The 72,089-nt window shown below is 44.3% G+C and overlaps 1 protein-coding gene and 1 pseudogene across 1 annotated transcript; one reads left to right on the top strand and one right to left on the bottom strand.

Moving 5' to 3' along the window:
• Nucleotides 1-5,655: 5,655 nt before the first annotated feature.
• Nucleotides 5,656-6,096, bottom strand: LOC117038166 (prefoldin subunit 4-like; annotated as a pseudogene).
• A 45,276-nt stretch (nt 6,097-51,372) lies between these two features.
• Nucleotides 51,373-65,691, top strand: LOC117038164 (zinc finger protein 77-like). The gene is made up of 4 exons (XM_033134860.1): nt 51,373-51,499; nt 60,844-60,970; nt 62,014-62,191; nt 62,602-65,691. Exons 1-4 carry the CDS (start codon nt 51,497-51,499, stop codon nt 64,064-64,066), a joined length of 1,773 nt encoding a protein of 590 aa, XP_032990751.1. The 5' UTR covers nt 51,373-51,496; the 3' UTR covers nt 64,067-65,691.
• Nucleotides 65,692-72,089: the final 6,398 nt, after the last annotated feature.

The raw sequence follows: 72,089 nt of genomic DNA, 5'->3' as shown, positions 1-72,089 counted from the left end.
TCTCCACGTCCCGCCTCCCGATTGCCCTTTCCTGCCTCTGCTCTGCCCCCTGCGCTCCAACTTTCCTCAGCCCTTTTCGCTACCCTTACTTAGGTGAGTCCTCCCTCTTTCACCTCCGACTCAGTCAGATTTGCTGCCCGATCCAAGACCTAGCGCTGGGCCTGACCGTGTCCTGGGACCAGGCGCCTGGGTCAGCCATGGGCAGGGACGCCTGGCCCGGTCTGCACCCTTCCCCTGCGGGACCTGAGGAAACCGACAGCGGGACGCCTGCCATTTTCCCTTGTCCTCCGGGTGATGAAGAGGGTCTAGACTTGACCTTTCCCCCCCCATCCTTTACCTTAGGCTTCTCTGCTGTCTCCCCTCCCCTGGACACGAGAACTGGGATGGCCATTTTTTTAAATTAACGCCTCTTGCATTTAGCTGACTAATCCCTCTCTAATCCGAGCTCTGAACTCCTCCCAGGATGAGAGGCCCCCTTTTCCTTGAGGGTTTGTTTGGGAGCATAACCCACCCCTTTGCTTCCAACTAACTCCCTTACAACGGAGGCTCCAAAACCTCTCTTCCACCCTGGTATCTCCCCTCCATCCTATATCCTCCTGACCTCCGACCCCTCTGGTTACTCCCACTCGTAAGCTCCCTGATCACCTTGTTGCTCCTCTTACTTTCTGGCTCCTTCTTGCTCCGTCTGCTTATTCACTTTATCTCGCCACGCTCTTACAAGAGCACCATGACAGCCCCCTCACCCAAAACTCGAATTGGGGACCCTGATTTCACTGATATGTGGTATATAAAACGATAACAACAAAAGAATAAGACAAACAAATGAATAAACAAAATCTCATAGGCAATAGGTTACCAGAGGGTAAAGGGGGAGAGGGGTGAGAGATGAGGGTAAAAGGGGTCCAATATATGGTGATGGAAGGAGAACTACTCTGGGTGGTGAGCACACAATGTGAGATATAGATGACATATTACAGAATTGTACACCTGAAGTCTATGTAACTTTACTAACAATTGTCACCCCAATAAACTTAAAAAAAGAGAAATACTTTTATTGTCACTTCTTTTTAATAGATGAGGAACTGAGAGTTAGAAAATTTAAGAGATTTCTGTTTTGAAGTCATTTTCAGTGTATACTGACTGTCGGGTTAATACAGTCCGTAGGTCCATTCTAACTATTGCATCCATGTGTCGTAAATGAATGGCCTTCAAAGTCCAGCAGGGACCCTCCGTCCTCATACAAGGTTGGTGAGCAATTCATTTTCTGCTGGGAAGAAAATGACTATTTTCACAGTGCATGACTATTATGAAAACTTAACAAATTTCCATAAAGTTCATGGAATGTCACCTCACACAGAAGGAGGACCCCAACAAGAGAATGCCATTTATCATTAATTCCATCTCCTTGCTTATTGTCACCATTTTCTTCTGGGCTCACCTTTAAGTTCAATACGACAAATTGGCATTTCCCTAGCCCTGAGGGTACGCTGTAACATTCTGTGCTTGTGGAGAAAAAAATTGGGGCCTCAGTGTGGGCCTTTTCAGTTGAGCTCTTTGGGCTGTGGTAGTTTCTAAAGCGTGAAGTGTGGGGCAGCAATGTTTCCCTTTGGATTTTAAAGAACAGTAGTGGGGACCTCTACCCTTTGCAAGTGCTTTTAAAGGACTGAAGAGAAGCTGACCAGGACCCTAAAATTCCAGGCAATAAATTCACGGGGCAGGTAGGAATAAGGGTAAAGAGCAGAAGAGGGGCTACCCCATGAAGTATTGGAATAACCAGCTAATGGCTCTGCTTGAAGAGCTGCCAGTGGTGAACCTAACACTGCTCAGGACTGTTGCATAGACAGAGATGTAGGAAATGATGATCTAAAGTAGGAGAAGAGACAATGTCAGGAGGAGGAGATGAACTGAGGAGGAGGACCATTCTGGGGGAAAATCCCACGGCACCAGTCGTCCACTCGGATGACCTGATGCCTCCGTTGGAACGCCCTCTCCACTCCACTCCCCACTTGGCCTCACTAACCCCCCTCCGTCCTGCCTTCTCTCTGTAACACAAGCAAACCGATGCACATTATTCTTTGTGCGCAGGGCTCCCCATTCTTGTTCCTCAAAATACAACAGGTCAAACGTTGTTAACAAGGAGGTATTTATGGACTCTCGCTCCCCACAACCTGCCAAAGGGAATCATATTTGGCCAACTTGATATCTCCTTTTCCCCCAGCTCTGCTAAAGAAGAAGGGTTTCCTTGCTGGGAAGAAGACTTAGGTGAACATAATGCATTGAGAGAGATGGGAAAAGGGAGGAGGGAAAAAGAAAAATCGTGCAAACTCAGAATAGACTTTTTGTCTGATGGATTAAGGAAAGTATGGTCTGAGTAAGGTGAGGAGTGAGGAAGAGGAGGAAAAAGAATGTTAGTAGGTATTGCTGTTGACTTTATATTTAGATTCTTTTCAATGGTCTTTAAGGGAATCCAATGGTCTTTAAGGGAATCCAATGGTCTTTAAGGAATCCAAATTGGGTGTTAAAGTAAGCTTGAATTTGTACAGAGATATGGTCTGTCAGATACATAGGATTACAGTAATATTTCTCTCATTGTCAAATGATGTGTTCGTCTGTGATTGTCTCATTTATTAATGTGTCTGTATCCTCTGTAGGTGGTAATGAAGGAAGGAAAGGGTCTATTTAACAACAATCAAGCCCAAGGCCTTAGCATAGTGCCTGACACACAGGAAGTCCTCGGTTAAGAATACCTTGAAGAAACAAATGGGTTAGTTTTAGCTGCACTTCATTCTCTGCTTCCTAGATCAGAGCAATTAATATATCCAACCAGAAAGTTATGTTTGCCTCCTGACAGCTTCTGATCCAGAGAAATGGGACACTCCCTGGAACAGTGAAGTCATCTAACACAAGTCTAAATGCTTGACATTAGATGTGCAAATGTGTCCTAACGTCCTAGAGGTCACAATATGTCCCTCTCACTGACACACCCCACGGCCCTGCATGAGTGCTCATCCCAGGGCTCGCAATACTTTCAGCAACTAAAAGGTTGATCCTGGTGGTTTTTAGCCAGAGAGCATTTTAAAAGTCATTAAATAACTTCTTTTAATGACAAAAGTTTTAAATATGTTAGAATAAAATAATTTATGGGAAAGAAAACTCCCCAAACTTGTAAGCAAGCACCTGATAGTACTGATTAAGGATGTATAAGAGTATTGACTCAGAGTTCTCTGAATTTGAAAAATTGCAAGGCTGACTGACAGCCCTTACTGTGACACCCAAAGCAGAAGCAGCAGAAGAAATAATCCATGATGTAGACTTCATCAAATAGAAAAACTTTTGTACATCTGAGGACTCTGTGAGGATAGTGAAAGACACCCCTCAGAATGGGAGAACATATTTGTCGTATGTGATAAGGTTAATTGTCCAGAATACAGAAAGAGCACTTCCATGTCAATAGCAGACATGCAGAGAACTCAGGTCAAAAATGGGAAAGGATCAGAATAGACAGGATAGAGGTTGTAGAGAAACTGCAACCCTCATACACCTTTCATTGGTACATAAATAACACGCCGTAGCTGTGGGGAAGAGCTCGGTGGTTCCTCACAGAGTTACCCATGGGGTCCCCGACAGCCCAGCTACTCCACTCCTAGCTACGCTGAAATAGCTACACTCAATATGTGCACAGGAATGTTCATTGTAGCAATATTACAAATATCCCACAAATGACACGTCTACAATGTCCACCCATGGCCGAATGGATAAACCAAGTGTACCATATACACAGGATGGGATATCCCTGAGTCATATAAAGGAAGGAAGCACTGACACGTACTGCAACATGAAAGAGCCTTGAAATAAGCTGAGTGAAAGCAACCAGACACAGAAGGCCACATAGTGTATGATTCTAATTATATGAAATATTCAGAATAGACAAATCCATGGCGACAGAAAGTATCTCAGTGCTGGCCTGGAGGTAGGAGTATGTTATACTGACCTGTAAATGTGTAAAACTGGAAATATTGTAAGGGTGAAATTCAGTAAATCAGTTTGACTCCCCATATAGCTTGTTAAATAGCCACTTATAAGTAGACTTAGTTTGTTTGCAGTTAGATCCACCCTGACAGTCATCTGTTTTCTCTTTCTCCCCTCACTGATTAATTTAAGAACTCTGTTTTGTTCCCTTTCTCAAGGCTACCCACACCTCGTTAAGTAACAGAATTCTAACCTGAAAAGAGCAGTTTCTTAATCCTCAGGAATCCAATTTAAAACGCCCTTGAAGTTTTTACTGGGGACACCAAAAAGCCCCAGGCTGTGATGGTCAAGGCTGAGTCTGGAGTCAGGGGATAACATTGTCTTCAAACAGACCAGAACCCAGGAAGCGACATCCGCCTTCGGACCTGCCTGACTGACTCCCCCTTTCCTACATAAGAGAGAGCTAACCTGAAGTGAGGTGCAGCCATCCCTATCAGACTCTGCACCGGCGTCTCCCTTCCCCAACCGCTGGTGTTTCTCTCCTTACTACCCAAGGCAGCCGTCATCTTTAGACACTGCCATGGGCATTCAGTCTGCCCAACCTTTAATAAAACCTTTTCTGCTCTCCCACCTTGTAGAGTCTTGTGTGAATGCTTTCACTTTCTGTGAGCGACCAGGAGTTAGTTCCACGCCAGGACATTTTGGTGCCCAATCCCGGGAGTTCGACTCTGCCTCCTTCTCACTCCCTCAGGAGCTCCTGGAGTTCGAGTCTGTTTCCTCCTCTCTGATAGTTCACCTCTGCCTTCTCTCCTCAGGAGCCTCTCCCAGAAGGGTATTAAACCCTCCCACTCCTCTCCCGCCCTGTCGCCTTTACTTTTGCTTTTCATGAGGCGCCTCCAGAGTCTGGCCGGGGCTTCAGCTGCTAAGTGCATATGCCTGGGGACGTCTGTGGGGCGCTGGGAATACCACGGCCTGGGTCCACGACCCCTGACCTTAGCAGTGCTGGGGACACTCCCACAGCTAACGGTCAGTCTCATTCTCTCTCTGAGATACGCCGTAATGAGTGCACTAATTCTGTAACTCCGGCGATAGAGACCCCTCAAAAAGTGGTTGAAACTTGGGGGATGCCCCTCGATTTCCTGGCCCAGCACTCACAGACCACGACCCCGGCAACCATAGGACGTGGCCCCTCTCGTCTGCGAGCTGGGAACTTGTCTCTGCCGTCAGAGCCTCTCTTAGGCTAATCACCAGCACCTGTTCTGGGCTTGAACACCGTCTGTGCTTCGTGGCAATCTGGGGTTTCTCTGAGGCTAACCTGGGCCTCTGTGGTACCATGCTGGACAGAGACCGGGTTTTGACCGGCAGCTCCTCATTTCAGGAGGATTTGGTTCTGTGAGTACTGTGGTTTATTTGTGACTTATTTGTATTGTTTTATTTGCCTCTACTCTGTCTTTCCCCTTTTTCTTTCCCTTTTCCGTTTGTGTTTTAGACACCAAACTGATGGGGAGCTCTGTATCCGTACCTTCTGGGAGCCCTGTCTGTCCTACATTAGCCAACTGGTGAATTATCAGCCAGCGATGTTTTATTATAACTCCGCTTGGCCCATATACGTTCTAAATTCTAAGGAATGGTAGCCTCTCAAAGGCTTTTTAAATTATACTATTTTTTTAAAACAATATTCAAGTTTATTAAACAAATTTTAAAAAGTATTATAAAATGTTTAACTTTCGTCAGCTTCAAGGTTTATGTTGCTCCCAAATTTTGCATATAATTGAACTTTCAAATCTGCTAACACCCGCTGAATTGATTCCACTCTGGATTCTAAGGCGTCAATTTCTTCTTGCAAATTTTTTCTTTGCTTCTTCTAACATGTCTTGTGTTTCCTCCTGAGAATGGCTAATGAAAACATCACCGATTTGGTAAGGTATCATTACGCAGTCGTCATCTGCAAGCATGATGTCTTCACAAGCATCTTCTAAATTCTGGAGTTGTTTCTTTTTTTACATCTATTTCCTCCTTCAGCTCTGTTATTCTACTTGTATTCCGTGCAAATTTGTTCATCTTTTGTTGATCTTCGAAAGTAACGTGGACATCTTCCGCAGCCGCCTTCTTCATGGTGGCCGCCATCTTGGGACTGGACTACCGCGCGACAAATTATACTATTTTTGAAGTTAAAATTATGTTGTACACCAAGTCTATATTTAAAAACTTGGCAAAACTAAGTCTTGAAAGGCTTTTCTAACTCTCAGTAACCTTTAAGATCTTGCAGATAGCCTGAATTATAAGCAAAGTTACTGCCGGCTTTGGCTGCAGCCTGAGGCTGAGATAACTGAGGAGAAAAAAAAGAAAGAAAGAAAAACAGAGGCACTTATATTAATAAAAGCCAAGCCAGCTGATTCTCAAGCCAAATCCCACCCTCACCCTTTGTTAAACCTCTTTAAGATTGTAAGGACAATTATAAGATCTTAGGTCCTCTTTACAACTGTTAGCAGTTCTGTTCATATATATAATCTCTGATATCTGTGCTTGTCTCTGTTTTATACGGGGTGTTTTTGCCTCTGGATGGTATTATGTGATACAGATGCTTAGACGTGGTTTCTAAAAATCAGTTAGTAACTTAAGATTTTAGTTTTACTAAGTTGTGTTAAATGATAAATATTATTAACTATCTAGGTATTGCAAAACAATAAAAGACTGAAATATTTATTAGATACTGAGTTCATCTATTTTTGGTTTCTTGTCACAGGAAAACTAAAAGATAGATTAAGATCTGTTAATAAATATATCTTATATTTTATTACAAAAGCCTATGCTTTTACATGGATGGACCTAGAGAACATTATGTTAAGTGAAATAAGTCAGACAGAGAAAGACAAATACCATATGATGTCACTTATGTGTGGAATCTAAAGAAAAGAGTAAGTGAATGAACTAAGCAGAAACAGTTTCGGAGACATAGAGGAAAAACTGAGGGTTGCTAGATGGGGGCGGGTAGGGTAAGGGGGGAAGATGAGGGGATTAGAAAGCAGTCAGTAACCACAAGATGGCCACGGGGTTACGAAAGTTAATTAATGTACTCAATAATGTTGTAAAGATTTTGTAGGGTATCCGATGGACACTTGTCTCATCAGGGAGACCACCTCAGGGAAGATGTAGATGCCTGATCACTGCACTGTACACCTGAAGCTGAAGCTGAACAATAAGGAATGTCAGCTACAAGTTTATATATATATATATATATATATATATAAAAACACACACGAGAAGCGGAGTACAGCATTAGGAATAGAGACAGTGGAAATGTAATGGCTGTGTGCGATGTCAGCGGGGTAGTGGGGGGGGGGAGGAGAGTTGACAAAGTGTGAGGGATCTAAATGATAAACATCTAAATATTACTTTGTTTTGTGCACCTGAAACTAATAAAAAAAATTAAATAAAAAGGAAGAAGTCTTAGTGTCCAAGTAAAACTTGCACCTGGCGAAAAAAAAAAAAAAAGGATCAGCTTTCCTATGTCACCATGGGGAATATTCCTAGAAATGCTCGAGTATTAAAAATATAATTTGACTCTTTTGACAAGAGTCAAAATGTGGAAGGAACCCAAATGTCGAACGGATAATCAAAAAGTGGTATATAGCTCTACAATAGAATATTATTCAGTGTTAAAAAGGCAGGGAATTCTGACACTGGCTATAACATGGATGAACCTTGAAGACTTCATGCTAAGTGAAATAAGCCAGTCACAAAAGGACATACTGTGTGATCCCGTTCATGACGTACGCGGAGTAATCAAAGTCACAGAGACAGAAAGTAGGATGGTTGTTACCCTCGCCTAGAAGAAAACGGGGAACGAGGAGTTATTGTTTAATGCGGACAGAGTTTCAGTTTTGCAAGGTACTCAGGAAATGGATGGTGTAATGGTTGCCCGATGATGTGAATGTACTTAATGCTACTAAACTGTACACTGAAAAATGATTTATCAAAAATATGGTGATGGAAGGAAAAACAACACCTATGCTTTTGAATGTTACAAAATATGTTCCTGGATTTGCCAATGAAAATGCCAATAGCTTACTTTTAGTTGTCAGTAAAAACTAAGGCTGTGAAGGTTATAGATTCTAATTAATATATACAAATAAGGTGTGTTTTGAAGAAAGGCATAAGGTACGGAAATGCATTTTTGAAGGAACTGAAAAAAAGTAGTTTGTCCTAAAGATGGTTATTTCTGAACGAGTGAGAAGACACACACTAAGAGGGACTGGGAAAGTTGTAGAAGGATTTGAAGGAAAATCTTGAAGGAATTTTATGTATGGTTAAGCGGAATGGAATTAATTAAGTATAAATATCAAAAGTAAGCTGGTGCAAAATAAGAGATAAGTTTTCTCTCTCTGCTAAATAAGATAAAATTTGTTAGACTATTGGTCTGCTATTGATATTATGAAAAATTTCGCTACCTGAAAAGCAAAGATTATATGTGTCATCAAAATAATTTCTTTTTTTAATCGTCTTAATTAGCTTTTTGGTTGCTCAAAAACTAAATCTAAGAACTAAGTTTGGCTAAAAGTTAAATCAGCATATATTTTAGGACTACTAGAGTTCACGTGCCCTCCTCTGCCTCAGAATACAGGCCAACGAAAGGAAGCTTAGCCTGATGTTTTCCCTAACCTGCCAGCACCTTATAATGGTTCTGGCCCACTACTGCGTCCCTGATAAAGAGGCTCAGATCCTAGGGAGGTCAGGGGATTTGTTTAAATGTCTTTAACAACTAAGACAGGAAAACAAAGAAAGGAAGGAAGAGAGGCCAAACACCGGCCAGACTTTTGATCCCAGTTATAGAGAACCCAGGGCTGAAGCTACCTCAGGGCACCCCAGAAACCCCAGAAGAGCAAACACGAGACAAAGGAGGCTGCTTTGCATGTGGAGGCTGCTTTGCTCAGGCCACTGGAGTAAGGAGTGTCCTGGTCCTCCAGGGTACTGTGCCCCTTGTGCAAACTAAAGGGCATAGAGATTGTCCCCTGTTCTTAAGGGAGCAGGGACTAACTCCCTCCCCATAAATGACTGTGATCACTGATGGGCCTGAAGTTCCCAGTGTCTCCCAAGCTTTCTCACCACAGGGGTGGAACTGTTGATGACTCTTGTGGGTGACTCTTGATGTGGCAGGTAAGCCTTTAGTTTCCTGATTATTATAGAAGCCATTTATTCTTTCTTGACTACTCACTCTGGACTTATTTATTTCCTCTAAAACCTACTGGGTTGTAAAGGTAAAAAAAAAAAAAGCCTCAGATTTGGGCTCTTTTTCTCAGCCTCTCCTTACCATTGGTCTATACCTTAGAGAAAATATAAAATGAATAAATCAGATTTAAAAAGGACTCTGAAAAAGTTTTATCAGGAGACCTCTAACTGCTGCTCATTGCTTTGCATTCTGACCTCAATTCCGTTTTTTCTTATGTTATTAACTTGGGAGAGGTTCAGTAGGCACTTAGGAAATATTGGGGACTGGTAGCTCCCCCAGGCCAGCCCCTGTATACGTTGTAGCCCTGGAAAACTAGGGGACCAAGTACTATTAGAAGCCTGGGGGGCGGGGTCTTTAACAGGCCAGTAAGCTCCTACATGGAAGGGACGCTCTGTAGTTCTTCTGAGCATCCTAAGTGCTGTGAGGCTTCAGGGTCAGTCATTGGGTCCCCTTCCCTCGAATCAAACCTGTTACATTTAAGTCTCCACAGGACTCCTCCAGAAGGAAGAGTGTCTCCCCTGTTCCTATGAGCCCAATGAAGACCTCAAGCTCTTCTTCAAACAGACAAACACGTCAATCTCCCGAGGTTAGGTAAGTACTGATAAGTGGTGGAGCGGCTCATTATCGCCTTTCTGCTTAGCCTTATTTTCAGTCCAGCTTTCCTCTCTACGCATGCCCGACCTGAGATCCCCATTAAACACATCACCATGACTTTTAGTCCCTTTGGCTCTCTTCTTGGCCCAGACTCCCCCAGGGAGAGCAGGAAAGTAACTTTGTTGTCAATTTTCTGACACTGCTCATCTTTGGCCCCTGTCTTTTAGTCTCATTGTCAGGTTTGTGTCATCTGGGTCACAGCAGTTTTCATGTACAGATTGTCATCTGCCAAGGTTCCAACTCACTCTTCCTGAGGATAACAAGCTGTGCCAGCAGCTACTTGAGAAAGCAGCCTGGGTTCTTTTCTCTTGAAGTTCCTCCATAGCCCTGTTCCCGCTATAACCAAATAGCAAAGAACTCTGCTGCCCACGGGCACGGACTATGCCCACTCTCAGCAGGCAGTAGGAAGAGTGGTCGTCACCCATATCAGTGCCCCCAAACCGGTGATTAAACCTCATATCCTACTTTGACATTATAGAAATAAATGAACATCTGACGGGGCGAATGTAAGGGTGAAACTCAGTAAATCAATAACACAGAGTTAGCTAGTTCGCAGTTCGACTCACTGAGTAGCTTGTTATCTAGCCACCTATAATCAGATTTAGTTTGTTTACAGTTATATCAACCCTGATATGGTTCAAATGTCCTTAATGTTCATAGTTTTACATGTAAAGCTCAGCGGATTTTGTACCTTCACAATCTGAATGTACAATCTGAATAAGGAAATACAGCCTTTTAATTTCAAGTCATCTCTTTTCTCTTTGTTTCTCCCCTCACTGATTAACTTCAGAACTCTGTTTTGTTCCCTTTCTCAAGGCTACCCGTACCTCGTTAATTAACAGAATCCTAACCTGGGAAAGAGCAATTTCTTAATCCTCAGGCACCCAGACACCAGAATCCACTTTTACCACTCCCTTGCAGTTGTTACTGGTGACTCATAAAAGGCCCAGGCCACAGTGGCCCAGTCAGAGTTGGGAGATAACATTATCTTCAAACAGACCAGACCCCAGGAAGTGACATCAGTCCTCAGACCTGCCTCACAGACTCCCCCTTTCCTATATAAGAAAAAGCTAACCTGAGGTGCAGCCGTCTCTATCAGACCCTGCATCTGACGACTCCCTTCCCCCTCCCACCAGTGTTTCTCTCCTTATTACCTGTGGCAGCCGTCATCTTTAGACACTGCCTTGGGTATTCTCTCTGCCCAAACTTTTTGTTTTTTAATTGGAGAATATTAGGGAACAGTGTGTTTTCCCTGGACCCATCATGTGGGGACAGAGTCCCAGAGAGCAGTTTCCAGGCTCTCGGCCTCACGTGGAAAGGTGCTGGCTCGGGTAGTAGATGGCCGTCGGCTGTGGCTAGTTGTCTGTCAGCTGTAACCAGTTAGCCAATTAGCCACTGCTGTAACTGCCGCGGCTGCGTTGGTTGGTCAGTCGGTTGGGTGGCAGGCAGAGAAGCGGACAGCAGGTTGCAGGTCGTGTGGATCCAGCCTCCAGTGAGACTATAGTGGTGTGACTCCCCTACCTATGGCTCCGTGGGTGTTCCTTTTTGGCCTCACCATATCCTGCGTTCTTATGTGGGGAGCGGGACCACAGACCACGCAGACCGCCTCGCATGACAAATGGCGCAGCGAGCAGGGTCTCCCGCACGACACATCAGCTCCAAGTCAAGTCGTTGTTTTCAAATAGTTGTGGAGGGTGCAGCTCAGTTCCAGGTTAAGTCGTTGTTTTCAACGGGTGCAGCTCACTGGCCCATGTGGGAATTGAACTGGTGACCTTGGTGTTATGAGCACTGCGCTCTAACCACTGAGCCGACTGGCCGCCCCTCTCCCCAACCTTTAATGAAAGCTTTTCTTGCTCTCAGATATGGCTCAAATATCCTAATGTTCACAGTTTGACATGTAATACTCAGTGGTTTTTGTACACTCACAATTTGAATGTGCAATCTGAATAAGGAAATACAGGCTTTTATATTTCAAAATTCTCTGGGGACTGAATGAAATGTGACTTGACACATTTCCTTGCAGCAAAATGCACCCCTGAGAATTCTAGCATCTCACACCTGTGGCTGTGCTGAGAGGAGTTCTGCGCAGGCTGGGGTGAGGGGTCTCTGTCGCCAGAGGCTCATGGGGATGTCCAAGAGAAGAGACATCCTAGAGCAGTAGTTATGTACAAGGTAGAATTCAAGATTGAGAGACTCAGGAAAGTGAAAGTGATTTACTGAAAATGAAAGTACACAGGTAAGAGGAAAGTGTGGGAGAACTCAGAGAATGAGTTGCTCTGAAAAACTCATAATCAGAGGTATTTATCTTTCCCAGGGCAGGAATTGGTGACCTAATGACATGGTTGATTCTTCTCCTCTCATGGGCGGGACCGTCTGCTGTCTACTTATCCGTCCTTATTTGATTCGTGTGGAACCTTCATAGCATCAGATGCATGATGGGAGTCATAGTGAGTGCAATGCAAATGATATTATAATGACATTATAATTTGCTACGTTCAGTCCCCGGTCATATGGATCAGCATAGGTGGAAGAAACTGGTTCTTGTTTTTCTCCAGCTGCAGGTGCTGGATACATTCACTTTGTTACAGGTGTAAGCAGTGAAGAACCTCATGTGTACCCTGGAGAGGGTTGTCAATTTCCTAGACTACGTGTCCTGCCTCATAAATCCCCCCTGAGAGATTTCGACCCCATAATGATGGGTCATTGAAGAGCTGGAGGTCAGACTTCTGTAGCTGCTTCAGGCTGAGATGGGGCATCAGCCCTACTAGCCTGGAACCAAACATCTCTCTCTACCTGCCTGTCTAAGGGGTCCAGACCTCCCTCCAGTGTGGTTTCTGTTGAGGGCACCGGCTGAAATCCTTGGAGGTCCATCATCGTTATGTAGAACTGCTATAACCTGGAGGACACAAATTTGACAAGGAGGTGAAAAAGACATGATCTGAATGATAGTGGAAGTAGTTTAAAGGTCAAGGGTCCTAGCAGGGCCAGAAACCAGGCTATAGAAGGCAAAACACTTTTACAGCCTGCCAAATGGAGTCAGCTGTTGGGTTTCCCTTTGCAAAATCATGAAGTCATTCAGCTTGATCATATATCTTTTTAACATATTCTTTGTTTCCTCCACATCCTTCTAAATACGTTTGCATTCTCAGTTCAGTCCAGACCTTCAGATTCCTGTCACTGGCCTCAGCTGAAATCCATCCCATTATCTCTTTAACCTTTCAGTCTATTGGTCACACTTGTGGCTTCAATAAGATTCCCACACGGCACTCGCTCTTAAAACCAGCTCTTATGTAGCTACTTCCTGTCCCTCTTTAATGTCCTTCCCTACTCACCTTAATCAGCCTCCTTATGAATTTTGTTGTCACCCAGATGAAATGGGACTTTAGGGAAACTGATCAGGCTGGGAAGTCTGTGGGAGGAGCTGAGGTCATGGAAGTTCATGAGCCCCTTAGTCAAACTCTATGGTCCTAACTTCCTTTCCATAAAACTCTGTGGTCCTAACTTCCTGTCTCCCCCTCTTTATAAATCCTCCATGTTAGCACACAAGCAGTATGTGCACGTGGCTTTCTGGGTCAGCATGTGCAGGTGCTGCATTGTAGCCCTTTTTCCTTTTCTCGAATAAAACCTTTTTGGTGATGGGCTACCTAGTTGATATTGTTCCATTAACATTTTGGGGCTTGTCCAGGATCCAGAGAAGAACAAACCCCAAGGGTTTCAGAGCAGGTGAGCAACCAGCTGCTGGCACCTCACATAGAGCCATTTTGGCTCACTGCTTGCTCTCTGACTTGGAAGCCTCGGGTGAGTTTTCTCCTGGGTTCAAGATAACATTTTTTGTGTTTGAAGCCCTCCTGGCTTTATTCTGGAATTGTTTAGAGATGTGTGTGTGTGTGTGTGTGTGTGTGTGTGTGTGTGTGTGTGTACTGTGTTAAAAGTTTTGCTTGTTTGTTTACCTGTTGTCTGTGAGTACTCAATTTGGCCTATCAGCCTGATTTCTTTGGAAAGAGGTTGTCCTTTGAGACAAAACTGGCCTTCACCTAAAGATCTCTTTGGGTCAGATTATTTCTACTGAAATTAGACAGTTTGGCCCAGTGTTAGACTGTGCCATCTCATGAGAGGAGTGCCATCCAGCTCAGCTTATACCTGGACTCTCCAAGGATCAGTTTTATTCCTAGAACTGGCTTTTAGCCTTTGGCCTGGTCCTCTGTGATCAGACCGTTCTAGAAGGAGGCTGGCTGGCATCTGACCTGCAGATTGCTCGAGCTGTAAGTTGTTTGGGACCAAGTACAAAAATTTTTAAAAAGGGATCTCAGCTATCTAAGCTTTCTAAGATCGTCCCTCCTTCATCAGGGAAGCTGGCCGAGTACATAATTAAAAGCCACGGGGAATTCTCATGCACATATTTAACTGAATGGACACATCTGACTAAGAGCAATTTAAACCATTAGTGGCACTGTTGGGAAATTTTGAGATCCCCAGACTTAATTTTTTTAAAACCAATTTGGACGATAAACGATAATAGCACTAGAATTGATGAAGCTGGGTGGAATGCCTATTTTGAATGGCATATTGAAGCTTCCAAATGAGACCATGAACCTGAAATTGCGTCTTTGTGACAAAAAAGTCTGAAAGTTAACAATGGCTGCTACAAATTCAAAAAGAGAAAATGGCATCTGAAGCCTCATGCTCTCCCTCTGCAGCTCTGCCTTGCCTTTCCCCAACTACTCCACTATCTCATGCTACAGCCTTGGGACAACCCCATTCTATGGATACTTGGTCTCAAACTTCTTCCCCAGCTCCTTTGTCTCCATCTCCACCTCTGATGCCATCTTGCTTTCCCCTGCCGCCTCCCTTGCCTTCAGCTGCAACCCCAGTGGCACTTCGCCTTGAATCCTCTCCTGCCTTTTCTTCCTCTGATAGGTCAGCTGTTTCTTCCTCTGATAGGTCAGCTGATAAAGCAGCACGCATGGTCAGGCAAATTAAGATAGTTTATTAAGAGAAAGTCTATCGGGCTGAGCAAAGACGGCCATGGCCCACGCTGCATCTAAAGAGAATACAGCCCTGAGGATGAGGGTGAAGAGGGTTATATAGGAGCAGTGCTGACAGGTAGCATTGTTTGAACAGAAAATGCTGACTGCCTGTAAGCCAGTACCTGTTTTGTGGCGTTTTCTGTTATTGCAAGTTTGGCTCCGTCTGCAGGTGCAGGCCAACAGCCATTTTGTTGTTTTCTTGCAGACATGGCTCTGTCTGTAAGTCAAGGTCTCTGAGACTTGACATTCAGAGACCTAACACTCTGAACTCATTGGTACTTTTTCATTTAGGATTAAACCCTCTGGGGATCCTAACAGCCCCCAAGTCTCCTACATCCGCTGGACTAAAGCTGAGTTACCAGCCATTGTATAGGAATTCCCTAAAGTAAATGAGGACCCTGATCAGTTTGCTGAGGAATTCGATATTACTATTCAGGAATTTGATATTACTATATCAGCCTGGGTTTTCTGATTTGTATCAGCTAATCAATATGTTAGTTGGAGAAGGCCAGGCTCGACACTTGATTAGAACTGCCGGGTGGGAATATCCTGAAAGAAATTAGGAAAAGCAAACTTCCAATTATTGGGAAGAAGATAGGGAACCTACTTGAAAACTACATCAAACAATTCCTAAGGTTTCCCAATGCCTGTTGTTTGGAGCAAAATTCAGACTCGCTCATGAAAGTCTGACAAATCTGTGCATGACTATTATAATAGACGTCAGGTCCTTGCTAAGGAAAATTCTGGTCTTCCTTCAGATGTTGACTCCACATGGGTAACATTTAATTCTTTGTTTGTCAATGGACTAAATAAAAACCTTTCCTTTCTATAATAGTTAAGAGAACCAGGATGGAATGGGAGATGACAGCCACCCTAGATTTTGGTGACTTTGGCAAACCAGCTTGCCCATATGCTAGATGAGTCACCTAAATGTAACGTTGCCAAGATTTCAAATTTTCAACCTTTGCAAATGAGAGACCCTATGCAAAACTCGAAATTTTTGCTACTACCACAAGGAGCCAGGACACTGGAGAAGGGATTGCCATAAGTTTAAGCACTTCAGATGCTCTCTGCCTTCTAACCAGCCTTTCCCAGGTCCTGCTAATCCCCAGTGATGGCGTTCCAGGGGACTGGAGAGGCTTTTTCCAGTCCTTTCTCTTCTCAGCTTGGAGAAACTTCTTTTCAAATTGGTAAGGAAACTGTTTCTAGTCTTATTGACACCCATGGTACACTCTCAGTGCTCAACCCCACTATTTAAAACAGCCCCTGACTCGAAGTAATAATACGTTTCAAATAGTGGGGATTTCAAATAAACCTCAACAGGTTAACACATTGGAACCTACTCGCTTCTTTTGTTTTGGACCTTTAAAAGATACACATTTTCTCCGTAGTTCTGCTCCTACCCATTTCTTAGGCTTGGACTTCTTAGAGAAGGATCATGCTGGAATATCCTTTTCTTGAAAAAAAGAAGTAATGTTAGAATTTGATGGTAACTGTCAGAATGACCATTTAGGTGAATTACATGGCTTTTCAGCATATTTTATTTGTGCTGTTTTTGAATGGACAGTAGCTAAATCTGAAAGCACTGGTCAATTGTCCCTGTTGGACTAACTGCCATCTACTTTATGGGCAAAATCTTCAACTGATATTGGCAGAATCAACAGTGCACCTACTATTAAGATTCAAACTGATCCTTCAAAACCTCTGGCCAGAATTAATCAATATTCTATAAGTAAACAGGCCTTTCAAGGTATAAAGCCCATAAAAGAAGATGACATACTCAGGGTCTTATTATCCCTTGCACTACTCCTTGTAACACTCCCATTCTACCTGTGAGGGACCTCTGAGCAATAAACCACTTTATTATCCCTTGATACCCTGTTGTTTCTGACTCTCATATGCTGCTAGCAGCCATTCCAACTGGAAGTAAATTCTTTGCAGTAATTGATTTAATGCAGTGCATTCTTTAGCATCCCAGTTGAGAAAGCTAGCCAATATCTTTTTTATTCACTTGGGAAGGAAAGTAATTTACCCGCACTGTAATGCCTCAGCGTTTCACTGACTGCCATTCTTAAGATTCTGAAGACTGTTTTAGATGACATACATAGTTTTCCCTAAATGTTCCATGTTATTGCAATATGTGGATGATTTACTTCTTTGCTCTTCTTCTCAGGTTTCCTCACAGGAAGATAGCATCCATCTGTTGGAACTTTTGGCCTTAAAGGGACATAAAGCCTCTAAAGAAAAATTACAATTTGTCCAAACTCAGTTTCAGTATTTGGAACTTCTGATATAGGAACAAGGTCTACACCTGGATCCAGACAGGCTTCATGGTGTCCTAAGTTTCCCAAGGCCCAAAACTAAGTGCCAATTGCAAGGTCTTCTTGGGCTAGTCGGCTATTGCCAGAATTGGATTGCATATTTCTCTTGTGTCAAAACCTCTGTGTGTCCTACTAAAAAATGTCAATCCTGACCCAATTTCATGGGAAGGACAGGATGACATACCTTTTAAACTCTTAAAAGAGAGGTTAATAAACCCACCTTCTCTTGGAACTATCATATTCTTAACTATCAGATTCTCTTTTTCTTTTTTGTCCATGAAATGGAAGGAAATGCCCTTGGGGTGCTCACTCAGAAACATGGTGATCAGTATAGACTCCCAAGATACCATAATCAACAACTGGACCCTGTGGCTCTGGGATACCCCTCTCCCCTGCCTCAGAGCTTTTGTTGCTACTGCCCTCCTGGTTAAGGCCACAGAGAAGATTGTTGTGGGATCCGCTCTGACCATCTTTGTGCCTCATGCAGTAGAAGCTCTCCTGAATTCTCATCACACCCAGTATCTTTCAGTCGCCTAACTTCCTATGAAATCCATCTGTTAACCACTTCCCATATAACCCTTTCATGTTGTAATAATCTTTTTTTCCCTTTGTTTTTAATCAAAGTTTATTGGGGTGACAATTGTTAGTAAAGTTACATAGATTTCAGGTGTACAATTCTGTATTACATCATCTATAAATCACATTGTGTGTTCTTCACCACCCAGAGTCAGTTCTCCTTCCATCACCATATATTTGATCCCCTTTACCCTCATCTACCACTGCCCTCCCCCCTTACCACCTGGTAACCACTAAACTATTGTCTGTGTCTATGAGTTTTTGTTTCTCATTTGTCTTGTTCTTTTGTTGTTTTTGGTTTATATGCCACATATCAGTGAAATCATATGGTTCTCTGATTTTTCTGTGTGACTTATTTCGCTTAGCATTATATTCTCAAGATCCATCCATGTTGTCACAAATGGTCCTATTTCATCTTTTCTGACCGCCAAATAGTATTCCATTGTGTATATATACCACAACTTCTTTATCCACTCATCTATCGAAGGACATTTTGGCTGTTTCCATGTGTTGGCCACCGTAAATAAAGCTGCAATGAACATTGGAGCACATATGTCTTTATGGATAAATGTTTTCAGATTTTTTTTTGTAGATACCCAGGAGAGGGATTGCTGGGTCATACGGTAATTCTATTTTTAATTTTTTGAGGAACCTCCACACTGCTTTCCATAATGGCTGCACCAGTCTGCATTCCCACCAACAGTGTATGAGAGTTCCTTTTTCTCCACAGCCTCTCCAACACTTGTTACTATTTGTCTTGTTGATGATAGCCATTCTGACTGGGGTGAGGTGATATCTCATTGTGGTTTTTATTTGCATTTCTCTGATGATTAGTGATGGTGAGCATTTTTTCATGTCTATTTGCCTCTTTGGAGAAATGTCTCTTCAGGTCCTCTGCCCATTTTTCAATTGGGTTGTTTGTTTTTTTGTTGTTGAGTTGCACGAGTTCCTTGTATATTTTGGATATTAGCCCCTTATCGGAGGCACTGTTTGTAAAAATCTTTTCCCATTCAGTTGGTTGCCTCTTTATTTTGTCGATGGTTTCTTTTGCTGTGCAGAAGCTTTTAAGTTTGATATAGTCCCATTCATTTATTTTAGCTTTTACTTCCCTTGCCTTTGGAGTCAAATTCATAAAATGCTCTTTGAACCCAAGGTCCATAAGTTTAGTACCTATGTTTCCTTCTATGCAGTTTATTGTTTCAGGTCTTATGCTTAAGTCTTTGATCCATTTTTAATTAATTTTGGTACATGGTGACAGGTAGCAGTCCAGTTTCATTCTTTTGCACGTGGCTTTCCAATTCTCCCAGCACCATCTATTGAAGAGGCTGTCTTTTCTCCATTGTATGTTTTTTGCTTCTTTGTCAAAAATTATCTGTACATATTTATGTGGTTTTATTTCTGAGTTCTCAATTCTATTCCATTGGTCTACATGTTTGTTTTTCTGCCAATACCATTCTGTTTTGATTATTGTTGCCCTGTAGTACAAGCTAGTCAGGGAGTGTGATACCTCCAGCATTGTTCTTTTTTCTTAAGATTACTTTGGCTATTCGGGGTCTTTTGTGGTTCCAAACAAATCTGTTGATTTTTTGTTCTATTTCTTTAAAACATGCCATTGGGATTTTGATGGGGATTGCATTAAATCTGTATATTGCTTTGGGTAATATGGCCATTTTAACTATGTTGATTCTTCCAATCCATGAGCACGGAATGTTTTTCCATTTCTTAGTGTCTTCTTCAGTTTGTTTTAAAAATGTCTTGTAGTTTTCAGCATATAAGTCTTTCAAATACTTGGTTAAGTTTATTCCTAGGTATTTTATTCTTTTTGCTGCAATTGCAAAAGGAATTGTGGTTTGTTTTTTTAAATTTCTTTTTCTGAGATTTCATTGTTAGTATATGGGAATGCAATGGACTTCTGTACGTTGATTTTGTAGCCGGCCACATTACTGTATTCGTTGATTGTTTCTAATAGCTTTTTGATGAAGTCTTTAGAGTTTTCTATGTACAGCATCTTGTCATCTGCAAAGAGTGACAATTTAACTTCTTCATTCCCAATTTGGATGTCTTTTATTTCTTTTTCTTGCCTGATTGCTCTGGCGAGGACTTCCAAAACTATGTTGAAAAGCAGAGGTGATAGGGGACAACCCTGTCATGTTCCTGAGTGTAGAGTAAAGGGCTTCAGTTTTTCACTGTTAATTATGAGATTAGCTGAGTGTTTGTCATCTAGGGCCTTTATTATGTTAAGGTATTTTCCTTCTATACCTATTTTATTAAGTGTTTTAATCATAAATGGATGTTGTATCTTGTCAAATGCTTTTTCTGCATCAATTGATATAATCATATGATTTTTGTCCTTTATTTTGTTTATGTGATGTATCACATTGATGGATTTGCATATGTTGAACCATGCTTGTGCCCCTGGGATGAACCCCACTTGGTCGTGATGAATAATCTTTTTAATGCATTGTTGCATTCGATTTGCTAGAATTTTGTTTAGGATTTTTGCATCTGTATTCATCAGAGATATTGGTCTGCAGTTCTCTTTTTTTGTGTTGTCCTTGACAGGTTTTGGTATCAGGGTAATGATGGCCTCATAAAATGAGTTAGGGAGTACTGTCTCTTCTTCAATTTTTTGGAAGAGTTTGAGCAGGATTGGTATTAGATCCTCTTTGAAGGTTTGGTAGAATTCACTAGTGAAGCCATCTGGTCCCAGACTTTTGCTTTTGGGAAGGTTTTGGATGACTGATTCAATTTCATTACTGGTGATCAGTCTGTTTAGATTTTCCAGTTCTTCATGGTTCAGCCTAGGAAGGCTATATGTTTCTAAGAACTTGTCCATTTCTTCTAGGTTATTGAATTTGGTGGCATATAGTCCTTCATAGTATTCTTGGATGATCCTTTGTATTTCTGTGGCATCCGTGATAACTTCCCCCTTTTCATTTCTGATTTTGTTTATTAGTGTCTTCTCTCTTTTTATCTTAGTGAGCCTGGCCAAGGGTTTGTCAATTTTGTTAATCTTTTCAAAGAACCAGCTCTTTGTCACATAAATTTTTTTCTCTTGTCTTTTTGTTCTCTATTTCATTTAGTTCTGTTCTGATTTTTATTATTTCCTTTCTTCTGCTGACCTTGGGTTTCATTTGTTCCTCTTTTTCTAGTTGTTTAAGGTGTAACGTGAGGTTATTTATTTGAGATTTTTCTTGTTTCTTGAGATAGGCCTGTAATGATATAAATTTCCCTCTTAAAACTGCTTTTGCTGCATCCCCAAAATTTTGGTAGGATGTATTTTCATTGTCATTTGTTTCTATGTATCTTTTGATTTCTCCTCTAATTTCTTCTTTGACCCTGTCGTTCTTTAAAAGTATGTTGTTTAATCTCCATATATTTGTGTTTTTTCCTGCTTTCTTTTTGCAGTTGATATCCAATTTCAAAGCCATGTGATCAGAGAATATGCTTGGTATGATTTCAATCTTCTTAAATTTGCTGAGGTTAGTTTTATGTCCCAATATAAGGTCTATCCTTGAGAATGTTCCATGTACACTAGAAAAAAATGTATAGTCTGCTGTTTTAGGATGAAGTGCTTTATAAATGTCAATTATATCCATTTCATCAATTGTGTCATTTAGGGCTGCTATTTTGTTATTTATTTTCTGTTTGGATGATCTATCCATAGTTGTCAATGATGTATTTAAGTCCCATAGTATAATTATGTTTTGGTCAATTTCTCCCTTTAGTTCTGTTAGTAGTTGCTTGGTATATTTTGGTGCTCCCTGATTGGGGGCATAAATATTAATGACTATTATGTCTTCTTGTTGTATAGTCCCCTTTACCATTATGAAATGTCCATCTTTGTCACTTGTTATCTTTTTCACCCTGAAGTCTGTTTCATCTGATATCAGTATGGCTACAGCTGATTTTGTCTGGATACCACTTGCTTGGAGTGTCAATTTCCATCCTTTCACTTTGAGTCTATGTTTGTCCTTGTAGCTGAGATGTGTCTCTTGGACACAGCATATGATTCGGTTTAGTTTTTTGATCCAATCTGTACTCTGTGCCTTTTTATTGGTGAGTTCAGTCCATTTACATTTAGGGTGATTATTGATATGTGAGGATTTCCTATCATTCTATCTTTAGTTTTCTGGTAAGATTGTGTCTCCATGGTTTCTTTGCCTTTTTGTTGTTGTCTGTTACTTCTGTGTGGTGGTATTCTATGATGTATCCCTCTGTTTCTTCTTTTATCACAGTATATATTTCAGTTCTGGATTTTTTTTGAGTGGTTACCATTAAGTTTATGTAAAAGAAAGTTTGATATTTAGAGTATTCCATTTTCTTCAGCACGTTTACTTTCTCCATTCCCATATTCCGGTTCAGGCCTTTACTCTCCCCCTTTTTATGTTTTGGGTGCCACAAATTGTCCCGATTGATGGTGGTCGAATAGCCTCCTTTACTATTTTTTGTAGTGCAGGTCGTGTATTAGAAAATTCCCTCCACTTCCGTATGTCTGGAAAGGTCTTTATTCCTCCTTCATATCTAAAGGATATCTTTGCTGGATATATTATTCTTGGCTCATAATTTCTCTCTCTCAATAGTTTGAATATTTGGTTCTACTCCCTCCTGGCTTGTAGAGTTTCTGCTGAAAAAACTGATGATAATCTATTGGGCTTTCCTTTGTAGCTTACCGTTTTCTTTTCCCTGGTTGCCTTGAGGAGTCTTTCTTTGTCATTGATTTTAGACAGCTTCAATACAATGTGCCTTGGAGAAGGCCTGTTGGGATTGAGGTAATTAGGTGTTCTATTTGCTTCTTGGATTCAAGGATCCAGTTCTTTCCATAAGTTTGGGAGGTTCTCATCGGTGATTTGTTTGAATATACTCTCTGTTCCCTTCTCTCCTTCTTCCCCTTCTGGTATGCCCATTATTCTTATATTTCTCTTTCTGATGGAGTCAGAAAGTCCTTGTAGAGTTCTTTCATTTCTTTTAAGTCTCAAGTCTCTTTCTTCTTCCATCTGTGTCATTTCCAGGTTTCTATCTTTGATGTCATTGATTCTTTCCTCCATCTGGTCAACTCTACTACCTAAGCTGGCTATTTCATTCTTCATTTCTTCTATTGAGTTCTTAATCTCCAGATATTCTATTTGGTTCTTTTTTAAAATATCAATCTCTTTTGTAAAATGTTCATGTTGTTCTTTGATTGTGTTTCTAAGTTCATTAAACTGCCTTTCTGTGTTTTCTTGCATCTTGTTGAGTTTTTTAAGAACTGCAATCTTGAATTCTCTGTCATTTAAGTCACATATTTCCATATCTTTAAATTCCTTTTCTGGAGATTTTTCACTTTTTTTCTGAGCTGTCTTGTTGCCTTGGTTATTCATGGCAATTACTGATGTATTATTTCTCTTCCTAGACATCTACAGGAGTGGCTTCTGCAACAGGTTGATAGGAAGAGGTCTTTCTTTTGTTTTCCAATCGGTAGAATGTTTTATTTTCTCTCCAACTGCAGCCTTTTTTTCTCTCTCACACAGTAGTACTATGTTTTCTCTGCACTATTCCAGCTTCTCACACAATGGGGGGATTCCCTGGGAGATGGGCTTCTCCTCTGTTAAACAGTTTGCCTGGGTCACAGGGCGCAATCTCCGTGTGGGTATGCGGAGAGCTTTTGAAGTTCCAAGGCTCTTCCTGCACCAGATTCAGAGCCCGTGTGTTTCAGCAGTTCTGTTTACTCCTGCAGGGATCTACCCAGATAGGTGGGGACAAGGGCAGGATGAATTGTGAGAGGTGGCCCAGAGCAATGGCGGCGACCACACCACAGCCACTCCTGCTTCCACAGCTCCCTCTGCCAGAACTAGTTGGGCTGTGAATTTCTGTCTGCGGACCACAGTTCTCAGAACAGCAAATATTCTGTCTTTTGATCTGACACCACTACTGTTCCGCTTTTAGCACTGGGCAGATGGGAGCGGGGCGAGCTCTGGGAGGGTAAGGAGGGTGCAGCTAGTCTCAGTGCCTAAGGCTTCCGTTCTCTGTGGCAGTGAGGGCTTAAACCACCGTTTTCAGCCTTCTTCCCTCAGTCTTTGCTCCAAGGTCTCTGCTGTGAGCGTTGGGTTCAGCCGTGTTATATGCTGTCCCCTCAGTCCTGTGGGCCATAAGCAGAGCCCTAGCTGTCTGAGTTCTTCCCTCTCCCACAGCTGCGGTAGTTCCAGGATGCAGCGAGCTCAGAGCACTGAGTTAGGTCTGCGTCCTGCCCCTGCGCGGCTGCATCTCCGCACTTCTCCCTTCCCCCCCCCCCACGATTCACCCACCTTTAGGTGAATTCAGTAGTGAGCCTCTTCGTCTTGCCTGTCTGCTGTGCAGGGAGTCCTTTTGTGGGGTTATAGTTGTTCGATTTGTTGTAAATTCCAGGGGAGATTTCCAGAGGCTCACCTCACGCCACCATTTTGATGACTATACTCTATTTTTTCTTTATTCCCTGAATAAATTCTTTTGGTGATGTACTACCTGGTGGATATTATTTATCAAGTCAATATTTGGAATGAAAATATGTTGAAAAAAGGACAGACATTGTCCAAGTCTTCATGGATGCTACCTAGTGTCAAATGGCTTTTCCATGAAAACTGTGTTTGATATATTAATCTGACTATTTATTCCTATTGATCAAAAGTCTGGGGCTCCCTGATTTTATGTGTGAACATTGTCTCCAGTGTCACTTTCGGGCTGTGAGAGCAACTTTATGGTTTTCACCCCTGAGAAGCTTACGGTTGGATACTACACATTTGACAAGGTGATCTTGCTGCAATTACACCCACATTTACCCATGGTCACTGGCCTTGAAGCCCAAGTGTCAGCCCCTCTCATAGAAGGTTTGGCCCTCCATCCTCCCTCATGATGACCTTTCCTCCAGGAGCAGGTCAGCCCCGCACACACTGTCCTGTTACCCAATGGCAGCTGGGGCTGTGAGGCCTCTGCTCCTGCAAACAGCAGGCGAGCCCCCACCTTTGGGAGCATAGGTTCTGGGTTGGGGGTGATATATATAGACATTTGCATCAGGAACATGAGTCAGTCTATGATTGAGAGGGTGATGTGTGTCATGTCCCTGGCTTCCCTGTTGGACTTTTCTTCTACCCTCACTCACCTGGGAAGATGTCCTGTATCTCCTCTTGTAAGGGGAGCATGTGGGTAGGAACATTTTTCCTACCCAAAGTTGCTTCCTACTTTGTAGTTTTATAGTATTTATCTGAACATCAGGATTCATTTCTTTGAAGTATTATTTAATAAACAGGCTGCCATTTTAACTCATTTTACCCATTATTGCCAGAGTCTTAAAACACCACGGTCATCAGTTGTTGTTGTTTGTTTCAATCTCTTGTGTGTTCATACTTACAAACTCTTTCCTTTTTTTCTATCAGTATGTAAAAATAAATCCACATATGGTCAACTTGTTTTGTTATCTTTATCCTGCTTTTTCATTTCCAAGAAAATAAATTATGCTACACATTGTTGCAGATTGTTTGACTCAAGTGAGAACCAGGGGAATGTGTCTTTAGAGGAGGAATATTTTGGACAGTGCAATGTCCAGTGAAGAGAAAAGAGTAAGGTGTAGAATAAATGATTCCCTGTCTGTTGTTGGAGAAAACCCCATATTTCATGATATTGGTGATCAGCACGAAACCGCAAAGAGGTGTCCGAGGTGAGTGACACTCCCATGGGGAAAACAGGTTCTCTGCAGTGTTTCCCACTACCTTGAAATTTAAGAAAAAGTATAAACTTAGCTAAACAATTGTGTACTCAGAGCATTTTAACAGGACAAAATTTTCATAATTCCTTTGAAAACTCTGATCATGGGAGCTTGGATGTAAGAAAGACTGAACATTATAGCTCCGTGTGATCCCCTCAGCCAAAGCCTTAAGGTTGTTCCATGTTGTGACAATGCAGATGGTGCAAAAAACACACCCATGCCGTGAAAATGGCAACTACATAGTCCAATCATCATCAGTCAATCATTAACCAACACATCACTTTTAATCTTCATCCCTAACAGTGTGCTTCCCATTTGAACAGGAGTCATTGTATGGACAGTCCCTGGGAAGGTCATGGAGGTGATCGGTGTGGACACAGCCTATACCAGGTCACAGAGCTTCCTGTGCCTGAGCGACATCCGACTGGAGTTCAACCCTCTGACTGTAGTATGTGTGGAAAAGCCTGCACGGATTGTTGTTTCCTGAAGAATCAGCCCAGATCTCCCACTGGACAAACCCTCATGCGTGTGAGCAGTGTGGGCGAGCCTGTAGGTGTGTCTCATGCCTAAGCTCTCATGTGGGAACAGACCTTGTGGGGAAACCCTGCACATGTCAGGATCCTGGGACAGCGCCTAAGAAACATGCGAGGACTCTCAGTAGTAAAAACTCTTGTGAGTGTAAGAAATGTGGAAAAGCTTTCAGTTTTTCTCCCTCTTCTGAGGAATACATCAGGATAAATGTACGGAGTGTGGGAAAACCTGTATTACTCTCTACAGTCTTCGAGTACGTGCAACAAGGCACACTGGGAGAAACACTGTGAATGTAAGGAGTGTGGGAAAGCCTTCAGTCACCAGCAATACCTTCAAATACACTCAAGAACATACTCTGGGGAAAAACCACATCAATGTAAACAATGTGGGAGAGCTTTCAGACGTTTCTACTACCTTCAAAGACACTTGAGCAAACACAGTGGAGAGAAACCCTGTGAATATAAGGAGTGTGGAAAAAGCTTCAGTCACCTAGCTAGCCTTCAATCACATTCAAGAACACACACTGGACCAACCCTATGGATGTAAGGAGTGTGGGGAAGCCTTTGCTATCTTCAGGTACCTGTGTACCTGTGTAAATGTACCCTGGGGAGAGACTCTGTGAGTGTATGGAGTGTGGAAAGGCGTTCAGTGTGCAACCCACCCTTTGAAAACATGTGAGAACACACACCAGGGAGAGAGACCCTTTGAATGTGAGCAGTGTGGGAGAGCTTTCAGGTATTCCATAATTCTGTGAGTATATATGAGGATTCACACAGAAAACTGAATACAAGGCCTGTGGAAGAGCCTCTTCTCCCTTCAACTCTTGTTAGATATGTGAGCAGTCATACAGGAGAAAAACCTTATGACTAGAATCATTTGGGATGACCTTTATGACTTCACTTATTTTTTTCATGGAAAATCAAAACAGACAGAATTCTTCTAATTGTTGTAAACGTAATTTTGCCTTTGTAAGTGCTACATCATCAGTAGGAATCCCACTGTATTTCTATGTTTTGCTGCTGATATGACCTCTTAAGATGCAAATATCCCCCACATCCCCTTTCATCTATACTACATATGTAATTCCATAGTTACATAAAACATCTCTTATTCCAATGCGGTGCCTGTGGACTCGGGATGATAAGTGGTTTTTGATTTTTCTTTTCAATTTCATGTACAACTTGATATAATTTTAGATAAAAGATTGTGATGCTACTTTTTATTATGTTTCTAGGCTGCGCTCATGATATGAGTCCTATATTGTTGAAATGTCTGTTCTGGTTCGCTGATGAAGATACTAGGGTTTTTAAACTTGATTTCTACCCTCCCCTTTAGTCTTTGTCACTGAAAAACGTGTCCCACATTTGTTGCTGGTGCATGCCACTTATGTGTTCTTCGCAGAATTTAATAGTTGTGGAAAGGTTTTAGGGAGGACAGTCTCAGCTGATTGTATTAATATTTGGCCTCTGCCTATTGTTCTTGATCTTGGTTGGGCACTGGACACAATGCATTAAGTTAAAAGAGAGACCTTGTAGCATGAAGATAAGAGCCTGGGTGAGATGGCAAACTAAGTCCTATTGTCTTTCTGTTTGTGGTTCTGAGGTAAAGGTCATGAGAAGCAGCAGATGCATGAGGTTTGGAAGGGAGAAGTGAAGAAGCCATGACTCAGTTCTGTACTGTCAGGAGCCCGAGGTTTCTGGGGACCTGTTGGGCCTGAGTTACGGCACACTCTTCTGACACATGGGTCTCCCTTGTGGCACTCCCTCAATGAAACATGTGGTTAACGTTACTTTCCTGTTAGGTAGCACATTCCACAGAATATTCCAACATCTCCCCCATCATGGACTTTCCTTTGTTGTCAGGTTCACACAGGTTTTTGTATTTTTCTATATCTCTTTGTTGTCCATTAGGTCCCTGTGGCAATAGGCTCTTTTGGCTGATGATTCAAATGTATGATGTCATAGGACAGTACTTTAGTTCACCTAGTCAATGAGGTGTTACAGTTAATGTAATCTTCTGTTTTAATATTCTACGATTTTTTTCTGACAGTCCTGCTGCTTTCAGGTTATAGTGAAGGTGGAACCTCCATTCAATGTCTTGTTCTTTTCCTAGTATTGAACATCAGGTGCTGTGAAAAGTGACCCCTGGTAACTAACTGTGTATTCAACAAGAGTATATTATATATGCATGGGATACTCAGAGGGAGGGGTCCGATACACCAATGTGTCATTCGCTCACCAATTGGGAACTGTGGTTGTTGGACCCAGACTCTCTTGGCAGTCGTCTTGGGTGTTGTTTAGAACATGCAGGAAATGGTGTTACTGAGTTAGTCAAGTCACTTTATTTCAAGGGCTGTCGGCATCCGTGGCAATATGCTGTCCCACCAGGGCACTGGTGGTCACTCTTTTTTTAAAAAAAGATTTTATTGGGGAAGGGGAACAGCACTTTATTGGGGAACAGTGTGTACTTCCAGGACTTTTTTTCCAAGTCAAGTTGTTGTCCTTTCAATCTTAGTTGTGGAGGGTGCCGTTCAGCTTCGAGTTGCTATACTTTCAGTCTTAGTTGTGGAGGGCGCAGCTCAGCTCCAGGTCCAGTTGCCATTGCTAGTTGCAGGGGGCGCAACCCACCATCCCTTGCGGGAGTCGAACCGGCAACCTTGTGGTTGAGAGGACGCGCTCCAACCAACGGAGCCATCTGGGAGCTCAGCAACAGCTCAGCTCAAGGTGCTGTGTTCAATATTAGTTGCAGGGGGTGGAGCCCACCATCCCTTGTGGGACTCGAGGAATTGAACTGGCAACCTTGTGGTTGAGAGCCCACTGGCCCATGTGGGAATCGAACCGGCAGCCTTCGGAGTTGGGAACATGGAGCTCTAACCGCCTGAGCCACCGGGCTGGACTTGTGATCACTCTTTGTATGCACCAAATCTGCTTGTATCTACTGAAGGTTCAGCTTCCAGGGCTTGTTCTCGGGCCAGGGCATCAGCTTACAGATGGCCAGGAGGTGTCAGTGCCTCATGAGCCTGGACATGGAAGAGAGTGAGGACTCCTCAGACATCTGAGGTGAAGTCGTATGTCCCTCACATATCCTGACCCCGCAAGTCACACATGATCATCCATTCCTTGGCTTCCCATTGTCCAAACCAAATGGATTCCTTTAAAGCAGCCCAGTCGTCAGTGCAAAGGATGACCTTCCAGGGCTCTCAAAGGATCACTAGCCAGACAGCTCTGTCTTCTGTCAAATGAATTCTGTGGTTCATGCCTTTGTGAGACTCCACCTGGACGGATGCTGTGGGCACCGCTGGAAGCTGTTCCTGTGTGGGCATACACCAGGTTCCTGTTCCCTGCAGAGCTAGGACCCCTCCTAGGGGTACTGTCTCTGCCACACTGCCTGGCCCATACCTCCTGGAGTCACACACATGGAACCCAAATGGCAGCCCTGCCTGGGAGATGTCCAGAGTTTCAATCAGCTTCCCCAATATTTATCATCTTTCCTCTCAAAGCTGGCTCCCTGCTCTGATCCCCAGTCCCACATGTGCACTTTCTTTGCTGGGTGTCATCACAGACAGAGGCACTGTGCCAGGTGAAGATTAAAAGTCCTCCCAACTCCCAAATCTCAATGCTTGCACCCCTTTCAGGTTTTCAGGGACTGGATAGGCTTGCACCTGATCAAACAGCCTCTAGGGTAGCATGCTTCTCAACTGACCAAGGATTTCCAAACCTCATGGTGGTTCCTGGGCCTTGAATTTTCTCTGGGTTCACAGCTGATCTTGTCCCTCCCAGGTGTTGCAGCAAAGCCTGCAGTTTCCTGAAGCAGAGATGTCTTCATGTGTTAAGATGACATCATCAAGGTAATGGGCCCATTTTACTGATGTGGGCAAGATGAAGACAGGTGTGGGACTAGTATCTGAGGTTCAGTGTGGGGCTGTGCAGGCAGCCTCATAGAAGCACTTGAAAGGGTTATTATTGTCCCAACCAGGAGAATGAAAATTGCTCTCAGTTATCAGAAACGTGTACTTGTCAACATCATCACGAATCTCCTTGAAGGTGAAGCACTTTTGCCAGAAGATCTCTTGTCTAAGCCTCAGAATAAAACAATAACTGTCTGCAAATGACACAGGACTTAAAATGGCCACGGTGAAAGATCTGATGGCAAGGTTTTATAATACAGGTAAAAAAGAAATTTGGTTATTTCTGTAACATGCCCTTTGAAGTTATGAATGATAACATATCACATCGTATCAGAGTTTAGAAATTTCATTCATATACCCTAAAGGGAATTTATTTGAAAGTACTTCCCATGAAATTTAGCATGTATAGAAGATCACATAGTTCTAAAATAAACATAGCTTTTTCACTAGAGAAGACTCAGTCTTCTTAAGTCATCAAAGACCTGACAAAACATAGAATCTCTGTTTTCTAGGCAGATTACATGAAAGGTAAAGAAAGACCTGCATTTACAATGTCCTATAAGAGCAGACCAACAATGTAAGAAAGCTTCGTCCTTTTGTACCAGAGTGGACTGCTTGGCTTCTCTGATTCCACTTGTGCAGCCTGCATTGTTCCTGTGGCCTTCAGGCTACTAGCTCCTGCTGAGTCTGGCATACGGACATGCTGATCGTTACAGGAATCCTGCTTCGGCTTGAAGTTTACCAAAACAGCCGCTTACCAGAAGGTGTGTCTCCTGAGGAGACGTGGGAAATATGTACAAGAATAATGATTGTTTACAAAAGATTTTCAGGAACCTCGTGACCAGACTCACACCAACTGGCACACACATCATCAGATCCCTGCTGGCATCTAGATATCTGCGGGGTGACCCTCCATGTCCCCTTCCCTTGACATGAAAGAAGCCTGAGCTCTGTACTTCGGTAAGGGGGATTCGAGGAGTAGGGCTTCCATCTTTTCGGTTGGCGCCTTCTGGATGAATAAATCTTTCCTTGCTCCAAACTCTGACATTTTTACTTTTGACCTTTCCAAGCATTGGGCAGGATTGTTAACACTGTGTTGTTCTGACTCATCTTATTCTGGGGCTTAGTCAGGGAACGTCTGGGAGAAGTGTCTCCAGAATGTCTTCTCTTCCATTACAGTGACGGGAAAAAGGCAGAAATTTCCACACTTGAGAGTGAGGTGAAGACATGAATTCAAGGGTTCATTAAAATACTACTGACTCCTCCATACAAGGTACAGAGTTTGTGACACCATGTGATCCTGCTCCATATCCTGTTAATACCCTTGAGTCGGATTAATGCAAATTCAATAAACTATGTCATGTCATGTCAAGTGAGATGTGTTCTATTCTGATTACAAACTGATACATGTACAGTAACACCATTACCTATAACAAGTTTACAACTATTATCCTGAAGATAATAGTGAACTGATCATCTGTTTTCTGAAAGAAATGAGCAGTTTGAACTTAATTAGACCATAAAAGTGCCCTAGAATTCCCTCCCCCACTTTATCCTTGAACGCATGTGAAAACGGTGACTCTGTGGGGATCATTCAATCTGGGATGGAGTCACTGTCTCATCTAAACGACCTCTGATGCTTGAAGCTGGTGCATCACATGGGTGGGGACAAGGTTTCCCCAAAGCTGGGCCTGTGGGCGGTGAATGCAGGTGCAGTGGGGTCTTGCTGGGCACCTCCATCTGCAGGTGGCCTCCAGCCCCAAGAGCCACTCAGAAGGAGCTGGCGGTACTGAGAGAAGCCACAGAGCCTGGGAAGGGGGACCAACCGGCATATGGGCTAGGCGGTTTGTCCTGTATGAGGTGTACTGTGGTTGCCTGGGGACTGTTTCTAACCCATTGGTTTGATTTTAGCAGTATCAGGAATGTGGGAAAGCCTTCAGGTATTGGCGGTACTGAGAGAAGCCACAGAGCCTGGGAAGGGGGACCAACCGGCATATGGGCTAGGCGGTTTGTCCTGTATGAGGTGTACTGTGGTTGCCTGGGGACTGTTTCTAACCCATTGGTTTGATTTTAGCAGTATCAGGAATGTGGGAAAGCCTTCAGGTATCGCACAAACCAGCCAGCCCATGTGAGGACGTACACAGGTGTGAAACTGAATATAAGGGCTGTGGGAAGCCTTTGTCACCTCAGAAACTTGGGAAAGTGAGCAAACACACTGGAGAGATACTTTAATGGAAAATTTGTGGGAAGATCTCAGGTATAGCACTTATTTTCTACAAAAAAATTCAAGTGGGAAAGATTTTTTTCAAAAGATACAATTTTCTCTTTGTAAGTGCCTCATCATTAAGAAGGATCTCAGTGTATGAATTTCTAGTCCCTGTTGTCTATATGAATACTTAAGATGATAAATATACTTCATGTCCTTGCTCGTCTTTACCACATAATTTTTGCTACATTGAATTTAAAATAATTATACAAAATTACAAAATTTTATATAGTTTTACATTAGACTTTATAAAAGTACAGTGGTACCTTGGTTTTCAAATGTCTCAATTGACGAACATTTCGGTTTACGAAACACTGTAAATTTTGTGGATTTATGGTATCATTCGATAGTAAAATTCCTGCTAAATTTGCAGTTTTAGGAGTTGATTTTAAAGGTCTGGAATGGATTAATCCATTTTGCATTACTTTCTATGAGGCAACCGTGCCTCAGTTTTCGAAAGTTTCAGAACTCAAACGGTCTTCTGGAACGGATAATGTTCGAAAACCGAGGTACTACTGTATATAGTTAGATGATACTTGTTTCATTTCCATTACAGGGTCTTTTGGATCCTAGGGTTATAGATCCTTTTTCTTTATGTGTGACAATATAAATTTAGATGACATTTTTTTATTCTAAGTTTTCATTACTTTCCTAATATGTGATCATGATATGAGACCTGTGTTGTTGAAATTTCTTTCCTTGTGCACAACTGCAGATACTAGAGTTTTCTAACTCGATTTTTACCCTCCCCTGAAGTCTTCATTATTGAAAGCCTTATGTTTCACATTTGTTTATTTCTAGTGGATGCCACATCTGTGTTCCTCACACAAATTAGTAATTGTGGAAAGATTTTAGACGCTGACGGTCTCATCTGATTATGTTCATATTTTGACATCTGCTCATTGTGCTCGATCCTGGTTTGATATTGGACATGATGCATTGGGTTATGAAGAGAGACCTTGTAGCATGATGATGACCGCTGGTGTCCAGATGGTTCCATGAATTGTGTCGTCAGCCTGGGAGAGGGGGGAACTGTATCCCATCGTCCTTCTGTTTGTGGTTCCGAGGTAAATGTCATGGGAAGAGGAAGATGCATGATGGTCATGAGAAGAGGAAGAAGCCATGACTCGCTTCTGTAGTGTCAGGTGACAGATGCCTGGGGACTCAGTGGGCCTCAGTTACAGCACATCCCTCTCACTCCGGGCTCTGCCCATCTGGAGCAGCACCAAGGAAACACATGTGTGATGGTAGTTCCCTCCTAGGCAGCACATTCCACAGACTGTTCCAGGGCCTCCCCCATCGTGGACCCTCTGGTTTGCAGGTTCACATAGATCTTTGCATTTTCCTGTAGCTGTCTGCTGTCCATCAGGGCACTCTTTGTGGCTGTCACTCTTAGCGATCTTTTCTCATGCTGTAACATGTCCTCATCTTCAACGCTTTTTCTAATACCTGATTTCTGTAGGAGGCATCTTGTTCCTCTATACATCTGTTTCCTGCCTCCACCTGGACACCTCTAATGCTGCAGCCACAAATGCAAGAACCTTACTTCCCTTGTTGCATTGTTGAGAGGCTGCACTGACCCTGCATTTCTTGACTGTGGATACTCCTGTGATTACAAGAAGTACCTGAGTACATTTGGTGATTGAGGAAGTTTCCTCTTACAGCTGACTTCCATCTAAATGATAAACCTAGTGTGTTCAATTCTTACACATTTTTATGCAGTTCCATAGTGTTTAATTGTTTCATTTTTTATATGTAGTTCAAAACCAATGTGCATTATTGTCAAGTATAGTTTTCTGCATTATTTCTTACCAAGCTCTTATTACCTAGGTTTTCAAATTTGTTTTATCCTTAAAAATGTTGTTATATTTCATGAACGTTGAGACAAGTCAAGAGTTAACAGGAGTGGGCTTGTGAGAGACAGGATGGGACAGGCTCAGAGTTAAGAGGAGCGAGCTTGTGGGCTAACCGGAATGAGCTAAACATTAACCGCTTGGCTCTGAATCCCCTGGCAGGCACTGCACCTGCAAACTGACAAGCACCTTACATCCATCATACACAGGAACAGAACAGTTCCCAATCGCAACAGCCACCTCCTGCAAGCTGACATCCATCATAGATGGGAACAGGACAGTTTCCAGGAGAAGACACTTGTAATAGCAGACCCCTGCAAGCTCACAAGCACCCTACATCCTGCTTAGAAACATATAAAACCCCAGCACTCCTTCTCATTGGCACAGCTGTCCCTACTGGGCTCTACCCTGGCAAAACTCCCTTTGCCAGTAACTTGTAAGATCTTCTGCAGCTGTCTCCATCACACTCTGCCCCGGCACCACTCCGTTTGCCAGTTTCTCTCTTACCCCTCTGTCTCGGCAGCTTTTTCTCTCAGACGGCCCTGGCAAAACTTATTCTTCCAGTTCCAAAGAGAACTCTCTCTCCCTTTGACTTTCAATAAATCTTTTCTTATTCTTGTAGAGTCTCATAAATTGATTTACATTGTGCGAACAATCAGAGGTTAATTCTATGCCAAGACAATTAAGTGAAAGGAGATGATAAAATATCTCATTCTAAAGGATTAACTTATTTTTGCAACCTCCAATTTTTCTATGTACGTTCTGGGGTAAGAGTACTAAATACATGTACCTTTTCACATTTTTCATGTTGTGGTTTTTATTCAGCTATCATCCTTTTTGTTTTGTTTTGTTTCATTTCATTTTAAAGTGACTTGTTCACTCCTAACAGTGAAATCTGAAGTATTGCTTTTGTGAGTGTTCTCCAGCCAGAGATCATCAGGGATCATGTCAGTCCTTCTGCCAGACACATAATTTGGATCCAGTTATTATTTCAAGTTTTGTGTCACTGTGCCTGGGACATATCTAACATTTGCAAAATAAAAGCTTTGAGATCTCTATGTCTGTTCGTATGCTTGAGCATGTACATTACAGAGATTGTATTTTTCTACCAATAAATGGTATTGCAAACGTAATTTGTTAAGTCAAAATTAGGTTGTCAATGAGCCCTATTCAATCAGCTTAAAAAACAAACAAGCACTTACATGAATTGAATATAAAAGAAACTAACCCAATACCTTCTAAGTGCATGTGAGCTAGGATTAATCTTTAATAAATAAAAGGTAGCTTAAGGCTGTTGATAAAATTACAACAGGTATGTCTTTAGAATTATCACTGGTGTCAAATGAGGCAAACCTACCACTCTCATTCTACTTGTGTCCGCTACTCTAATAAGCTCATGTTTCCTCTGTTACAAAATTTGTTAATAAGAAAGAAATAACACAAGGTGATGGCCAGTCATGATTAAGTCTCATGAAATCTTCAGGGTGTATTCTAAATATTATTATTAAAAACAAATGGTTTATCCTGGGATAAATGGAATAAGGATTTGTGGGGGGAGTTTTAGCAAATAGTTTCCAAAATTCTTTGGTTACTGGAAACTGAAAGTCCACTGTGTTAAGTTAAATGATTAATATCATCACACTTTAAGTAAGAAGTTAGATTAGAAAAGGAACATGGCTGTTTGCTGCGGTGCTAGCTTCAGGGCTACCCACACAGATGGGAAAGCAGGTGTAGTGCAGGGGATCCTGCCGACTACGCCAAGTGTCACGCGGGGCGGCCTGCGGGGTCTCTGGTCCCGCTCCCCACACAAGAACACAGGATATGGTGAGGCCAAAAAGGAACACCCACGGAGCCATAGGTAGGGAAGTCATACCACTATGGTCTCGCTGGGTTTACACGACGTGCGACCTGCTGTTCGCTTTGCTGCCAACCGACCGACTCTTCTCCACTCTCCTCCTCTCTCCTCCTCTCTCCTCCTCCCTCCTCCGTAGCCACGGCAGTTATACTAGTGGCCAATGGCTCAATGGTTACAGCTGACGGCCATCCAATCACAGTTGATGGCCATCCACTACCCGAGCCAGCACCTTTCCACATGAGGCCGAGAGCCTGGAAACTGCTTTCTGGGGCTCTGTCCCCACACTCCACCCCTACAGGTTCTCGCCTCATAATCTATGCGACAAGCGTCTTCTGCAAGGAGCCCTGTGCCATATTAGCCTATTGACACCTACGGACGAAAAGAAACGGTAGTCTTAGGAACCAATAATGGCAAATCCCTTCCATCTGGGAGGATACACGCCAGCTTTTTGTCCTGGGAAAGGAGGGTTGCTGCCACTGCCACCTTTCCCGGTTTGTGGTACCAAACCTTTATGGCAGTGCTTGGGGTCCCTTGCATAGTTTCAACATGTAACAGAACAGGGGACCCCATAATAGGCCATAGTGAGAGCACATAGTCTCCCCGCAAAATCATCCCGGTATCAGGACCTTTGTATACTACAGTCACTTTTGGTGGCCACTCAGCCACCACCTCTGGCGTCACTTGCAAATCATGAGTCAAACCAGCCCCCCATGGGGCTATCAGGCCCAACCATCGACAGTGGGGGCTTTTGACCTGCCAGGGCCAAGTCCATTGCTGCCGTTCCCCTGCTTTCAAGCCTGTGGGTGCTGACAGCAAAATGTTTCCATTTCTGCCGTAGCCTGGCTTTAACAGAGTCTCACTGGTGGTAACTTGTAATTGAATGGGAGCGGCCGTTCGATGTAGCAGAGCTTCCACTGGTGCGGGCCCTCCCTTCCGTGGTCTCTCATTCAGGACTCTCAGGACATCCCATAGACGCGAGGCCCAGTCACGCATCGTGGGAGGGTGTTTTGACACCCGGAGACCTTGCTTCAAAAGGCCGTTATAGCGTTCAATCATGCCAGCTGCTTGTGGGTTATACGGAGCACGAAACAACCATTGCACGTCCATCCTGGCAGCCCAGCGCTGCACTTCTTGCCCCGTAAAATGGGTACCCCTGTCACTTTCAATGACTTGGGGGCGCCCATAGAGGGCGCACAGCCGTGTAAGAGCGACCACTGTATGCCGCTGATCCGCAGCTGGACACGGCCAAGCAAACATCAATCCCGAAGCAGTGTCCACTGCTGTAAATGCGTATATCGCATTGCGGGCCTTAGGCAGGGGTCCAATGTAATCCACTTGCCAGTGAGTGAGGGGCACCCTCCCTCGCGTAATCTGCTGTGTCTCCCAGGGGAGCCTCCGCCTTTGGGAGCTGTCCTGGGCACAGATGGCACAGTCATAACAGGCATCTGCTATCTCCGGCCATTTCAAAGGCAGACCCTAGCGTCTGCTCACCTGCCACATGGTTCGGCTTCCGGCGTGCTGCAATTTCCTCTGCAGCCAATGGGCCACATCAGTGGCAGGAGCCCGTTCTAACCATCGGACCCGTGCTAGGGCATCTGCTTCATCATTACCTGGGGACACTAAGGGGGAGTGACCTGTGACATGCATTAAGGTCACCTCTTTTCTCTGCCCTAGGTCCCAAAGGTCCTGCCACATGGCTTGACCCCACAGTGGACGGTGTCCTACCAACCAGTTTTGGTGTTTCCACGTGGGGAGCCACAGAGTTAGGCCCCGGAACACCGCCCAGCTGTCAGTACAAATAACTAGGGGCCCGGGCTCGTGGCTGATTACCATCCACACGGCCCGTAGCTCAGCCCACTGGATACTCTGGCCCACCCCAGTATCAAACCAAATGGTGTCTGTTTTGGGCTGCACACCAATAGCCGTCCAAACAGCTGCAGCCCCTCGGCTAGAACCATCAGTAAACCAGGCATCCTCAGGTACTGGGGACTGTCCTTCTTTATAGGGCGAGGGCTCCAAGTCCTCCCCTCTAGGCAGAGCGCTTGGCTCAGCCTGGGCTACAAGCTCCACAGGCCCCAGGACCTGTTGTAGCTCTGTCCTCAAAGGGCTTGAACTAAGGGTGCTACGTTGCTCCAAGTAGGCACCCCACTTGGCGAGGGTGGTGGTCTGTGCCACCCCCGTTTTGGGTCCCTGGGTCCACGTACGGACCCACCCCTGGACAGGATAGGTTGTTCGAACCAACACCCGTGCCGTTCCTGTGATGGCTTCTGTGGCCACTAGGGCTGTGTACACAGCAGCCAGCTGTTTCTCTATTAGAGAGCAGCGGACCTCTGCTCCTTTCCATAATTGGGACCAAAATCCCACTGGCAACCGGAGACGCTCCTGCTGTTGCCAGAGGCCCCATCCGTACCCCTCTTGGGTTACGTGAACATCAAGTTCAAATGGGCGGCCAGGGTCCACTACTTGCAGAGCCTGTGCCTGCTGCACTGCCCGTTTTGTGGCAACGAAGGCTTGCTCTACAGCCTCTGTCCAATCCCATGAGGCTCCCTTTTTTATCATATTGTACAAGGGCCTTGCCATTTGTGCTAAATGGGGTACAAATGCCCGCCAATATCCTAGCAGACCCAAATATGTCTGCAGTTGGGAGACCTTGGTCGGCCGGGGAAAGGCTTGTATCTTATCAATGATTGCCTCAGGTATAACCTTTGTCTTACCCGACCACACAACACCCAAAAACTTGACGGATAAGCCAGGGCCTTGGACTTTTTCCTCATTCACCGCCCAGCCGCGTGACTTCAGGTGGCGGAGAAGAGAGGGAGCTGCTTGCTCTAAATCAGAAAGAGAATCTGATGTTAACAGAATATCATCGACATAATGAAACAAGGCCACAGAGGATGGGCGATCCCACTGTGCCAAATCCTGGGCCACGAGCCCGTGGCAGATAGTGGGGCTGTGCAAGTATCCTTGCGGAAGGACTTGAAAAGTCCACTGCCGCCCATCCCAAGTAAAAGCAAACTGCTCTTGACACTCGGGTGCAATGTCAATGGAGAAAACAGCATTGGCCAAGTCCACTACATAGTGATATGTCCCCAGGCGGACAGTCAGACGATCCATTAAATCATGTATTGAAGGCACTGCAGCGTGCAAGGGTGGTGTCACCTTATTTAACTCCCTATAGTCCACAGTCATTCGCCAGGTCCCATCTGGCTTCTTGACAGGCCATACTGTCAACTGGGGAGTTAAAGGGACTGTGCCTCACAATATGTGCCTTCTCCAGTTCCAATATTGTACGACCAATCTCCTCCTGTCCTCCTGGCAGGTGGTACTGTCACACTGTAACCACGCGCCGGGGCTGTGGCAACACTTGAGGAGGGTGGTGAGCATGCCCGTGTGTCACCGCTTTCACCACCTGGATCCGGAGATGGAACTCTCCTACCGTCGTCTGTAAGCTGAGGCCATGTAGCACGTCCACCCCTAGAATATACTCCGGAACGGGGGAGACATAAACCTTGTAGGTACGAGGGGGAAGCCTTCCTATACCCAGTGGTAAGGAAACAGCTTTCACAGTCACAGTCTTTCCCCCGTAGCCATCAATGCAGATTGCTGGTCCAGGGAACAGTTCTGGGTTCCCATAAACAAGACTGCAGTCTGCACCAGTGTCAACTAGGGCCAAAACCCTCTGCACATTAGAAGGGGACCAATGAATGGAGAGTTCCACGTGGGGCCTCCGGTCCCTGCTCGTCCCCTCTGACCGGGTACCTTGGCCCCACCTCTAATCAAGCTGAAAGGAGTTGTCCTCAAGCGGCTGCATGAAGTCCTGGAGGGACACGGGTCGCGCTTGTCCAGACGTCTCCTTTATGCTTCTCCGGAATTGTTGTTCCGGACGCAACTGTTTCCAAAGTTCCAACAGGAGTGCATTGGGTTTTCCATCTATTTTCTCCCGATCGACCCCTGCTGCCACAAGATCACGCCACATCTGTGCGCGTGTTACTCTCTGAGGTCCGCGACCTCGCCCCTTTACCTTTGGTTTGGGCTTCCAGGTCTCAACTGTGCGAACCTCCTGTCTTAATCTCCTTCGCCTCCGGCTTTCAACATCCCCTAGGGTGGCCATGGCAGTTGTAACTTCATGGATCCGTCGCCCTACATAAGGTGTAAGAATAGCAACCAAGGATCCAAAAGCACTCGCAGGTGCAGTATCCAAAACCAGATCTCTCATGCTGGCTGTAAAAAGCTCGTCATCCGGCCCCTGCATGTTAATGTTAAAAATAGCATGTCTCATACCCATTTCACGGATGATCTGCGTAAGTTCCAAATATGACTGCCATTGACTCACAGTGTCTGGCAGCTCGCCAGCCTGTCCCCATACTGTGCGTACCGCAGCAGTGAGCCACTCCATTAGAGAATGGTTGCCCTGGTCGTGGGCCAACCTATGGCAGTTCTGTAACCTTTGTCGCAGGGACGGATGCAGTGTCACAAAGGCTAGCTTTTCCATCTCGCCCGGGGAGCAGAGAATGCTGTCTGCCCCCTCATCCCATAAACGTAATAGCCAAGCCGAGACTGGCTCTCCAGGGCTCTGTCTGTACCGCCTCCCCAGCTCCTGCAACTCAGTGGAAGTGTAAGGGGTGCAGGTTGTGAACTCAGTCACAGCTGGGTTGCCTGCAGCAACACCCCCGGGGCCCAAAGGTTGCTCACGTTTTACTCTTTGCTTCAAGATTGGCCGGGCTTGGGGGTTGGGAGCTACATTGTCTCCACTGGCTTCCTCTGCCTCTGCCTCAGAGTCTCCATTGTGGGGCCCCGCTTCCAACAAGCGGACCCGAGCTTCCAGCGCTTCCAACCGGGACACCTGGTCCGGCACCTGGGCCATTTCATTAAGCGCATTTTCTGTATTGAGACTCAAGGCCGTGAGGAACAGCCAGCCCACACGGCCGGCTGTAGCCTTCTCCTCCTCCGGCAACCGCTCAGCCAGAGCCTTCAGGGCGCTCTCCACGCTGGCCGGAGAGCCATCCACGTCCTCCCACCCCTCCTTGGGGGTCCAACTCCTGAGAACCGTGGCCACCGGACACCACACACTGTGTGGGGGCCACCTGTCCTCCTGCCCAGAGTCAGACTCCATTCCTACCTGGTCGGAATCTTGCTCACCGTGACAGGTGTCTGAGTGGGTGGAGGCCTCCTTATAAGATGTCCACAACCATCAGATCCTAAGGCCGCAGCAGATCATCAAAATTAAGGCAACGCCTTCCATGGCCAAGAAGGTGATGTGCCAGCTGGAGGCTTGAGTCTCCCAGGTGGACCGCGCCTCCCGTTCCCGGTGTCGCTCCTCACGGGACTCCTGAAGCTGGGCTCTCACACGCACAAACCGCTCCACCATGCTTTGGTAGGTTTTGGCCTGCACCACACGCTGCTTACGAAACTGAGCTTTTATACGTGTAAACTGCTCCAGTACATTCAGGAGAGTTTCGGCTGACACCATACCCTGCTCGCTGCGCCATGTGTAGTGCAGGGGATCCTGCTGACTTCGCCAAGTGTCATGCGGGGCGGCCTGCGGGGTGTCAGGCGGGGGATCCTGCCGACTACGCCAAGTGTCATGCGGGGCGGCCTGCGGGGTCTCTGGTCCCGCTCCCCACACAAGAACGCAGGACATGGCTAGGCCAAAAAGGAACACCCACGGAGCCATAGGTAGGGAAGTCATACCACTATGGTCTCACTGGGTTTACACGACGTGCAACCTGCTGTCCGCTTTGCTGCCAACCAACCGACTCTCCTCCACTCTCCTCCACTCTCCTTCAGTCTCTTCCTCTCTCCTCCTCTCTCCTCCTCCCTCCTCCGTAGCCGCGGCAGTTATATTATTGGCCAATGGCTCAATGGTTACAGCTGACGGCCAACCAACCACAGCTGATGGCCATCTACTACCTGAGCCAGCACCTTTCTATGTGAGGCCGAGAGCCTGGAAACTGCTTTCTGGGGCTCTGTCCCCACAGCAGGGTAAGAAGTTTGGAGACTTTAGTGCGCCATGTGCAAAGTCAGGAGGGCACAAAACGCCTCAGATAAGATCCAGACATTTATGAGAAAGAGTGGTTTTGTCATCAAGATGTCAAATCTCTGGGAACGCAATAAGAATGAAAAGGACAGTGTTATGGTGATTGCCAATTATTGTATATGGAAAATAAGATATATATATTTGATAAAAGAAGGTATGAGAAATGGAAATTTTTCGTTGTTGAAGAAAAGAAAGCAATTTTGTACTAAAGTAAGATGATAGTTGCAGAATAAAAATGAAAAACATTGGACAAATGCTTCAAGGTTTGTGAAAGTTGTAGGAGGTTTATGGAAAGAGACCTTGAAAATAAATGTTATGTTTGGTTTAGCTAAATAAGATGGAAATGGATTTATTTACCTTTCTTTTAATGTCCGAAGTCCACTAATACAAAATTAGAACTTGGTGTTCTCTCTCTGTTCAAAGGACTGTTTTCCTGTACCATTGGTACGCTCTTAATAAGAAACTGTTAAGGGAAAAGAGGGACTTCATGTTGTATTAAAATGATTTCCTGTGCTCTGAGTTATCAGGTCTTTGATTGTTCAGGTTAGCAAGTCCTCGTAACATTAAACGAGCTAAAAATGTGATTTAACTTTCTGTATTTACCTGTGATGATTAAATGGACTGTTACACATTGTTCCCGAGTGACCTACGATCTTGTAAGACCCAGTGTTTTAAATCTTTTGATATATTTGAGAAACTTCCCAAATTTTCATCTTAACCTGAAAATAACTGGCATTTTTTCAGAAGGATTCCTAAAACACTTCAAACAGACTCTCTTTAAAGGGGGAAATTCAACTAATTATTCCTATTTGATATGGTTAAATTTTGAAGTTTGGAAAGTGGATGTTATGCAATTGTCCCCTTCTCAAGGATACAAATATGTATTAGTGAGGATTGTATGTATTTCTGTGTTGAGGGGCTACAGCTGAAACAGTCATGAAAGTACCTCTATAAAGGATTTTTCCAAATTGGGGAATCACGTTAGCTCCATAGTAATCAGGGGACCCACTTTACAAGAGAAATTCTACAACAGGAAATTTGGCTGATACTGCAGTACAGTGGTACCTCGGTTTTTTAACGTAATCCGTTCCAGAAAACCATTCAAGTTCTGACACATTGGAAAACAGCTGACAGCTAGGCCTCAGGATCTTGCACTCAGCAGAAGCCGAGTGACATGTTTGACTTCCGAGGCTTGTTCGAAAACCGAAGCATTTACTTCCGGGTTTATGGTGTGCGTAAACCGAAATGTTCATCAACAGAGATGTTCAAAAACCGAGGTACTGCTGTATTTCCATTGTGCTAATCATCCCCAGTCCTGTGGCCTTGAGGAGTGCATAAGCAGATGATTAAAACTCAATTGGTGAAACTTGTTGAATCTTTTAATCTGCCTTGTCCTAAAGCCCTTCCTTTGACATTGCTTAACCTGAGATGTACTTCCTTTGGTAAACATTGTCTCCTTTTAAAATAATTACAGGACGACCACTGGGAGTAGGTCAGGGAGTGTACAAACCTGCCTTAAGGAGACACACTGATTTCTTGTCGAGAACTTACAAAACCTCTTGAAATTAACTGAAAGCTAATGGAGGGATGTTTTTACAGTGTGCTTCTGGGAACGAAGACATTTCAGGTCACAAATTACAAGCGGGAGACATGGTCTATTAGAAGAGACATCTCCATGAGGAACCTGTCCAGCGTCACTGGAAAGCACTGTAGGACGTGTTGATTACCAATCCCTGTGCTGCAAAGTTACAACATATTGACCAATGGAGTCACGTTTCTCATTTAAAGAAAGATTCCCTCACCTGCACCTGACTCATCCAGGTGGACATCCCACACCTCGAAATAAAGTTATCTGGAGCAGACATCTGAAGACGGTGGCTTGTCCCAAGATCTGCGACCAGACAGGAAAGCTGACTGCTGCTCTACATAATTTTTATGTTTATTTCATAGTTGTCATAAAATTACATTCCTGGCTATGTCAGGGATGTTAATGAGCTGGCACCACTCCAGTCACCTTCTCTGTGTTTAGATTGTATGTTTTGACCACTCCATGTCATTAGCCTCTTGACTATGCCGTTCTTTATGGTTTTTGTTGTTTTAACCCATGTAAATGGGAAACCCTGACATAAAAACATTATGCTATGAGACTCTCAAAACCTCACCCTGTGTAGGAGACCTGGCTGAGTGCTGGATTTGTCCTCCAATGCCTGTCTCTACCTTTGGTAACTGATGACCCCATAGTTATTCCTGTTAGCGATTTCTGAATCGGCCCTAACTTTACTGTTGTCTTTATAAAATCCCTGTGGAAATACACCATGACACGAAACAGTCCTATTCAGCACAGTCTCCCCTCTGCCATTGAAATCGACATTGCAGTATTTTCCCCACCACTCAGTGGGGAAACAGCCGGTTATTAAGGCGAAATCCTAGCTTCGCGTTCACCCTGTAGAAGGACCTCTTTTGGACCTGTGTCCATGTGCCCTTATTCCTGACTCATCAGTGAAGACACACTTGTGTGTCCTGGTCAGACGAAGTGCCGCTCATTTATGAAAAGTACGTTATGTTTCTTTTATCTTGTTTCTAATGCTGGAAGGATTTGCTATTTTTATGTGAGTATGTGAACAGTTTTTTAAGTAGAAAGGACCTGTATTTCAAGTGAAGTAATACAGAGCAACATGGTAAAGTAAAAATTGATGACTAAGAGAAGGAAACAAAGAGGCCCAAGTGACCTGTACTCCTTTAGGCAGTGAGAGGGGACAAGCATCTATTCTTTAGTGACAATATCAGAGGTTAACTCTTGTGACTGCCTTTTGAGTGATGGGTGAAATAAGGCTTTGCCACATTCACCCCTGACTCAGTTCTGCCCCCATCCCTGATTATTTCCTTGAGTATGTATCTTTGCCCAACACTTTAGTAGGTGCTATAGAGAACACATGAAAAGAATGAGACCTGGTCCTACTTACTAACTTTAAGGGAGGTGATCCAAGTGTTATCTGACAATTGGGGAACTCTCTGAGTTCATTGGCAGTTGGTCTTAACTGTTCATTCATTGATCCAGAAATATATTTCAGCAAGACACATGGGTTTCTTATGATAGAATCACTTATATGAAGGGAACTAGAATGAAGCTGGGATATCACGAAGAGATTATGTGATGCTCATTGAACCTATGAAGGTTTGAACCAGCTTGGAGATCACACCCTGAACTTCCTCCTCACCATGGCAACCAGACCTTCTGTTCTCTTCCTGTTGAAAGGAGCCACTCCAGTGCACCAGCCAGTACCCTTTATTTGCATAGAGGACTCAATGAGGGTGGAAGTTTTGGCCTTTTGTGCTTGCTTTGGGAGTACATCCAGGAACTTGTTTGCCTCAGACTCTTACCAGCTGCACCTGAACAATCCTTTTTGAACTGAGCGTTACACCATGTTTGACAGCCAATAGGAAAAGTTTCTTCTGTTCCAAACTATGCATTTTGCCCATATAAACCCTGCCTTTTTGTTCTCTCCAGAGGACAGTTGGGTTGCAACCCGAATCTGCATCTGTTGGGTTGCAATCGTTTTTCTCAGATAAATGCTTTTAATTCTTTATTGCAGCCAGAACCATTTTTTGGTTGGCAGAATACATAAAGAATCCTTACATCTCAATAGCAAACACACACACAACCCAATTCAAAAGCAGGCAAAGGAGTTGAAAGACATTTCTCCAAAAATGCTATCCAAACAGCCTATACATGCATGAAAAGATCTCAGTCTCGCTCATCATAAGGGAATGCAAATGAAAACCACAAGGAGATGTGACTTCAAACCCACGAGGATGGCTAGAATCCAAACATCAGGACACATATGTTGTCCCTGAGGTGGAGAAGTAAGAACACTTGTCTGCAGCAGGTGGGAAGGTGCAGCCCCTGTGCAAAGAGCTTGGTGGTTCCTCACACCATTACCCATAGAGGTCCCCTAGGACCCCGCTATTCCACTCATAGTTCCATTGAGACAGATGCTCAAAATGTGTACATGATCGTTCATAGCTGTACTCTTCAAAACAGCCCACAGGTAACACGCCCCTAATGTCCACCCAGGGCGGAATGGACAAGCCAAGTGTAGCATACGAGGTCTGACAATTACATTCACAAACTCATCCTAGAAAAAGTCCTACACACCTCATTGCTGCATATCACTACAGTCACCTTCGAAGTCCTCCCCTTGGGAAGTGATGCACCAATGTCCCTGCCTAGTCTACTCTTCAAAGCAATTTTGGAACTTTTTCTGGAATGGCCATAAGAGCTTTCATCGTATTACCTTTGATGTCCCGAATGTCACAAAAATATCTATCTTTCAGTATTTCCTTTATCTTTGGGTAAAGAAAGAAGTCATTGGGGCCCAGGTCAGGTGAGTAGGGAGGGTGTTCCAATACAGTTATTTGTTTACTGGCTAAAAGTTCCCCCACAGACAGTGCCGTGTGGGCTGGTGCATTGTCGTGATGCAAGAGCCATGAATTGTTGGTGAAAAGTTCAGATCACCTAACTTTTTTTATGCAGCGTTTTCATCACTTCCAAATAGTAAACTTCGTTAAGTGTTTGTCCAGTTGGTACAAATTCATAATGAATAATCCCTCTGATATCAAAAAAGATTAGCAACATCGTTTTGACTCTGGGTTTGGATGATGGAACTTTTTTGGTGGTGGAGAATTGGCTGACTTCCATTGTGCACTTTGAGGCTTTGTCTCAGGGTCTTATTGGTACACCCATGTTTCCTCACCAGTGATAACATGGCCCAAAACATTGTCTTTCCTCTCTGAAAGGTCTTGGCAAACTTTGACTCTCCTTTCCTTCTTTTCATTGGTGAGCTCCTTCAGGACCATTTTTGTGCACACCTTTCTCATGCCAAGATTTTCAGTTAAGATTTTCTTAGTTGTTTCTCTGTCGATGTTTATTTGGTCTTCTATGCTTCTCACAGTTAGCCAACAATTTTGACGCACAATTCAATGAATTTTTGCAACATTTTGATCAGTTCTGCTCCTTCCTGGCCGCCATGACCTCTCTTCATCAGTGACCCATTCTCTCCCCTCAGAAAAACGTTTAATCCATTTGTGCACTGCCATTTTCTTCATGGCATTATCCCCATAAACTTAAACTAAACACGTCCCTGATTTCACTTCCACACTTGCCTATCACATCCAGCGCAACACAGGCAGTGAGGGAATGAAAAGGGGCAGCTTTAGGTTAAGTTTTTAAAAAGAAAGAAACAGAGACTTAATGCAGTTAAATCTCAGAAGCCAGGGGCCTCGCAGCCTGAACAAAGACTGGAGCCTCGACTTAGGCCAACCGGTGACTTTTATTGATATTCACATAAGGCATTAGCATTATTTATCCCACGGTCTGTGAATCTCATACATCCTTTCACAAAAGTGAATCAAGCCAATTATCTTTGTCTCCAAGCAGCTGGAGCAGAAAGTCTTGTGATGACTTAGGTAAGATATGCACCTCTCTGGGGGGCAAGTCTCTCACCTTGTAATAGTTCTGTTGAGATAAGTGGAGAGAACTGATCTTTGTTGCCCTCATGACTTCTCTCACAATCAGGTGAGAGAGGAAAGCCAGAGTCAGCAACGGGATTTTCCCAGGCAGGGGGGAAAGGGAGGCAAGGCTCCTTCCCAGATCTTCTCATGCAACTTATTGGAGGTCCACCTCGGTTCCACCTGGCTTGGGTTGTATCTCACGTGAGATATCTTACCTGTCTTTGGCTGCAAACCATCTTTTGGGGACCAAACAGAGAGACATGAGGTGTTGAGGGGAGCTAATGCAGTGCTGATACATAAAGAGTTAAAATGAATAGAAGAAGTCTAAGCAGGGACTTGGTTAATCAGGAGGCACAAATAGAGAATTCCCAAGGGGAACTTATCTAAACTAAAGAAACAAGTAGAAGCCATCTGTCCTGGGAACAGGGATTTATCTAAAGCTTGGAGGACAGTCGAGGCCTAACATTAGACACTACAAGGTTACTTTACATTTACTGTCTCAGTCTTCTGATGTAACCTCCCTGTCTTTGTACACATAAAAGAGAGCTGTAAAATAAGGCAGGGGCAGCCGTCTAACGAGAACTGCTTGCCCTCCCGAGCCCATCTTTGTCTCTTGTCTTCTTTTTTCTCAATCCTCGCTCCCCACTTCAGGACCGTTTGTCTCGTCGGCAGGCTCCGACAAGGTGTAAAACATTGAGATAAGCAAAGTCCCAAAAAGGCAGTCTCACAGACTTGTCTTTCCACAAGGAAAGACATGGGGGGACAGTCTGCTGGGCTGTTTTGTGACAACACTTGCCAAGTTTAACAAGAAATTTAATGTTCGTTGATTGCTCTAATTCAAGCTCAGACATTCTCACAATGGCACACAAAAACACGCAACAACAGTAGTGAACACCACTCAGCAAGACACGCCACACATTGACACAAACACAGCTGTGAGACACTGATGTACCAGCTGTCATGCAGGGTGTCATGCGGGGTCGCCGGTGCTGCTCCCTGCACAAGAACGCAAGACATGGTGAGGCCAAACAGGAACACCCACGGAGCCATAGGTAGGGGAGTCATACCATTGTATTCTTGCTGGCGGCATCCGCCTCTCTGCAATCCGCTCTCGCTAGCTCAGCCACCATCTTCTTGCTAGCCCCCATTTTTCTGCTAGCGTAGCCACGGCAGTTATATTAGTGGCCAATGGCTCATTGGTTTCAGCTGACGCCCAACTAGCCACAGATGATGCCATCCAATCATAGTTGATGGTCATTTACTACCTGAGCCAGCACCTTTCCATGTGAGGGAGAGAGCCTGGAAACTGCACTCCTGGCTCTGTCCCCACTCTCCATCCCTCCAGGGTCTCACCTCACAATCTACGAGACAAGCATCTTCTGCGAGGGGCCCTGTGTGAGGAGCCTGGAGGTGAATGCAATATCCTGGACACAGCCAGGCTCTCTGGGCACAGCCAGGGTTTCTCAGGGCACCACCAGTCCTTCTGGGCACAGCCAGACTTCCTGGACTCAGCCAGGGCTCTCAGGGCACTGCCACTCTCTCTGGGCACAACCAGACTCCCTGGACTCAGCCAGGGTTCTCAGGGTACTGCCACTCTCTCTGGGCACAGCCCAACTTCCTGGGCACAGCCAGGGCCTCTCAGGGCACTGCCAGTCTTTCTGGGCACAGCCAGTCTTCCTGGGCACAGCCAGGGTTTCTCAGGGTACCATCAGTCTTTCTGGGCAACAGCCAGACTTCCTGAGCACAGCCAGGGTTCTCAGGGTACCACCAGTCTTTTTGGGTTTCTCACATATTCTCAACAGCTGCCAGTCAAGACACAAAAGCAAACATCCACCAGTTCCACTACATGGTGGTATGTTCCCAAGCAAACAGTCAAGCGGCCCATTGAATTAGGGATAGATGGCAATTTCCCATAGTCCATAGTCATTCGCTAGGGCTGTCTTGGGGCTGAGGGACGACCTTGACCTCACCCTCATCTCCCACAGAGGACTCAGCAAGCATTTCCTCCCAGGACTACAAGTCCTGCATCCGGGCTGCCTCACGGGGCCGCAACAACCTTCACCTATGGTGGTTGGGGAACCGTCCACGTCTTCCCACCCCTCCATGGGGGTCCAGCTCTCCAACAGCTGCTCCTCCTGGTCTTCCTGGGACTGAGTGTTCATATGCACAAACTGCTCCACCACCCTTTGGAGAGCTTTGGCCGGCACTGTACCCTGCTCGCTGCGCCATGTGTCATGCAGGGTGTCATGTGGGGTTGCTGGTGCCGCACCCCACACAAGAACGCAGGGTGTGGTGAGGCCAAACAGGAACACCCATGGAGCCATAGATAGCGGAGTCATACCACTATATTCTCGCTGGCGGCATCCGCCTTTCTGCAGTCTGCTCTTGCTAGCTCAGCCACCATCCTCTTGCTAGCCTCCATTTGCTGCTAGCGTAGCCGCATCAGTTATATTAGTGGCCAATGGCTCACTGGTTACAGCTGACGGCCAACTAGCCACCGCTGATGGCCATCCAATCACAGTTGATGGCCATTTACTACCTGAGCCAGCACTTTTCCACGTGAGGCTGAGAGCCTGGAAACTGCACTCCTGGCTCTGTCCCCAGACCAGGGTTATGAAACCTTACTGAGATGTTTGTACAGTGCTGCCAATGTAAGTGCACGGGGTTCTCAAACTTAATTGTCAGACCTTGTATACACATGCTGGGATATCACTGAGTCTTAAAAAGGAAAGGAGCACTGAAACATGTTGCAACATGAAAGAACATTGAAAATATGCTGAGTGAAATCCGCCAGACACACAGGCCACATATTATACGATTCCAATTATATAAAATATCCTGAAAAAGGCAAATACATGCATACAAGAAGTATTTCAGTGGTGCCCAGGAGGTATGGTTTTCATGGTTATCATAGTTATCACAGTTTTTAGTGTAAAACTCAGTCGTTTGTGTACATTCACAAAACTTTACATGACTATATAATCTGAAGAAAGAAATGCACCCTATTATAAGTGAAAATTCGGTGGGGACTGACTGAAACATGATCTGATAAATTTTCCTACAGCAAAACCCACTCCTGAGAATTCTAACAACTCACACCTGTGGTTGTGCTGAGCGCAGTCCTGTGCAGGCTGGGGGGAGGGTTCCACTGCCCACACAAGGCGGTAGGTTGCTTACCTTAAGCCCCAATGTGGGGGCATAGATGGAGGGCTGGGCCTCCGGATGACAAACGTCATATGACCAAGACAATCTGGAACCTTCCTCATACCTGGTGAGACTACTGGTGAGTAATTTTCTAAAGGGAATAGATCCAAGGTGACCATGCCCCCCGGCCCACCCCTGACCTCGGAGGTCACCAGGCAATCCTGTCCCCTCCTGTCCCATTCTGGAGAAGGGGTGGTTTGTGGGAAAACAGACTCCAGACTTCCCAGTTCAGGAGGAAAACTTCGGAGAGACCACTGGCCTTTGAGATTATTGCTGACCAGCCCTACCTGGAGCAGGGTTTTTTCTTTACCCTCCTTCCCACCGGCCTGTACCGGTCTCCAGAAAAGGTGTGGTGAGAAACTGCCCAGGCCTAAAAGTGGCATTTCTGCCGGTTTGGCTTCGTGACCTCCATTTCTGCCCATCACTCAGTCCCTAAGGGAATGTAACTGTCCAATCAGGTAATTCAGGGGTAGAGCCCTTAGAGACGTCATGAATACGGGGCAGGGCCATGGAACTGTAAACGGAAGGGACCGTGGGAAGTGTCTTCTGTCCAATCAGAACCGTGGGAAGTGTCTTCTGTCTCATCTGCGTACTGAGGTCTGTCCAGTCACAGTCTCCGGCAGTCATAATTTCCAGGTGGGCGAGTGTCTGTGCTACAGTCCAATCTGAGTTCGGGAGCTTGGTGTCTCATCCAATCAGATCAGGGGGCGGCTACATTCCCAGGCGAGTGGTGGCTGCTCTCGGGAGCCATAGTTCTTTCTGGTTTCTACACCCCCATCGCGCTCAGCTTGCGGAGGGCCGGGCAGGAGAACGCGGAGAACCTGGAGCGCGGCCAGAGATGGTGAGTGCACAGGTTTGGGGCGCGAGGAGGTGAGGGGCCTGTTGGTACTGGCCGGAGTTTTCTGGAAGCGGCTCAGGACCCTTTCTCCCCGCGCCACACCGGGTCCCGACCGGAGACTACTCCTTCGGCCGCAGGGTGGGGTCCGGGGCTCCGTCCCTTCCCTACGTGTAGGTCACTGTGTCCTGACCCAAGTCTGCAGCTCGGTTGTGGGGTGGAGGGAGCACGGGACTGTCGTTGGATTCAGTGGCCCGGGGCTGATGCGGAGCGGTGTGTAGGGACAAGGCAGGGATCTCAGAGCTGTGCCCACGTCTCAAATCGCACAGAAAAGGGCTTCTCTTTTCTGGGTAGGAGGGTGAGCGGGAAGGCGGTGTGACAGGCACCATGCTCCGCGTACTGAGCACGTTCTCACCTCCTCACCGCCGGTCAGACGCAGGGGCTGTTGCATGTCAGTGCTTGTTCAGGACAGGGGTGCGGGGAGGACAGAGGCTGAGTAAAGCTTGGATAAAAAATGGGATATTGTGATCATTTGGTCAAGCCCGTGGAATATGAAAAACCCACACATTATTTGGTGAGTTTCATTTAAAAGAATTGCCACAACGGTTTCAAAAATTGGGGAAAGAGAAATGTCCTTTGATACACGGGAGTCAACAAAACTGGAAGGACCAGGTGTGGTTGGGAGGGCAGGTCCCAAGGCCAGTGTGTTCTCAGGGGCTGTCCCCTGGCTGGGTGAGGACAGGCCAGAGTTCAGGGGTCGGGAGTTAGGAGAGAAGCCTAATCAAGGTTTGGCCAACAAGCATTGGCTCTGATTGGTCACTGGAGACCTGCAGCTCGTCTCCTAGGAGATGAGACTCAGAAGTAGATGGGGGAGGGGGCGATGGGTAGGCCCTGGCCTTGTCCTGAGTAAACAGTGGGGGCAGCTGTGAGTCTTACCTGAATTGAATGGGAAGTGGGGTACCTGCAGAGCTCCCTTTTCCAGATCAAAAGGGAGGGGCCTTTCATTTCACCACCATCCCTAAGGCTCAGCTGGATTCGGCATTGTCACCTGTCTGTCCAGCTCCGCACTGAGAGCTTTCCCTCATTCCAGCTTCTACTTTCAGCTGATGTGAAATGACTGAATTCTTTTTGCCTTCTTTCTTCTTAGTGAGGATGATACGGCCCTGGGTCTTTGCCTGTTCTCACTTTTTTGTTATTCTGTGTCTGAACCAGACATGGAGCCGGGAAAAAGTGTCTCAGATACAGAAAATATCATATTTTCCATTAGAATTGGGGGAAATTGCACACAGTAGTTTCACACTTTCATGGGAGGATGGTTGAGCTTAGGATTAAAACATTGATAAAAACCATAGTGACTCAGATGCAGGGTGCAGAGTGTGTGACCCTGTGATCCTGTCCCACTTGCTGCTAATAACTGGTCCTCACAGGTTTATGCAAATTTCACTAAATTGGATTTCGGAAACTGACTTGTGTTCACTTCTTATTCAATAATTTAGAATTCCTTACCTGAGGTTAATACTGAACTGACACCTGTTTTCTGAAAGAGTTAAGCAGTTTCCTATTCTTTTAAACCATAAAGGTACCCTAGAATTGCTTCCCCCACTTTGTCCTTGAGCACTGGTGGAAGCAGTGGTTCTGTGAGTCTCATTTACATACGTGGTAGGGTCCCTGTGTCATCTGATTGACAGCCTGTGCTTGAAGCAGGTGCGTCACATGGGAGGGAACACGCTGCCTGACAAGGAGGGCCTGAGGGGGATGAAGGCGGTGGGGCCTTGCTCGTTGTCTCCCTTTGCAGGCTCCAGGGCCAGAGCCACCCAGAAGGAGCTGTTGGTGCTGAGAGAAACCTCGGAGCCCGGGAATTGGGACCGACGGGCACGTGGGCTGGGTGTTTGTCTTGTCTGAGGTGTACTGTGGTTGTTTTGGGTCTGCTTCTAACCCGATGGTTGATTTTCGCATTCAGATTTAATAATAATACACCTGTGGCCTCACTGCCCAGGTGAACAGCGAGGCCCTGGGCTGTTGTTCGCATCCCTGTCTTCCAGATGCTGCTGCCAGGTCTATTCTCTCTGCCGTGGCCAAGGTGATGGCTGTCATGACCAAGTTATTCTTCATATGTTTGTCACTTCTCATTCATCACCCAGCAGTGTGTTGTTTGGTTTTGCCTCTTACTTTTCCAGTGACTGTTACCATCAGTACACCAATAGTGTCACTCAGAGGCTTCTCTGTGACTCTCAACCCTCGTCTGTATCACACGTGCTGATGTCTGAGGTTGTTTTCCTGTTTACTCACTCATTACAGTGCTGTGTGTCCTGGGTCCTCTCAAGTGTGTTTCTCATTAGTCAGCAAGGCTACTACAGGGATTCTGGGGTTTGTTTCCAAGTGCAAATTCCATCTTGTTTCTGCAGTTAAGAGGTAAGTTGTGGGGTTGTAGATTATGGACACATTTAAATTTACAAGAAATGATGGTGGAGGGTTTGAGTTGACTGCCCCCAAACACCTTATCTTCCTGCGTATTCATTCTTTCATGTGCTTCCAGCACTTAAGTAACTTATTTTTGTCCTTCTGATGTGTGACCCAGGATCTCCTCCTGGTGACACGATTTTTACTGATCACCACTGAAGCTGACCATGTCACGTTTCACCTTCTGTTAAATGGTTTTCAGACCTTTGTTCCCTTTGATTCACTTGCATGTTCACGGATTTCTGGTGTTTTCTGAGGTACTCGAGGCAGGAGTCCCTTTTCATGTGCACAGACACTACACATTTTCTCTGCAGTGTGGTTATCTTTTCACTTTCTACTCTGTGCTGGTGAATGGACTCTTAATACTTTATCCATCCTTGTCCTTTGTAGCTTATTCTTTTTCTCCTTATATGAGAAAACTCTGTACCGGGAAGTCATAGATCACTTGACTCCAGCTGGTTCTGAAAGTGTTCTACATTTAAGTCTGCATCAGGTTGGTTGTTTTCCATGAAGTCGATGACAGGGACATTCACTGTCCCCTGTCACTAACCATTCCTCATCCCCCATGTGTTACAGTGTCCGTCGTCCCCACCCCGGGGCAGTGCCTGCTCTGGCAGAGATTCAGGCCCCACAGAGGGTCCCGTGTCACAGACTCCCATTCTTATCCATGGGTCCCTCCTCCTGCTGTGCTGAGCTGTCTCTGTCACTCTTGTGACTTAATGTCTTTGTGTGATGTGGGGAAGTCCGTCCACCTGGTTCTGTAGAGATCGTGGCTATTCTTAGACATTTGCCCTCATTTTAGTTTTAAGAAGTAGATTTTCATACATTGCAAAACAACCCTAAGGTAGTTTTGAATATAATGTTATTCTTTTAAAATTCTACATTAATTTGGAGAGTTGATATCATGGTGGCATTGAGTTTCCAGTCAGAGAACATACACCATCTTTCTATTTCTGTGTACTTTGATGTCTTTCAATAAGATTTTATGATTTTTCATTATGGTCATTTCTGTATCCTTCATTAAACGTTGTATTGGGGAAACCTTCAATTCTCCTGTGTCTTTCTCCTTTACTTTCACGTAGAAACTTCAGTTCTGACAGCTTTGGTCTCCAGATAATGGAGCGTTTCCCCACAGGAAGCAGTGCTGTGACACCAGCCAGGGGTCCTAGGGTTTACATCAGTTCTGACACTAGATACCAGTGGTGGGTGGAGTTCCTCAGTGGGAATAATTGTTAACCCATTTCTCACCCCTCTAACCTCCCTGGGGCATGTGATTAGGTCTGAACAGTCCACGCTTCTAATGGTGGCCGGGTCCTTCTGGTGACAGTCCCGCAGGAGCCACCCAGAGTGGCCTCATTAGATCAAAAGGTGCTCTGAGTGCTCTTATCACTTAGGAAATTAGAGGGGTTTTAGGACCTCATGCCAAAATCCAGGGGCAAACTCATATATATACAGAGGGTGCCAAAAAAATGTATACACATTTTAAGAAAGAAAATGCATTAAATTTGTAGTCCTCAATATGTACCGATAACAGAAGATGAATACAAGTCACGTTTGACTTCTGCAATGACAAGAGGTGCTCAAAGTGGTTACCGTCAGCGTCCAGACACTTCTGATGACGGTGAACTACTGTTTGAGCAACGCTGACCAACGTGTCCACTTGTGTCGCTGCGCATGCTGTTTCAATTTCTTCCCGAAGTACCGCCAGCGTAGCCGGTTTTCTATGGTACACCACATCCTTTAAGGTCCCGCTTAGGGAAGTCAAGGGGTGGAAAGTTGGAGGATTGGTTGCATACTCACGCCTCCATTGTCGTCGTACTTCCATAACGTTCTCGAATTGTACTCCTCAAATGACAACCGTCCTTCCACCATTTCCATGACTGTCCTGCCTGTCGCATTCATTTGATTAACGCCACCTTTTGAGTGAACGTCATACTGCGCATTGCTACCCTAATTCAATTCAACTTAGAAAAGTAATACATAGATGACATCCCTTAAAATGAGTATACGTTTTCAGAGACGTACAATAAAATGAAATTTGGGAAGACTTGGATGTTCCATCAGAATTAGTTTTAATAGTGTAGGTTATCTTTAAAAACTTCTCTTAACTTGTGTTGGTAGTGATTGAAAATGAATTGTGACTTATTTTTATATCATCAGAGCATTCTGGAAACACATTAGAAATTGTTTTCTGTGCTTCTTCTTGTTCTTTGTGGATCTTCCATAATAATGCTTTGAGCTGTGAATATAGGCAACTTGTTTTTCTGCCATAATTCTTATGTGTTTGTCTCCTGTGACTCCGGGTGGGGTCTGTACGAGGAGTGAGGTAACGGGCCTCCGTGTTTTACCTGCTGTGGGGAAAGGGTCTTACTTTCCATCATCGGATGTTCTCCAGTGAACATGTCTTTCCCACGTGTCCTTCCTCAGAGTCCGCAGGGTCCCGCCCATTCCTCAGCTGCTAAGGGTTCTTCATCTACTCAGGTGCTGTGATGCTGTCCCTTGAAGGTGCTATTGTGATAAGTTATAACTGGTTTCATCGTGTTTCACTGTACAACACACTGTATGCAGAACGTGCACAAGCAACGGCACAGACCCCTACACAACCTGAAGTGACCGTCCAGGACAGACCTCGACCAGGCCTCACAGCAGACACCCCACTGGAAGTGTCTCCCACACAGGCCTCCTGTCCGGGTGGATCACACGTGTGTAGTCCGTGAAGTCAGAGGATTCATTTCTGCACGTTTTCTTTTTTTGCACACGGTACCACACCAGATGTCCGATTGGGTCAATTTTCTGTTCTTCACAGTTCTGTACTTTCCAATGGAATGATGGCTCTCTCAGTTGTGTTGTTCCCTAGTGTCCCCTGATGGGACTGCACCATTTTCATTTTTTGATTCCACTGGTGGTGGTAACAGGAGTGGCTTGAAGGACTTCTTTTGTGACAAGTGCTTCTAACCAGAGTATGGCATATCTTATGCATTTGGGTGTCATAGGCTCATCTCAACATTTCCCACACTGGGCCCCTATCTTCCCCCAAAGCCATGGTGCACGTGTGGCCTTGTGTTCTGTGATTGTCCTCTGTGGCTGCATCCACCCCTGATACTCACGGAAAATGTGTTTGGTCATCAGGACGGTGCCACAGGAACCAAGAGGATAAGAAAACAGTTGTCAGTCTGGGGAGATCGAGGCAGCTGGGAGCTCTTGCCGGAGGCCCGGGGAGAGCTGAGGGACTCTGTTGTGCCCGGTGATGGGGTGTGAGCTTTGACCTTCCCGACCCCGGGGTCCCATGACGTGTGTCACCTGTGGCCTTTTTACCAGTTTGCCTGAAGTGGCCCAAGTAGGATAGCGGGAGGGGATCTGAGACTGTTCCCAGTCAGAGCACAGATCGCATCACAGATGGAGCCAGTGTCTTCATGAGAACTCACCGTGATGTTGGCCTGGAGCCTGGCATAGGTGTCCTCTCACTTCATTTAATATGCATTTGTCTGGGGGCGGATTTTGAAAGCCAAGCACCCCCAGGACATGTCTTAGTGAGGACGAGCAGGTGTTGGAATCTGCTCCTTCCGGGGCTTTGGAGAGAGGCAGGAAATATGTCAGGAGTCCGGGCTCTGCTCTAATGTGTCAGCACCATGTTACCTGGTGTGATGTGCTGCGTCACGGCTGAGGTTTGTGCAGCCCTGTCATTGTCCCCTCCAGTGGTGGGAGAGATTGATATAAATAAAAAGGAGAACTCATACCTGAGGGTTCCTGATGAGTAAATGGTGTTCTGATGAGGGGACCCCCCATTTCATACTAACACCTGGAAAGGGGCTCAGAGCAAGACATGTCCTCTTAGCTCAGTTACACCAGATGCCCGAAAGGGTGCAGTTGTGTGTTGCTGGAACTACAGCTGCTTCTGGAACCTGACAAGATCAGGGGAAACCTGCAAATCTGAGTGTCATCGAAACCTTTCCATGTGATGTGACGGCAGACTGGATAGTTATTCGTGAGATTCTAGAAATGTCAGTATCTTTCCACTGTGTGATTGTTTTCCGGTAAGGACTTTGTGTTCGAATACCCGTTGGGGCCTGTGATGTTGTGGTATAAGAAATACATGTACTTCATCATTCAGATACACAATGTGTTTCCTGTATGTGTTTGGTCTTGATCCACAGTTCTGGCTCACAGCTCCCCAAACCCTTGGAATCTCCTAGTGTTGACAGTACTGAAGGTGTCCTTTGTTATGGTGATGAGGTGACTTTTCCAAAGCCCCTGAGGATGGGGCTGGCGGTCAGTGGGGCCAACCTGTGATTAGAGGGTGGGACCTTTCAGTCCCGACCCCTGAGCTCCAGGCAGGGGGGAAGGGGAGCGATTCAGTTCAGTTACTGATAACCAATGATGTAAACAATCGTGACTACGCCATGGAACCTCCATGAAAACCCAAAGCACAATGCAGGGACAATGGATGGAAAGCGGCTTGGAGCTTCCGTACCCTGGGCGGTGACTGTCTCCCCACTTCTGCATGAGTTCTCCAACCCTGCAAGCTGTCCAGACTCCCCCTTATCCCTTGTCCCCGCATCTTTTCCGTGTCCTGTTTCTGAGTTCTAACCTCTTACACTGAACGGGTGACCTAGTGAGTAATGTGTTTCCCTGAGTTCTGTGAGCCTGTCCAGCAAAGTAACCAAGTTCAAGGAGAGGGTGTCCTGAGAACTTGTGCTTTGGAGGTCAGATGTACCGGTGACACCCTGTCCTTGAGACGGGCCTCTGAAGTGGGGGTGGGGTGTGTGTGCCGTCTGCTGGTGCTGAACCCTCAACGTGTGGTGTCTAATGCTATCGTACATTGTGAGAATGGAGTTGAATTCTTGACACAGCTCTGTTCTGACAATTGCCTGGTAGAGGTTGTGCTTTCCGCCCCCACAGTCAAAATTGAGTGTCAGTACAGTTTACATCTAATCTAAAAATTCTCTTCCCTCAAGTGGTTTGTAAAATCTCAAGGTGCTTAATCTCTGAAATGTGTAGTTTTTTTTTTTTTACACTGTCTCTATTTGCTCAAGATCTATTGTTTTTTAATAAAATAGCTCTTACTTTGCGAGGGGTATGTTATTAATCTACTGAGTTTATTTTTCAACAGCTTTAATCAAGGTGTGAAGTTAAATACCCAAACATGTACCTACTTGCAGTATAACACTCAGTGCGTTCGCAGCGTTGTGCCCCCGTCCTCATGGTCTCATGTTAAAACGTTTTCATCCCCCACAGACTCTTACATGCACTGGCACTCACTGCCCACCCAGTGGGCCTGTCCTTGGGTTCTAGGTTTTCTGTTGATCGACTTTCTACAGATAAGCTTTTTCTGTGCATTTCGTGTAAATAATAGTACACTACATGTGGTTGTTGTGAAGCCTGGTAATGTCCTTAAGGTTCATTGATTTCAGGTCACGATCATCATTTCATTCCTGTTATTGCCATATATATATTATTTCATGAATATTCCATGTTTTACTTACCCAAAGCCCAATGGACTTGGACTTTTGAGTTGTTTCCACTTTTTGTCTGATGAATCACGCTGCTGTGTGTGTCTCTGCATTAGTTCTTGTGTCGGTGTTTGTTTGCTTCCCCTGGGTACGTGGACACCTAGGAGTGGAATTGCTGTGTTACTGGTCACCATGCTCACCATTTTGAACCCACCAGGCTGTCTTCCAAAGTGGCTTCCCCACGTTACTTCCCGTCATGTATGTGTCTGTGTTCTGCTGTCCTCTTGTCTTTGCCAGCACTTGTGTGTCAGTCTGCACAGCCATCCTAGTGGTGTGAACAGAAATCTGCTTTGGTTTGATTTGCATTTTGTTGATGACTTAGGTCTAGTGTCTTTCATGTGCTTATATTCCATTTGTATTTCTTCTTTGGAAAATGTCTACTCACATTCTGTTCCCCTATTCAGTTACATTGTGTTTCTTTATATTGTAGTCTTTTAGTTTTATTGTCCTATAAGCTTCCCAAATATATTTAGAATAAAAATTTGTAGCCATCATGTGCTTATTAAACTGCTGTTGCAACCACCGTTGAAGTAGCATTGTTTCTGTAGCCGTGTTGACCATTTTTTTTCTATAGATTTTAAGAACACATTTTTGTTTAAAAAAGCTCCTTATTTCTTTGGGTGGGGTGACACCCCATATTGCTCCAGATATTGATTCGCTATGTTTTCTCTTTGTTAACGTCACATTTGTCTCTATTACCAGTGGATCTTTCAGCAATTTTACTTTGTGGAGCCATTTTCTGAAATTCCAGTCCCTCAATTTTGTAAGCCTGTAAGGCCCTACTGGCTTTACAGATTCTTCAGGAATCAGCTATTTCTTTTACCAACAGGTGTGCCAGGCCCGGGCCCGTATCTGTACCCACACTGTCCCTCTCATCTTGGGAGTGGTTGTGTCTCTGCCTGTTGCACGTGTGGAGACTCGACCAGGTTCCTTGACCCTGACGACTTCCAAGGCGAGAGCTGTCCGATCAGCAGCCCTGGAATCTCACTGTTCATGACATCCTGACCTTCTGGTTGCCAGTCTTGGACCTGATATGGAAATAGCTTCTGAGTCAGCCATGAACCCATTCTGTGTTACGTGAATCATGAATTCATTTTTCAGTCTTTACATTACCGCAGAATCTGCTGCACCTGAGGAAACATCATTTTCTAATCATGTGAGGAGAAGTAGATGTGAGTTATCAAACTTTGCAGGTTCTAAATACTGACCATCACTGAGTGTCCCGAATGTGGTTTGCTTGCTCGTTGTAATTTTCCATGAGAACATGAGCTCAGGCGTCCTGGGAATTGAGTCCAGGTCCCGGACGTTCAGCCTCCCCCATCCTCCTCACACATTGGTGAAGAGGAGCCTTGTTGAAATAGAACATGTGGGATGTTTCAGGACACGGTGGTCTTTGTGGATGTGGCTGTGAACTTCACCCGGGAAGAGTGGGCTTTGCTGGATGGTGCTCAGAGGGAGCTCTACAGAGAAGTGATGCTGGAGACCTGCCGGAACCTGGTCTCCGTGGGTGAGGATATCTATCTCTTTTATTTTAAAGGGCAAATCTTTTCTACAATTATTCTTTCTTTTGAAGGCTATGTAATGAGAATACTTGAACAAGGACATACACACTATGAGCATTCATGGCACAACCTAGCGTCAGATAGATTTCCCATGAAAACATGGTTTCATGTATCAAACTGACTCTTATTAAAAATCTCCATCAAAAGTCTGAGGCTCCCTAATTTTACGTCTCCAGTTGCTATGGGACTGTGAGAGCAGCTTGATTTCCTGAGACTTTTCATGAAGATTAATAAACAGAAAGTTACACTGTGCTAAATACACAGTTGACATGGTCATTTTCCTGCAATTAATCACACACAAGACCAACATCAATGGTCTTAAAGACCTAAGTAATGACCCATCTCATGGGATGTTTGGTGCCCTCCATCCTCTATCGTGACAACCATTTCTCCAGGAGCAGGGCAGCACCACACACACTGTCCAATCAGTGGCAGTTGGGACCGTGAGAAAGGCTCCATGTAGGGCCTGTGTGTCTGAGAACTGCAGGAGAGTGACAACCCTCAGGGAGCAACAGGTTCTAGATAAGGGAATGACGTTTGTCCATGTCCATCAGAAGCATGACTCAGCCTGTGTTTGAGGAGGGTGATGTTTGTCATGTCTCTGGCTGTCTTGTTGGACCTGTCATCCATCCTACAACACTTGGAAAGACTTTCTGTGGGTCCTTTTCTACAGGAAGCACTTGGGCTCATGGGTTGTACCCATTTCCTTCCTACTTTGCCCTCTGTGTTAATATTTATCTGAACATCAGTCTCCCTCTCTTTTCGAGTATTTACTAAAAAAGCAAGTTACAATTTTGACTCATTTTGTCAGTTTCTGCCACAGTCCCCAATTGCTGAGGTCGTCAGTTTTCTTATTGCCCTGCATGTTGGTTCATTCCTACAACATTTGTTTATATTTTATATCAATATATGAGAATACACAGATTATCTTTTCTTATTTCCGCCATTTCATATCCATGAAAATAAGTTATCCTCCCAATTGTTACAGGTTATTATAGTCAAGTTAAAACCAATGAGTCACGTTCTCAGAGGAATATTTTGGACAACTTATCCAGTGAAGGGAAAACAGTGAGGTTTATAAGAATTGACTCTCAGTCATTTATTGGAGAAAACCAGTCAATGAATAATAATGGAGATCGGCACCTAACCCAGGAGACTCCTTTTAGGTGAGTGACCCTCAATCAGAAACTAAGGGGATGCTTGCATAGTGGTAATGAATGGAAAAATTTTAAAAAGCATATAAATCTTCCCAAACAATGGAGTAGCCAGGGAGTTTTCATAAGAGAACGTTTTCATAAACGTGATATAGACATTGAGCCTCCCTAAATGATTCAGTGGAAACAATGATGACGAAACCCCAGATGTAAGAAACACTGAACGTTGTGTTCCCATTTCCCTCCGTGGTCACAAATTTAAGCTTTTTTCACAATGTAACAATGCAGACATTGCCAAAAACAAACTCATTCATTGAAAATGGCAAATATTAGTCAAAGTAATGACTTATATCATCAATCAATTAATTAAAAAGTCACTTGTAATCATTAATCCCTAATTGTATGTTTAATGTTTTGAACAGAAGTCCTTTGCCAGAGAGTCTCTATGAAGCTAATGAAGGTGATCAATGTGGATCCACCCTGAACGAGGTTACATCTCTTTCTGTGCATGAGAGATGCCTAACTAGAGTTAAACCCTTTTCCACTAAGTGTGGAAAAGTCCTGGAATGTTCCTTCCTTCAGAATCAGGAAAGATGTCAAACTGGATACACACCTTATCCGTGTGAAAAACGCGGGCAAGCCGGCGGGTGTGTCTCATGCCTAAGCTCTCATGTGGGAACAGACCTTGTGGAGAAACCCTGTATAATTCAGGATAGTGAGAGAGTGTGCAAGAAATACATGAAGAACCTCAGTGGTAAGAAATCTTTTTTCCAGTGTAGCAAATGTGGAAAAGCTTTCAGTTGTTCCTCCTCCCTTCGAGCACATAGGAGGATGCACGTTGGAGACAAACCCTGTGAATGTGACCAGTGTGGCAAAGCCTTTAGGTTTCCTTCAGGCCTGCGTGAACATGTGAGAATCCACACCGGAGAGAAGCCATATGTGTGTAAAGAGTGTGGGAAAGGATTCAGGGTTTCCACAGTATTGCGAGACCATGTGAAAACGCACAGTGGGGAGAAACCCTACGAATGTAAGGAGTGTGGGAAAGCCTTCAGCCTTTCGTATTCTCTTCGAAGCCATTTGATAACACACAGTGGGGTGAAATCCTATGAATGTAAGGAGTGTGGAAAGGCCTTCAGTTTTCAGTCCACCCTTCGAAGACATGAAATAACACACTCTGGGGAGAAGCCCTATGAATGTGAGCAGTGCAGGAAAGCCTTCAATAAACGCTGCAGTCTTAAGTCACATTTGCGGACACACACTGGCGAGAAGCCCTATGAATGTAAGGTGTGTGGGAAAGCCTTCAGTTTTTCATGTTCTCTTAGAAGCCATGTGAGAATTCACAGTGGGGAGAAACCCTATGAATGCAAAGAGTGTGGAAAGGCCTTCACTATTCAATCCACCCTTCGAATGCATGCGAGAACACACACTGGGGAGAAACCCTATGAATGTGAGCAGTGCGGGAAAGCGTTCAGCAAGCGATGCAGTCTTAAATCACATTTGAGAACACACACTGGCGAGAAACCCTATGAATGTGAGCAGTGTGGGAATTCCTTCAGTTTTCTTTCCAACCTTCGAATGCATGTGAGAACACACAGTTGGGAGAAACCCTATGAATGTGAGCAGTGTGGGAAAGCTTTCAGTCAGCGATGCAGCCTTAAAACACATTCGAGAATACACACTGGGGAGAAACCCTATGAATGTCAGCAATGTGACAAAGCCTTCAGTGGGCCATCGTCCCTTTACAGACATGTGGGAAGGCACCGGAGGGAGACCCCTATGAATGTCAGCAATGTGGCCAACCTTTCAGGTTTCACTACTCCCTTAAAGAACATGAGAACACAGAGTGGGGGAGAGCATACAAATAACAGCAGTGTAGGAAAAGTTTAAATTGTCAGTCTTCCCTTAAAGTACACGTGAGAATGCACAAGGGGGGGATCCTTATGAATGTGGGAAATGTGGGAAAGCCTTCAGTCATTATATCTCCCTTTGGAAACATGCAGAAACACACCGTGGGGAGAAACTTGAGTGTCAGCAAGAAGGAAAAAGCTTTAGGTGTTCTGCAATCTGCACACTCATAAAGGAACACATACCAGAGCCCAATTTTGGGACACAAGTACTGGGAAACTTTCAGTGTTCCTTAAAACAATATGAACCTTACACCTGAAACTAATAATATAAATAAATAAATAAATAAAAACTGCCATCTGAAAAAAAACAATATGAATCTTAAGTGACAACAGAGAACTACCCATGAATATAAAGAATGTGGGAAGTTTTTCGCTTGCATCTTACCTGAAAGCTAAGAGCAGGATGTACATCTTTTACATGTTACAAATATGGTTTGGTTTGTATAATTCTCATTTTTGTTTAATATGTCAGTAGTGATCACAGTATACTAATTTCTAGTTCATGTTTTGATATGAACACTTGAGGTCATAAATATCTGTCTCCTTCATCTCTACTACACATTTTAACATCTCAGATTTGAAATAATTATACAGTTATATAAAACTTGTCTTATTTGCTTTACAGTGTCTTTTCAAACCATGGGTAATGAGTAGGTTTCTTTATATGAAGCTTGATTAAATTTTACAGGAAAAGTTTTGTGACTGTTTCTTTTTATTATGTTTTTGTAAGTGACCATGGTAGACACTTGAATTGTTGAAGTTTTTCTTTCAGTCCACAGCTGTACATACTGGAATTTTCTGACTCAGTATCTACCTTTTCCTTCTGTCTTACTGAAACATGTAATGTCCACATTCGTTTGTTTTCTGTAGATAGCACATCTGTGTTTGTTATTTGCTGGTAATTTGATATGATGCCTTGAGTTACAACTAGAGATTTTGTAGTGTGATGAAGAAAGCTCATATCCAAGTCGTTCCACTGAATTGTTCTGTCAATGTGGGGGAGGTCATAAGTTTTATCCCAGAGTCCTTGTAATTATGCTTCAGAGGTCACGAGAAGAGGAAGTTGCATGAGGTTGGAAGCTGAAATGAAGAAGCCGTGATTCTCAGTTTTTAACCATCAGGAGACAAGATGCATGAGAACCCAGTGGGCCTGAGTCACGGCACATTTTTCTGACTGCTGGTTCTGCCCATCTGGAATATTAGAAACCAAATACACGTTTGATGTTAGTTACCTCTGAGGCAGCAGATTCCTTAGACTTTTCCATGAGCTCTTTCCATGAGCTCTTTTCCACAATTCTCTTTCGGGTTCACTATATTTTTTGTAGCACATTGATGTCCATCAGGTGTGTTTGTCATGGTATTGCTCTGAGCGACCTGCTCTCATACTGTCACCTCTCCATCTCCAACACTTCTCTTAATTACATGATTTCTGTAGGAAGCATGTTGTTCCTTTATAATCTTTTCCCAGCCTCCACCTGGACACATTCAATGCTGCAGCAAAATGCAGGAAACTACCTACCTGGGTTACACTATGGAAAGGCAGGACTACCCTGCATTAATTGGTTTTGGAAACTTCCATGACTGAAATAAACTATTATGAATATACTTGGCAGTTTCTGTAAATTTTCTTTTATAGGTGACTGCATTTTTAGTCATAAACCCAGTATTTTTAATTACACTTAATTTAGATGTGATTACCCAGTGTTTTATTCTCTTTTATATGTGGTTCAAAATATGTATTTTGATCAAATACCATTCTCTACGTCGTTTTCATTGAAATATGTTTATGTACGTTTTCAACGTAGTTGTATAATTGCAAGATTATTATGTTTTACATTTCATTAATGAGAGGATATATCCCTTTCTGGAGGAATAATTTATTCATAAACTCATGTCAATATTATCTATATAATCTGAGGTTATAGTAATTATGTCAAGCACCTTTTGACACTTTTCATCTGGTGTGTTCTGTAATTTTTATTCAGTTGCCATCCTCTTTTCATTAACAATGATTGAGAGTAGAGGTAATATTGATTCTGTTGACAGTTCTGTTAGCAGGAGGAGGATGTTTGAAGGTAAAGTGCATACTCTAGACAATTCTGAATAGTTGAGTTGGGCAATCTTGCCTCCCTGTATCCAAAATGCAAAGTACTGCCTATCGTAAAAATAAAGAGAGCTCTCCTATAGAGGGATTTTTGAAGTGACTTCTTAGCACTTTCTTTTAAAGATGAGAGACATGCCTTCCACATCCTCCTTTAGCTACTAAGGTTGGAAACTAATAACATTGTCTCCTTTTATTTTGTTTTGCCATATGTCATTGACTGTCACATTTCACGAGTTAGGAATCATGTTATTTCTTTTTTTATTTTGTCAGTCTTTGGTATTCTTGGGAAAGAAATTATATATTTAAGTTTCAGTGGAATGGATTTAATCTGTTTCTCTTGGTCTCTAGACTCAACCTAACTCCTGTTTTTCACAGTCAAATATTTTCCTTTTTTGTCATTGGTGAGCAGGTGAATCTGTCCCCAGGTTCTGGAAAACACAGATTTCTAAGCTTATCATGTTAAAGAGTTTCCAATGTAGAAGGAAGTTGACCTAGAAATTTTACCTCTTGCTTCACTCTTGTTTGGAATTTGCTCTCAACACAATTGCTCCACAACGCTAAAGGAGCCATTGATCTTGTGCTTTGGATTTTAACATCACTCCAATCATAGTGTGCCTGCAGGTCACTTGTTATCTTATATATCAAACATCCACCTCTTTATAACACCAGTTACACTATATATGTGTGCATTGTACACTGGTATCTTGGTTTTTGAATGTAATCTGTTCCGGAAGACCTTTTGAGTTCTGAAATGTTCGAAAACTGAGGCACAGTTTCCCCTTAGAAGGTAATGTAAAATGGATTAATCTGTTCCAGACCTTTACAATCAACCACTAAAACTGCAAATTTAGCATGAATTTTACTATTTAATGATACCATAGATCCATGAAATTCATGACGTTCGTAAACTGAAATGTTCATCAACGGAGACATTTGAAAACCGAGGTCCTACTGTACATCTGAGGTTGAGGTTTCAGGCAAATCCTTAGACTGTTTGTTTCCCCAAGTAATTTGCTTGATTTTATGGATTGTCTTCTGGTCAGTAATGGAGATCATTTGGGGCATAGTGGTTGTGTCAAAGAAGAGGAAAGCAGTGGACCAGCTGGATGCTTTACTGATGAATCACTGGTGTGTTTTTATGAAGCCATTTACGTCCTGTCTCATACAGTGTAAGGAAGTGTAGATGCTGTGTTTTAGGCTTGTGTAGGTCATTCTCATCTTCAGGCTGCCTGATTCATTCGTGGGCTTATACCGTATGTTTTGGCAATTGTTCTCAGCCAACTACGTATAAATATCCCATATAGATACATATGGCTTAGATCACTAATCATTAAGCACATTAAAGTCTTCACTGGCTGTCTTCTAATTATCTGGCGCCATTTCTCCCTTTTCCAAAGCTTCACTCACCAATGCACATCCCATGGAGCATTAGTTCTGGAGGATGCTAGTGAGTGTTACCGAAAAGGGGTAGGGTGCTGCTTGGTCAAATATATTTGGAAAAGCCTAGATGAAACCAAATCAAGCTTTTGTTATGTCAAATGTATCCTTATTTTCAGATGACTCCATGTTTCCCACACTTACGGGCATGTGAGACAGGTCTGACCATTTCCTGCGTCTAATGACCCTTGGAGTCCAGTTGAGGAGGTGCTTTTTTTGGAACTACATAAGTAATGTCAATATTCCCTTGATTTCATCCTTACATTCGGATCTCTTTCCTTCCTGGAAGGTCTATAAGCTGCCCTTCCAGGGTTTCTCAAAAGACGTGCAGGACATCAGTGAAGCAAAAATAGAGTCATAACCTCATAACTGCTTACCAGGAATTTGCCTCTGTTTGGATCCCACTAAATTCTCATGGACTTCCTCTACAAGCATGAAATGATGGGGACACAGTCTGGTAGATAAAGAATTTATGGACACTTTAACCCTCACTACTTACATCATTAGATGTAAATTAATATGTTAGAGCATTTTGATGAAATCCAATTTGTCTTTGTCTCACTGATGAGTCATGGCCAACTGAAAGAACAAAATCAATTATGAGATCTGCAAATATTTTGGTACTAGTCTCATATTGTGGTGAGGGATACTTGAGAGTATTGTCGTAGAGTAAATTCTTAACTCAGTAAGTCCTCAGTAAGTCCTTACATGCTCTGAATTGAGATAGGTAGTGGGGAAAGACAAAATTATGTAAGACATGATTCTGCCCTCAAAGAAAAGATAAGACTAATGCATCAATGGCTGGTGTTCAGTATAGGTTGGTATGTTCTTTAAAACCAAGCTAACTAGAGAGTAGACTCTGACATTCAAAAGGGATTAGTCCAGAGATGTACCGTGTTTCCCCTTAATTAATTTTTGCTCCTAAAAACCCATTAGAGCTGATTGTCCGGCTAGGTCTTATTTTCGGAGAAACGGTATTCACCACCCCCCCCCCATATGTACAATTTAGTCATAAAATGCGTGAATGAGAACAGCAACACTGAATGAATGCTGATTCAAAGATTTTGCTCACAAGGTAACGGAGGTTCCTTCACAAGAACCTTACTGAGTTCCAACTCAGAATGTCTGTCTCAAATGACCAGGAAATCTGAAGTGGACATTGTGGAAAACTAGCAAATAGTCCAACCAGGATGTTAACTATGTAAATGCCAGGATCTACTGCAATTGTGTGGACACATCTTATGCATAATAGATACATATTATGAATAGCTCAGAAGGGGGGATGGTTGTTTTGAAGCAGTACCTGGCTAAATTCATGAAAAATAGAAGTCAGAACAGACTCTGAAATATTGATACTAGTAGAATTAGGAAATCAGAACAAGAGTATTCAAAGAGAGGACTGAAAGGAAATGAGGTAGATCTGAAACCTATCATAGGCTAGCAGTGGTCATGCAGAAAGCACAGTATCACAGGTAATCCACATACTATCCACCTGGAGCCCTTCCTCTGATCTCTGGCCAATTATAGGCGTCTTTTCCTCCATTACAGTTCATCTCCCAATGCCTGCATCCCATCTTCCAATCCGAATTCTGCCAGTAGGTCCAGTGCCCCATACAGTTGTGCAGATTGCGCTCTGCACAAACATGTCACGTCTAAGGGAACAATACACACAGTTAACACAACAAATTGGTAAAATTATTGTGACAACTTTTCTGCAGATGGCAGTAAAGTATCCACTTGGAACAGATATCAGTGTATAGTCCTTTTCTGAGTCATGGAAATAAGGCATCTTGAAGGAAGAGGTCATTTTCTAATGTTCTCAAAGGTACTCCAATCTCTGTTGTGTTGAGTGGTCAGAATCGTGGACACGTTCGGTGGGGAGCAGTAGCCTGGACTCTCCAGGCTTGTCAGAGAACGTGAAGGAGAGGGAGAGCAGCCTTTTGCCTTTATTTACAGAGAAGATATTTCCCAGCTTTTGTGTTGTTTCTAAAATGCTTAGAAGATCAAGCATCTTGTGTAATCATCTGTCTTAACTATCTCCCATACATGAACAAATAATTCTGTATTATCCATCACTATTTTGTGGGGAGCCATGATTTCTCTGTACTTTGGAACTTTGAGAACTGGCTCAGTTTATGATTAACCTGTTCTAGCTCCTAAGGCATTGTCTTGCCTGCACCTGGAGGGTGCTTGCAGGCTGCTGAGGTATGCAATAAGAATGGCCGGTTTCTCGGACACAGAGCACAGATGGTTATCAGGATAATTGACGGTTCCTGTCTTGTGGAAATGGGATTTGGGATGCTTTTGTGATTTAGTTAGTTTCTGGTTAGGGGTTAACAATTTACTTTCTGTGAGGTAATGTACACTTGTGACTGCTAGTCTGCACGTACCCATAGGGTATATAAAGAGTGATTTTGAATAAAGACGGTGCTTCAGGATCACTGGAGACCGGCCGCATCATCATCATTTGTGAGTGTCTTTGTTCATTCCCACTCCCCCTTTCGGGCTTTTCGTTGACTTGTGGCTGCTGGTCGGCCACACTATTTTCACACTTTACAAGTTGTAGCTAAATGTACATATCTTTGTGGACAGAAAAGGGGCTGCATGTTAAACCTGACAAGCTCAGGAGACTGAAAATAACCACATAGGATGGGATGAACATAAATATTGCCAAGCTGGGCCATGGCCGGAAGTCACATCCTTGGCCTGTAGCTTCCTTGACAAAGGTCAATCTTTACCTTAAGTGAGCCTGTCTGTTGTCTTTTTCCATCTGTGATAACACCCTTGGAATGTGAGAGTAATCCCTTTTTCTGGACCTGCCAGGGGGCACAACCCACCACACCAGAGCAGGAAACTACAAAATCCCTCATTGTTATGTTGTTCCCCAAATACAATCTCTATGTGCTGTAAAATGCTATTAACTAGCCTTTATCCACCAATGTAAAAGAAGTATGTCTCTCCATTTCACTTTTTATCCAATTCCAGAGATTTCCCTGCTTGGCTTTCTTCCACCTCCTTAATCTATAATCAATGGATTTCATGTAACCCTCCTCCTTTGATTCTGATGTATAACATAAGTTGCCCAACAACCATTTTCTGGAGCATTTTCTCAATCCATTGAGACCGCTTCCCATGTCAGTTTGGCTCAAGTAAGCTCTTATAAGATTTCTCTTAGGCTGGATGTTTTTCCATCAATACTGTAATTAAAAACGTGAGCGAGCTTTGGAATCACACCCAGTTCTGCACTTGCCTAATAGCTCAGTGGCCATATACAAATTTAAAAAAAGAAACTTCTCTAAGCTTCCAGGTCCTCATGTGTGAACTGCATTAATGTTTTTCGGAGTGTACATGAACTTATGTATGCAAATCACCTAGTACATGGGAAATATTAACCTTTACTTGTTTTATTATTCATCTTACGGATTTCCACTAGAACAGATTTTTTTCTTCTGAGAAAAGATCTGTAGCATGACTGCTCAGAAAATGACGTGGAATGGAGGGAGGTGGTAATTTATAGCTGAAATTAAAGGGTAGAAGAGAGAGAAATTTTGATCACCTCACTGGATGATTAGAGCAATTGAGAAGAGGCACAGGAGATAAATGTTCTAAGTTAGATTTTCTTTAACTTATACAGCCAATGTGTTTTAAGTCAGGGTTACAAGGTCCTGACCCGACTGTGGTTTGGTTGTGGGGTGGAGGGAGGACGGGACCACCATCGGACTCGGTGGCCCGAGGCTGACGGGGGACAGTCTGTAGGGACAAGGCAGAGAGCGCAGAGCTGTGTCCGTGTCTCAGACAGAAAAGGGCTTTTCTTTGGGTAGGAGGGTGAGCAGGAAGGCCGTGTGACAGGGACCGACCGTGTGCTGAGCACATTTTCGGCTCAGGTCAGCAGGGTCTGGTGCATCTCAGTGCTTGCTCAGGACGGGAGTATGGGCAGGACAGAAGGCTGGGGTAAAGCTTGGATAAAACAATGGGATATTTTGATCAATTGGTTAAGCCTGTGGATTATGAGAAATCCACACTATGTTTGGTGAGACTTTAAAGGAATTAATGCAATGGTCTGAACACTTGGGTAAAAAGAGATTTCCTTTGAAAGTCTAACCTTGTCCTGGGCGAACAGTGGGGGCAGGTGTATTACCTGTGTGGGTTCAAACTTCACCCAAAGCAGGTCCTGTATGGGAGGTGAAGGCAGGTGCAGGGGGTATTGTGGGTCACCTTGGCCTGCAGGTGGCCTCCAGCCCCCAGAACCACCCAGAAGGAGCTGGTGGTGCTAAGAGAAGCCACAGAGCCTGGGAAGGGGGCCACACCTGCACGTGGGCTGGGGGTTTGTCCCTCCCTCTCTGAGGTGTACTGTGGTGCCTTGGGGCTGTTTCTGTACTGTTGGTTGATTTTTGTATTAAGACAGTAATAATTATACGAACACCTGTGGCCTCACCACCCAGGTGAACAGCGAGGCCCTGGG

The sequence above is a fragment of the Rhinolophus ferrumequinum genome, chromosome 18 (genome assembly GCF_004115265.2).
Source record: "Rhinolophus ferrumequinum isolate MPI-CBG mRhiFer1 chromosome 18, mRhiFer1_v1.p, whole genome shotgun sequence".
Taxonomy (NCBI): domain Eukaryota; kingdom Metazoa; phylum Chordata; class Mammalia; order Chiroptera; family Rhinolophidae; genus Rhinolophus; species Rhinolophus ferrumequinum.
This window is presented reverse-complemented; position numbering and strand designations above follow the sequence as displayed.

Bases quoted from the DNA above. Each gene is read 5' to 3' on its own strand.
- LOC117038164 (XM_033134860.1), top strand. The intron at 60,971-62,013 runs GTGAGGATATCT...CAATTGTTACAG, and splicing joins CCGGAACCTGGTCTCCGTGG to GTTATTATAGTCAAGTTAAA. The intron at 62,192-62,601 runs GTGAGTGACCCT...TGTTTTGAACAG, and splicing joins ACCCAGGAGACTCCTTTTAG to AAGTCCTTTGCCAGAGAGTC.